The sequence below is a fragment of the Bos grunniens genome, chromosome 26 (genome assembly GCF_055505025.1).
Source record: "Bos grunniens cultivar Pamir isolate PY7600 chromosome 26, Bosgru_T2T1.0, whole genome shotgun sequence".
Classification (NCBI taxonomy): Eukaryota; Metazoa; Chordata; class Mammalia; order Artiodactyla; family Bovidae; genus Bos; species Bos grunniens.
Genome location: NC_141190.1, coordinates 1,014,662 through 1,086,750, shown reverse-complemented (window position 1 = coordinate 1,086,750; position 72,089 = coordinate 1,014,662). Strand labels below are relative to the sequence as shown.

At 39.2% G+C, this 72,089-nt stretch overlaps 1 protein-coding gene and 2 pseudogenes across 9 annotated transcripts in view; 2 read left to right on the top strand and 1 right to left on the bottom strand.

The window, feature by feature from the left end:
• Positions 1-6,353: 6,353 nt before the first annotated feature.
• LOC147343942 (aldo-keto reductase family 1 member B1 pseudogene) lies at positions 6,354-7,662 on the bottom strand (annotated as a pseudogene). Its single transcript, XR_015155409.1, has one exon. The product of XR_015155409.1 is annotated as an aldo-keto reductase family 1 member B1 pseudogene (transcript).
• Positions 7,663-19,079: 11,417 nt separating this feature from the next.
• UBE2D1 (ubiquitin conjugating enzyme E2 D1) lies at positions 19,080-55,588 on the top strand. 7 transcript variants are annotated; one of them, XM_086377879.1, is made up of 8 exons: positions 19,080-19,297; positions 25,199-25,385; positions 45,784-45,847; positions 45,941-45,972; positions 47,987-48,064; positions 49,474-49,579; positions 53,906-53,999; positions 54,718-55,588. In XM_086377879.1, exons 4-8 carry the CDS (start codon positions 45,964-45,966, stop codon positions 54,761-54,763), a joined length of 333 nt encoding a protein of 110 aa, XP_086234005.1. In that variant the 5' UTR covers positions 19,080-19,297; positions 25,199-25,385; positions 45,784-45,847; positions 45,941-45,963; the 3' UTR covers positions 54,764-55,588. The 7 variants fall into 7 exon arrangements, with proteins under 7 accessions (XP_086234005.1, XP_086234000.1, XP_086234001.1 ...); XM_086377874.1 differs by lacking the exon at positions 25,199-25,385; XM_086377875.1 differs by lacking the exon at positions 25,199-25,385 and having other exon boundaries at positions 54,348-55,588.
• A 15,425-nt stretch (positions 55,589-71,013) lies between these two features.
• LOC147343940 (T-cell receptor gamma chain C region DFL12 pseudogene) overlaps positions 71,014-72,089 on the top strand; it is a 4,209-nt pseudogene continuing 3,133 nt past the window's right edge. The window contains exon 1 of the transcript XR_015155408.1: positions 71,014-72,089. This exon is cut by the window's right edge and continues 3,133 nt beyond it. The product of XR_015155408.1 is annotated as a T-cell receptor gamma chain C region DFL12 pseudogene (transcript).

Below are 72,089 nucleotides of genomic sequence, written 5' to 3'. Positions count from 1 at the left end.
TGCCAAGCCCTATGGTAGAGACCAGGACATTCTGAACACCTGGTTTTTAAAGTGTCCTTTCATCTCCTGTGTCTGTTGGGAGTAGGAATACTGTCACTTCTCTTCTGTCTTCTCTTCTCTTTTTAAACAATATAAGGAATGGTTTCTTTTTTCCTAATTTATTTGACTACTTTCCTCTATAAAATATTTTCTCATTTCTAGGATAGGTGAATTTTGTAAAATGCATTTTGCCCAAAATAGACACTAGGAATACTCTTTAAGTGAATGGTGTGTGTTCCATCAGAGCCTGCTAAAATGGAGTTGTCTCTGTTTAAATCATTATAAAGGTAAAATAAAAGCAAAATTGACATCTCCCATTATTTCAATAGATTAAATGAAATATGCAAAGTCTTTCTCATCACCAGATGAATAAGTACATTTTCTTAGAAGAACTAATCAGGACTTAAAATTTAATATCTAATGGTATTTTTCCCAGATGATATAAGAGTGAAGGACTCCTGTACAATCAGGACCTGTTTTATATTGGACACTAGTTAACGCTTGGAGAAGGCAATGGCACCCCACTCCAGTACTCTTGCCTGGAAAATCCCATGGATGGAGGAATCTGGTGGGCTGCAGTCCATGGGGTCGCTAAGAGTCGGACACAACTGAGCGACTTCACTTTCACTTTTCACTTTCATGCATTGGAGAAGGAAATAGCAACCCACTCCAGTGTTCTTGCCTGGAGAATCCCATGGACAGGGGAGCCTGGTGAGCTGCCATCTATGGGGTCGCACAGAGTCGGACACGACTGAAGCGACTTAGCAGCAGCAGCAGCAGTTAATGCTACTTGGTGTTGCTAGGGAGAAGTGTTAGCTACTAGTGCTTCTGCTGCTCAACTGAATGCATAATATTTAGAGATGCCCATAGAAGAAGCAGCTTGACTACAGGGAAATTCCTAAAATTTACATCTTCCACCCTGGTTCAATAATTTTATGCCCATTTTACTTTAAGTGAAGCACAGAGAGGTTGAATAATTTGCCTCAGTTCATATGTGTTATGTGGATGGATCAGGATTCAAACCCAAATCTTTCTGTCTCCACAAACCCAATGGCACAGTTCCACTTTTCACTCACTCCTAGATAAAGATGAATGCTAAAGTTATTACATGCTGTATTTAAAGAAGAGAGAGGAGTTCCCCCAGATGGATAAGAATCTGCTTGCCAATGCAGAGGACACAAGTTTGATCCCTGGTCCAGAAAGAAAGACTCTACATACTGCTGAGCAACTAAACCAACGTGCTGCAACTACTGAAATCCATGCACCTAGAGCCTGTGCTCTGCAACAAGAGAAGCCACTGTATGAGAAGCTTGTGAACTACAGCAAAGAGTAGCCCCCACTCATCGCAACTAGAGAAAGCCCACACACAGTAACGAAGACCCAGTGTAACCAAATAAATAAACAGGAGAGAGAACACTCAGACTGACTGGCAGAAAAGTCAGCTTAGTTCATCTCTTTGAAAGAAAGAAAGAGTGAAGAAAGGAGATGCTTTAAAACAAAGGAAGATAATGAAGAAGAAACGGAACAGGAAGAGAAAATGCATCGAGGTATCACTTATCTATAGCAATACTGTCACGCAGCACATAACAGTATTATCAGAAATTTAGCAGCTTAAAACAACACACATTTATTATCTCACAGCTTTTGTGGGTCATGACTCCTTATTTCAGGGCCCCACGAGGCCAAGATCAAAGTGTTGGCCAGTCTTTCATTTCATCTCAGGGTCTGACTGGGCAAGGACCTGTTTTAAACTCAGGTGATTGTTAGCAGAGATCAGTTCTGTGTGGCCAGTTGTTTTGAGATCATCAGTTTCTTACTATCAGCAGATGCCATCTTCAGTTTTGGCTGGTTGCTGGCCAAAGGCCACCCTTAGTTCTTTACCATGTAAGCCTCCCCAACACAGCCTTTGTATCATCAATGCTATTGAGATGGGCATTATTCCTTGTATAGTAAAATTTCAGAAGTGACAGACTGTCACCTTTGCAATGTTCTGTTGGTTAGAAGGAAAATACAGGCCCCACCCACAATAAAATGGAAGGGATTACACAATTGCATCAATACCAGAAGGCAAGCATCAGTGCAGGCCATCTTTAAAGTCTGTCCACCACAAGGAGCAAGGAATTGCAGGTCTCCAAGCTCTAATTTGCCTTTCTATAACCCCAAAAGAAATCTCTGAAACCAACATCTCCTAAAATCACTTCCCCATTCCTTCACCTGCCAAATGAAACCTTCAAAACCTAGATCAAATATTTATTTAATGATGAAGTAAGTGTTTTTTCATGGTACCCCATCCATCTGTTCTATTATTCCCTCCTTTGTTGTTCCATAGTATTTTCTTCAAACCTCTAGTAGAAATAGCACTTAACAATTATTATTATCTGTTTATGGTCTTACATACTTCCAGATTCAAGGATATGAACCTGTTTTAGTCATTGAAATAATAACAGGATGTAAGCAAATGCCTGCTACATTATAGAGCAGCAATAGGTGTTCCCTGATAAATTGTCATATTAAATATCTCAATATAAATTATAAGTCCTACAGAAATTACATAGACAGTAAGTACTATAAGCATTCAAAGGAGAGATAAGTTAAATGTATTTCATGACTATAGATATTACAAGGTGAATAGTACAAGGAAATCAAGTTTAGACTTATTGTAAAGAGAAATGTTAATGATGAAACTATCCCCAGAGCTGTCTGTTCCCAAACTTACTAGAGTTTCTTGTCATTAGAGAGCACTGGTCTGGAAATTCCCATACTTGTTGAATGATGGGACCAAGTGACCCTTTAACATTCTTTCCAAACTTCCAGTCTATGACTTTATAAATTTACTGAACTTCTAGTTCCCACTAGCATCTTATCTGTATTTTCTTCTTGAGGTTGATATATGAGGGGATCTTTTCTGGAGGACTTGGTGAAGGAATTGGAAGTAGAAAGAGCTCAGAGTTTTTCAGCAAAGCAAATCCTGTCTGCATTCAGATAAATGATTGACCCTACATTACATATCCTGTCTGTCGCAGTGGGTAAGGAGTTCAGGGATAAGATCCCATTTACAAAGGAGGTAACCATCTGCCTGGTTTTACACCAACCATTTGGTACAGAGAAGGAAAGAGGCAAGAAGAGGAAGATGAAGCCACCAGATGCTTTGGCTTGTGTCTCACTGGAAGGAAAACAGTGGTTTTGAGTCTAGGTTGGTACTGAAGCAGCTTTAAACAGAAAAAAACTCAAGAGATAATGGAAGGAAAGAGATTATAATAAACCTATTTTCAACAAACCCTTTCCCCTTACCTTTTCCTATATAATCTCTTTCCTCTCTGCCTCTCAAAAGGCCCAATCCATCTTCACCACTGGTTCCCTTTCTAACGCTTCTCCCTCCTCTCCACTACCAAGCACCCAGACTTTTTCTTAGCTGAGCACCTTGATGGTATCCATTTTCTCAGTGTACTTACTCAAGCCTGACCTCTGTTGCCAGAGTTTCCTGCCTGTCTGAAGACTGGGACAGCCAAGCCCCCTACCTTGCCTGTCCTAGACTTCTCAAGGCTGTGAGAGGGGCCTTAGAAAAAAACATGAAAGGGCTCTTCTTTCAAGATTTCTCTGTACTTTACACCTGTGTGAAAGTGGGTGTTTTGGTGAAGGATTTTTTTTTCTTCTCTTAGTACTTACAATATGTTCCCATTTCTCCCCCTCAGTCTTTTTTTTTCTCTTTGCTCATTATTTTAAGTTATGCTTTGCATGTAGCACAGGCTCCAGAAATATGGACTGAAATGAATTGACTGCACTTTCATGGTAGGCTGCTTTAGTGGACCCAGAAGACAGTACAAACATTAATGGATCAATCTTTCTCACCCCCATCTCCACTCCCCTGCCCCGCCCCGCCACCTCCGCCCGCCCCGGCTGACTGTTCTTAGTTTCTGCAAGAGCTTTCCTCTAGATGTGGAGAGGGGGAGCTACTGTTTGTTTTGGTGCTCTGGCTTCTAACTATGGTGGCTTCTCTTGTTTCCCAATACAGGCTTTAGGGTGCGTGGACTTCAGTATTTGTGGCTCCCGTGCTCTAGAGTGCAGGCTCAACAGCTATGGCACACAGGTTTAGTTGCTCTGCGGCATGTGGAATGTACCTGAACCAGGGATCGAACCCATGTCTCCTGCATTGGCAGGTGGATTCTTCATCACTGAGCCACCAGGAAAGCCTGGATCAATCTTTTGTTTCTATAAGAAAATAATTTGGTTCTAGGTAAGTTAAAAACTATTAATGCCAACCTCTATGAAGGAAATTTTTTCACCATTTTTAAAAATAAAAAATTCAGGACTTCCCTGCTGTCCAGTGGTTAAGAATTCACCTTCCACTGCAGGAGACACAGGTTCAACCCCTGGTTGGGAAACTAAGATTCTACATGTCAAGGGGCCACTAAGCCCACGTGCCACAAGGCAAGATCCCATGTGCTGCAGCTAAGACTGGACATAGCCAAAAATAAATGAATAAATATTAAAGAAAATTAAGGCAGACCTTTATGTGCTGATACTAAATTTTTAAAAAGGTGCAAAAGAATATGCATGTGCTTTATCCATAGCTATCTTTTCTGTGAAAATGTATATTTTGTATGTGTATATTTATGCAGATTCCTCTTTCTTTTATAGTTCTGTATATAAATATTCCCTCCAGGCCCTGCTCCATCTTCTCCCCATGAAACCTTCTCAATTGCGAGAGCTCCTAGTGATGGTTCCTTTTTTTTTTTAATGGCTCCATTTTTTGACTCAGTAAAGTTGTTGGTCAGGCACTTGGCATGTACTATTTATATTATTTTATCTTTTTAGTCTTCAATTATGGGTTCTGATTCCCAGTTAGTCTGTAAACACCAACAACACAAGTCCTCTCATCCAAGTAGACCTGGATTCAAATCCACTGGTTAGAAAGCACGTTACTATGTAACCTTGTTTACTTTGCTGCTGCTGCTGCTGCTAAGTCACTTCAGTTGTGTCCGACTCTGTGCGACCCCATAGACGGCAGCCCACCAGGCTCCCCCGTCCCTGGGATTCTCCAGGCAAGAACATTGGAGTGGGTTGCCACTTCCTTCTCCAATGCATGAAAGTGAAAAGTGGAAGTGAAGTCGCTCAGTCGTGTCCTACCCTCAGCGACTCCATGGACTGCAGCCTTCCAGGCTCCTCCATCCATGGGATTTTCCAGGCAAGAGTACTGGAGTGGGGTGCCATTGCCTTCTCGGGTTTACTTTGCTAAACCTCTCTAAACCTCATCTGTAAATTGAAAACAGTAAGACCTACCCCACTGAGTTGGGATGATTGATTTAAGCACAGGAGAAACTGTCTTAGCATCTCACACATGTAAGTACCAGATGTCCTCTCAGGAAGTGATTAATGTTATCTCCCCACCACTCCCATCCCCCCCACCCAACCCCACAGGGCAGTGAAAATACAGAGTCCAAACCACTGGACTGCCAGGAATTTCCCAGCTTAGTTTATCTTTATTTATGATAACATAGGTTTGAAAAAAAAAAAAGAAACCAAATGTAAAAGTAATTTTCAAAGATGATCAATGTAGTGATCAAATAGCTTGCTTACCTGACAGAGCAGATTATTTTATTGTTGTTGCTTTTAAACACGTTCTATTCTACAAGAAAAAATTAGCTTCAGCAATATTGTGTTGTGTATGTGTGCTCAGTCCCTCAGTCATGTCAGACTCTTTGTGGCCCCATGGACAGTAACCTGCCAGGCTCCTCTGCCCATGAAATTTTTCAGGCAAGACTACTGAAGTGGGTTGCAATGTTCTATTCCAGGGGATCTTACCAACCCAGGGATCGAACCCGCCTGAGTTTCTTACATCTCCTGCTTTGGCAAGTGGATTCTTTACAACTAGTGTTACTCAGGAAACCCCAGTAAGATTGTAAAAGGGAATAAGTAATAATAGTGGCCAGAAAAGAAATAGAGATGGAGAAATTTTTGTTTTATTTAGCTTTATATATATAAAAGCATGCTGGTAAAAACTAACATTAAAATATTTCAGTAAAATAAAGGAAAAATAAGCATTGTTTTAAAATTACATTCATGTATTTCTTGAAAGAAAAGAAAAATATGTACATATTTGTCTGTGACGGAAATAATTAACATTACATTTTCAGTTTTGGGGGTGTTGACTTAGAGAAATTTGTCAGTGACTTCATCAAAGCAGACCTTATTCACATCTTCACATTCAATAGATTTGTCGATCTATCTTTAGAGAAAACAACATGTTTTTTTTTGTTTTTTTTTTTTAACTCATAAGAGCACTTTTTATTTGAGGCAAAGAAAAGCCTAGCTGAAAGGATTACAGTTCCAAGCAATCAAAACCCCACTGTTAGAGGCACTATTCTGATTTTGTGAATTCAATTTAGAAAAGAGTATTTGGGTTGCATGTTCCCCAGATCCCCAGACTAGAAGGGCAAAGGAAAACTGAAGAGACTTCTACTAATCTACTGATTCTGCTCTTTGGACCCGACACCAAGCTGGCCGAGCCCTCACGGGTTTGTCTAGAAGTCGCTGACCGACCACTGAGGGACACGGGCCAAATTACGCTACACACAAGAAAAGTGGGGTGGGAGACGGCAGGTCACCTGGGCAAGGGCAGGCACCCACAGCTTCAAAACGCCTTCAGAACTCCTCGTGAAAGGGGTAATCCCTGTGGGAGGCACAGCTCACCAAGGCACAGGCCCTCCAGTTCCTGTTGTAGCTGAGCAAGGTGTTCATATCCTCCTTGTCCAGTTCAAAGTCAAAGACCTGGAAGTTCTCAGCAATGCGTTCAGGCGTCACTGACTTGGGGATCACGATCAGGTTCCTCTGTATGGGGAATCGGATCAGCACCTGGGCTGTGGTTTTATAGTGCTTGTCTGCAATCACTTTGATCCTGGGGTCCTCCAGTATGGAAGGGTCCTCGGGCTTGGCCCAGGGCCTGTCGGGAGAGCCGAGGGGACTATAGGCAGTCACCACAATGCCTTTGGAGTTGCAGTACTGGATTAACTTCTGAGTGAGGTATGGGTGGCACTCGATCTGGTTAACCGCCGGCTTGTATTTTAAGCCAGGTTTGTTTAAGATCTTCTCCACTTGGAGATGGTTGAAGTTGGAGACTCCAATAGCTTTCACCAGCCCTTCATCCACCAGCTCTTCCATGGCCGTCCAGGTATCCACGAAATCTTTCTCACTGGGAATCACGTTGCCATCCTCATCCAATGGGAAGAAGTCTTTCCCAGGCTTGAAGCCCATGGGCCAGTGGATGAGGTAGAGGTCCAGGTAGTCCAGCTTCAGGTCGCTGAGCGTCTTCTGGCAGGCACCTTTCACCAGGTCCTTGTCGTGATACGTGCACCACAGCTTGCTGACGATGAAGAGGTTCTCACGCTTCACCACCTTCTCCTGCAGCTTTGCCTGGAGGGCCAAACCCACCTCGTTCTCGTTCTGGTACACGTGGGCACAGTCAATGTGACGGTACCCAAAGTCAATCGCCACCTTCACAGCCTCCGTCACTTTGCCTGGAGGGGACTTCCAGGTGCCCAGCCCCAAGATGGGCATCTTGGCGCCGGTGTAGAGCACGATGTAGTTGGCCATGACTGCTTGAGCTCTGCTGACCAGGATCAGAGAACCGTGTTCAGAGCAAACAACATGTTTTAATAATTTTAACTTGGACAAGTTTCTTTCACACAAAAAAACAGACATACAAAGAGTTAGGGAAAGGCTTAAACATAAGGATAAATTTGGCAGAGTTATAAAAATAGGATTTAACAAGAAATTCCAGAAATTGCAATATGCTTCATGTCTTTGTCTTCACAAATGATTGTAGAGGCTTTCAAATGTCCCCACAATCAAACATTTTCTATTAAAATGTTTTCTCTATCAGAGATTACTTTCTCGATAATTTAGGAAACACGTCCAACGTTTTATATCTCATAACAAAATCTGAAAAAAATGAATGAATAATAGTAAATATTGGCATTTATTTTTATTCATTGCTTTAAAATGGGTCTTCAGGGCTTGGGATTCAAACATTGACTTTTGATTTCTCTTAGCAATGTAAGACCAGAATCTTTCATTGTTCCTTTTGGCATTCTTTGAGCTTTTCTTCTTCTTCTTCTTCTTCTTAATGTAAATGTACCATTTCCTTACATTTGGTTGTTGTATAGCTTACTCCTCAATTTCTATTCATAGCTCTTCAGGGAGCAATTTCAAGGCGTGGTATTTCGTCAGATATTCAAGTCTGGCTCTCACTGTTTGCAAGTATTTTCATATCTGATTAACCTTATCTAAAATTTTCACACCAGAAAAAAGACAACAACAAAAAAAACTTACATCTATTGTTGCTTATTTTGAATCTGCAGTTAAAATGTTAAGAATATATAAATTACATGGGTTGGAGGCAAAAACTGCCCAGAGACCTAACAATTCTTGATTGTTATGAACTTATTTTCAAATGAATGGATGTAGCTAAATTCTACTGGGTCAGAAGTCAACAGTATATTTGGAATTCTCCAGATTAACCTCTATGTACTATGCACAGCTATTAAGGATTAGTAATAAAGATATGCTAATTTGAAGCTTACATATTTATTACTAAAACCCAACAGGTGATGAAAATGTTTCAAACTCAGACTGTGGTGATGGCTGAACAACTCTGTGAATATACTAAAAATTATTTAATTGTATAAACAGGTGAATTTTACAGTAGGTGGATTATATCACAGTAAAGACACTTTTAAAAACTCAAAAGGAGCTGCAGCAATAGTCTAGAATTTACATCAATGAGAGATTTTTGTGGGTAGGAGAATTTTATCACTGGCAGTTTTATATTATTCTTAAATTCTCTACAATGAGCCTCATATAGTCTGTACCCAGGGTGAACAGCTCACTTGGCATGCCACTGGGTCAGTTCATGTGTTCATAATTCTATGTAATGTAATTGTCATTAAATTTTACTCCTTTATACTCTAAACTCAGGGCAGCTGTATTATGGCTGCCCAAATGCTAAACCACACAGTAATCCAGGGGATTGTGGAATCTAGTATTAAATGACATTCAGGATGACTTTGCAGTTTCCCTGCCTCTGATAATGAATTTTCTGTCTTGTGGTTCTTGTGTCTCTCTCTCCCACACTCTCTCTCTTTCCCTCTCCTTTCCCCAGCATTCGGTGTTAGAAATATCTGAAAACTATTCCAAGAGGCTTAATGTTCTTAAACCTGTCAGTTTTCTGAGACATTTTAACACCAGCAGAATAAGGTGATTTTCTTTTTTAAGGTATGAAGGCTACAGTAGCTATGTAACTACAACACCTGCTGCTAAGTCGCCTCAGTCGTCTCCAACTCTGTGCGACCCCATAGATGGCAGCCCACCAGGCCCCCCTGTCCCTGGGATTCTCCAGGCAAGAACACTGGAGTAGGTTGCCATTTCCCTCTCCAATGCATGAAAGTGAAAAGTGAAAGTGAAGTCGCTCAGTTGTGTCTGACTCTTAGAGACCCCATGGACTGCAGCCTACCAGGCTCCTCCATCCATGGGATTTTCCAGGCAAGAGTACTGGAGTGGGTTGCCATTGCCTTCTCCGACTACAACACCTACATCCTCACTAATTCCACCTCCTTTTTCCTGCAAAGGCAAAAGAAACTTCAATCCAGATGCCAAACATTTATTTTATTTGGGGGTGGGTGGGATGTTAATGTTCAGAGGTGACTCAGTTTTTTCCCATCCCCTACTAGAGTGGTGGGCAGAGGAGATAAGAAATTAACCAAATAGCAGTCACTTACGTAAGTGCACCTTTATGGGATGTTTTTGTCAAAAGCCAGACATTTTCCCATTTCTATATGATTGCCATGTCCCTATGGTTTTTCAGTAGTCATGTATGGATGTGATAGTTGGACCATAAAGACAGCTGAGCACTGAAGAATTGATGCTTTTGAACTGTGGTATTGGAGAAGACTATTAAGAGTCCCTTGGACTGCAAGGAGATCCAACCAGTCGATCCTAAAGGAAATCAGTCCTGAATATTCATTGGAAGGATTGATGTTGAAGCTGAAACTCCAATACTTTGGCCACCTGAGGTGAAGAACTGACTCATTTGAAAAGACTCTGATGCTGGGAAAGATTGAAGGCAGGAGGAGAAGGGGACGACAGAGGATGGGATGGTTGAATGGCATCACCGACTCAATGGACATAAGTTTGAGTAAACTCTGGGAGATGGTGATGGACAGGGAGGCTTGGCGTGCTGCGGTACATGGGGTCACAAAGAGTCTGACACAACTGAGCGACTGAACTGAATTAAAATTATTAAAACAGCACAGTTGTCTCCTAGCAAACAGAGGGCCTCTGCCCAAAGTCTTGCACATTTTCTCCTGGACAAATATGTTTTCTCTTCACTGTTTGCTAGGCAGATGACTTCAAGTTTTACAAGGTAGACTGTTCCCTCATTTTCAGTCTCTTCTCATCTCTTGCATTTCCTGATCATCTAATGATAGAGCATGTCTCTTTTCTTTAGGACAGCAATGGATGGAGTTCTCTCACAAATAAAAGCCAGAGACAGTGTGCAAAAGGGATTGGCTCCAAGTTGAGTCACCCATCTGCTGTCTCTCTAATAGAAGGGTTGGCAGAAAGAATGCCACATCCCACACTGAGAGATCAACTGTTCTCAAGAGACGGGGGTTATTTGTTGAGAGAGCATATATTATACATTTAGAAAAAGTGTATTCTAGTGGGGTGGAAGGGACTAAAGTGCCATGGCTAACAACATGGAATATTTGCTCTGTTACTTACAGGTTATATGACCTCACAAAATAACTTTTTCTCTTTAAATCTTAGTTTCTATATATGTAAAAAGGGCCTAAAAGTTAAATTTGGACTTAATTTAAATGTGGACTTTTTTTGGATTTAAATATTTACAATTGGGATGTCGTTTAGGATTTCTGACAATCTATTTTACTTTATATTTTCTTTTCTTTTATTATTTTTTGTTCCCTATACCCTGGGAAACCACTATTCTACTTTCTCTATGAATTTAATACCTCATATAAGTGGAATCACATAGTATTTGTCTTCTAGTGACTGGCTTATTTCACTTAGCATAATGTCCTCAAGATTTATTCCTTCTCTTTTCAGGTTGAAGGCATGAATTTTTAAAGGCTAAGGAGCATTTATCATCCTGAGGGTTAAGCAAAGTCTCTTGTGCAGTCTTAAGTGCAAGGGAGGGAAGGGGAAAGAGAAGGAAAAGAGGAAGGAAGATAGTAGAAGGATATTCTGGAGGAGAGTTTCTGAAAAGGAGAAAGAAGTACAGGAAGGAATTAGGAATACACACTTTATCCCGTTTTGCCCAAGGTAAGCAAACTTCCCAAACTCCCCTGGGAAGTCAGAAGTAATCCCCTTTCTGCCTTTCAGAAGGCAGAAATATATATTTATATATAGAAAGGTCTTCCAGGCCAGACTGATTTTTGGAGTCCTTGCACTTTTAAATTGATTATGCAGTTGGGTTTGCATTTACTGCACATAATTAGATCCTGTTAGACTTTGCAGAAAAGCACATCCTGCCATGATTCAGGGCACCTGGAAATGAGTTTGTTTGTTAAAGGGCTATATCATGTAGACTTGTTTAACAACTATTTAAAATTTTGTTATTTATTCATTTAGTTAATTTTGGCTGTGCTGGGTCTTCATTGCCACGTGCCAGCTTTCTCTAGTTGTGGTGAGCGGGGGGAACTCTCCAGTTGCCGCACATGGGCTTCTCATTGCAGCGGCTTCTCTTGTTGCATAACTCCAGCAATGGGTGGAGTTCTCTCACAAATAAAAGTCTCGGGCTTTTTCTCCTGGACAAATATGTTTTCTCTTCACTGTTTGCCAAGCGGCTGACTTCTTTTTACTTTTAAGTTTTACAATAGTTGCAGCTCTAGGCACACGGGCTTCAATAGTTGCAGCCACCTGGACTCAGTAGTTGTGGCATGTGGGCTTGGTTGCCCCGGGGCATGTGAAATCTTCCTGGACCAGGGATCAAACTGGTGTCCCCTGCAATGGCAGATGGATTCTGAACCACTGGATCACCAGGGAAGTCCATTTTAAATAGTTTTTATAGCATTAACATGCTTAATATTGTTTAAACTGGGGAGAAAAGTTACTAACATCCCTTTCTCAGTAAATTGTCATTAATTGTCCTGGATTACTTGGAGAATTTACAGTGGAGCAGTCATATATTGCCTCTAAAGAATAATCTTTACCACTACATGGTAATATAAAGTGGAAAAGGAACTGTTGTAAAATAGAACGAAAATTCTCAGAGCAATGAAATGTAGGGGTGAAGATGAAAGGCTGCATCCATAATATTTATATCATAGCCTAATATAACAAGTTGTATCAAAGAATGAAAAAACTAAGTTAATGAAAATACTTGTGGAGAGGCAAGAGATGTCCTGGCATAGAGAGAGAATTGGTAAATGGAATTGCAATAAATAAGAGAGAGATCTGAGAAGGAAGAATTCTTCAAAAGAGTAGAGCACATCTAATCAGAATAAAATTCTCTGTACATATAGCTTTCCGTTCTAGGACTATCACTGCCTTAATCTGTTTTACATTAAAAATTTGAACTGAGTTAATTCATGACATTTTCTTACAGAGATTTTTTCCCCTCATTTTAGAGAAGAAAACATGAGGGGAGACTGCTGTATGGTCATTGTTACTTCTTTAAAAAAATTTACACAAATGAATTCATGTACTATTTATATAATTTATCAAAACACTTTTTTAATGAGGGCCACATCAGTGAGTCCCTAACCCATTTTTCAAGTACAAAGAAGCTAATCTTCTAACCAAGTCTAAAATAGAATCCAAACACAATAGCAGTTAACATTTTTCTGAAAAGTGCCATGATCCCCTCACTGTGATAAGCGCATCACAGGCATTACCTTGTTTTATTATATGAGGTGGTGCTATTAAACCCATGTTTATATGAGGAAACTTACCCACGTCCACTAAGATAGTTTAGAAAAACAAGAAAAACAAGTGCTCCAGTTCCTTTTGAGGTTGAGAGAAGCCAGGCCTAGAGCCTCATCTACCCATCTGCCCTCACCCCTGTTTTGTCCTGCCTTCCACAATCCTAGTCCTAGCGTCTGGGACTTCAGTGAAACACTGCTCTGCCTCAGAGAGAACAGTCTGGAGCCTGCTTGCTGGACACTGTGCTAAAGAATAAGGTGACTCAGCTGCTCTGTTTAAGAAGAGTTCTAGCTACCCAGATGTGCTTAACTTTATGTGTCCACTTGACTGAACTAATGGATGTCAAGGCAGCTGGGTGAATGTGAGACAGTGACCACTAGACTGAGTAAAGAAGAGCCACCCTCACATGTATACACTGTGTGTGTGTGTGTATGCTCACTCAGTCGTGTCTGACTCTTTACGACCCCATAGACTATAGCCCGCCAGGCTCCTCTGTCCATGGGATTTTCCAGACAGAATACTGGAGTGGGTTGCTATTTCTTTCTCTGGAGGATCTTCCTGACCCAGGGGATCAACCCATATCTCTTGCATCTCCTGCATTAGCAGGAAGGTTCTTTACCACTGCGCCACTTGGGAAGACCTGTATATATACACTACTATGTATAAAATAGATAACTAATGAGAACTGGGGCGGGGGGCTTCCCCGATAGCTCAGTTGGTAAAGAAGCCACCTGCAAAGCGGGAGATCATGGTTCGATTCCTGGGTCTGGAACATCCCCTGGAAAAAGGATAGGCTACCCACTCCAGTATTCTTGGGCTTCCCTTGTGGCTCAGCTGGTAAAGAATCCACAGGCAATGTGGGAGACCTGGGTTCAATCCCTGGGTTGGGAAGATCCCCTAGAGAAGGATACAGCTATCCACTCCAATATTCTGGCCTGGAGAATTCCATGGACTGTATAGTCCATGGGGTCACAAAGAGTCAATCAGACACAACTGAGCAAGTTCCACTTTCACTTTTCACTTAATGAGAACTGATTGTATAGACAGAGAACTCTACCCAGTGCTCTGTGGTGACCTAAGTGGAAAGCAAATCCAAAAAAGAGGGGATATATGTATATGTAAAGCTGATTCATTTTGCTGTACAGAAGAAACTAACACAGCATTATAAAGCAATTATAATCCAATAAAATAAAAATATAGAAGATCCACCCTCACCAATGTGGGCAGGTGTCATCTAATCCTTTGAGGGCCGAATAGATCAAAAAGGCTGAGAAAGGGCAAATTCTCTCTCTCTCTTCTTGAATTCAGACATCCATTTTCTCCTGCCTTTGGACATAGGAGGACACAAGAGTCCCTGATGTGGGACCTTTAGACTCCAGAGTTTACACCAACACCCCTCTCTTTTCTTCCTCTGTCTCAGGCCTTTGGCCTAAGTTTGAAAATTATATTATAGGTTTCTTTGATTTTTAGACTTTCAGGCTTGGACACCACTGGATTTCCTGGTTCTGTAACTTGCAGACAGCATATCATGGCATTTCTCAGCCCCCATAATCATGTAAGACAATCCCCATGAAAAATCTCCTCTTACCTATCAATGTACCATACACCTTATTGGTTCTGTTTCTCCTGAGAGTCCTGCCTAATACACAGGGCTGATTAAAACTTTATTAAAATAGATTATGACTGGAACCACAGAACACTTTCCTTTTCAGACCTCATCAAACAGAAAACAAAAAATAAACATTCTTGTGCTTGCTGTTCATCATTCAGTTGGTTTTAATTAACTATTTAAAAAATATGTTAAAAAATGGACAAAAACAGTTTTGAAGGACAAAAGGCCCTAGAAGGGTACACGTAACAGAAAATACCCGTAAAGGAAATACCTTCCTGTCACTCCTGAAAAGTTTATAGTTGATTCCACAACTTTTGAGGCTGTCTGCACCGTGCCCTTCTTAATCCATGGTTCTGGCCTAGTTTCAAGCAGACGCTCAGTCAACACTGGGTCCTGACCCTATGGAAATTTACTTGCGCACAGGGAAGTTCGTGCTTCAAGCCCAAGCCCCAACTGCGGAATGGTCCCCTTGAATCTTCTGGCCTTTAGCTAGAGAGAGTTAGTGAGGGAGGGTGTAAGGATAGAATCTGTGAGCCAACAAGCCAGACAGATATTATGGAAATACTTTTGAAGGTATTCAAGAAAGAATGCTTGAATTATATGTGTGCCAAACACCTGTTCTGAGCCATCCCAACTCTCCTGAGTTTCGGCTCCTGATGATTCTGGTTTTCAGTTATGGGACAATAGACTCACAAGGGAAAAAGGCCCTGCTGTGTCTGAAGACCATACCATGGGTCGACTGTCCTAGGACAAATGAGAGATCTCATCAGCCCAAAAGAGCACACAGAGGTCAAAAGAAAGGGGAGCACTCGAGTGGGGAGGTCTTTCACAAAGGCTTTTATTTATTCAATTATTTTTGGCTGCACTGGATCTTCATTGCTGCATGGGCTTTTCTCTGCAGAGAGCTGAGGCTACTCTTCATTGCAGTGCTTCAGCTTCTCATCCTGGTGGCTTCTCCTGTTGCAGAGCACAGGCTCTAGGTGCTCCAGATTCAGTAGTTGTGGTGCGTGGGCTCAGTAGTTTTGGTGTACAGGCTTCATTGCTCCACAGCATGTGGGATCTTCCCACACCAGGGACTGAACCCATGTCCCCTGCATTGGCAGATGGATTCTTAACCATTAGTCCGCCAGAAAAGCCCTGCAAAGACTTTTGACAGCACAGCCACAAAGAGGCACAAAGAAGAAACCAAAGAGAGCTCTTATATTTGCAAAGACGAATGTGTTTTCATGGAGAACAGGTGGAAGAGAAGCAAAATTGGCAATCAGTGACTGTTCCCAGAAGTACCTAGGAAACAAGTAACTTCTGTTCCAAAGAGGCAGAGCTGGTGGTGATATTCCTAGCACGGCAGTCACTCCGCTTGCCTAACTTATTCATGGTTAAGTTCAGGAACTATTGACTCTGGACTCCTGACACATGCCCTGTTTCATCACGCCACACTCATCAGGAGTGCCTGAATCTTTTCATCAAACCCTTCCTTTTCACTCTACTCTGAAAATTTCTGGTTAGAACAATGTGTTAGTTTCTCTAGGGTCTTCATTAAACTGCCCAGATTGTTGCTTTGATCCTATCAAAGAGTCAGCACTCTCCTCTTGGTCTCAAGAAGCTCTTCATTCATCTCTTTTACTCAATGAGCAAACCTCTCCAGAGACTTCTCCAAATGGTTTAATTCCTTATTTCAGTTTCTTCCCCAGGATCATGCTTTTTCCTGATAAACAGCATCTGGCAACCATTCCATATTCCAAGTGCTAAGAATGACTGTTTCATATCCTGAAATATGAGTTTCTGAAAGTAAGCACAATCCCTCTCATAAAGTCTGTATCATTTGAGTTGGGTCATGAAGGATGTGTTTGTCAGGTGCATGGTGGGAGGTCATTCTATGCAAAGAGAATACATTGTGCATAGACACAGGACCATGTGTGAGCTAAAAGATGAAAAGGAGGCATCTAGGGACAAATCGGGATGGGTATTTTTCAGTACACTGAGGCATTGAACTTCCAATAGAAATTTTTAAGCGGTGGAGTGATATGAATAGTATGTCTTTTAGTAGTATGTATGGTAACCTGGGGAGAAGGCAATGGCACCCCACTCCAGTACTCTTGCCTGGAAAATCCCATGGATTGAGGAGCCTGGTGGGCTGCAGTCCATGGGGTCGCTAAGAGTCGGACACGACTGAGCAGCTTCACTTTCACTTTTCACTGTCATGCACTGGAGAAGGAAATGGCAACCCACTCCAGTGTTCTTTCCTGGAGAATCCCAGGGACGGGGGAGCCTGTTGGTCTGCCGTCTATGGGGTCGCACAGAGTCGGACACAACTGAAGTGACTTAGCAGCAGCAGCATGGTAACCTGGAAACCAACTCTTTGGAAAAGACCCTGATGCTGGGAAAGAGTGAAGGCAAAAGGTTAAGGGGGCAGCAGAGGATGAGATGGTTAGATAGCATCACCGACTCAATGGTAATGAATTTGAGCAAATTCTGGGAGACAGTGAAGGACAGGGAAGTTTGGCATGCTGAAGTTCATGGGGTTGCAATGGGTCAGACATGACTTAGCAACTGAACACACATACACACACACACAATAGCCTTGAAAAGGGAGAAATTAATGCCAATGTCTTAGACTCTCAGTGTCTTTTGAATGAAACTGCCCTGATTGTCATCTCTGACTGTGTGTTTTTATCTATAAAGTGGTGATAGACTGACTTATCAGGACTGTCCATTTAACAACACTGGAGGGTTTTTTCCTGGGCTTTCTGGTAATGAGCACTTAATTGGAATTAGTGCTTCCCGTAGTGCGAGTGGCTGGGGATGGCCTCACTTGCTGCATTATATCCAGATTCTATCAGCTTGAGAATGTAACTCTCCAACGCAGCTGGTGCCCAAACCCAGACTGTTTCTCCCCTATTTACAAGGACATTCTCACACTTGCCCTATGAAAAGGAAGAGCAATGTTTTGTAGGGTCCCACTTTCAGGAGCCCAAAGATGGTGCATCAAGCTAGCCCCAGTACAGCTCTCTGCAGGATCATATGACCTTGCTGGCGTGTTTCAGAAACCTGTTTGCCCCAAAGTACTTTAAATTTCCCACAGCTGATTGGACCATGGTTGGCAAACTAATCCAAGAGTGGTCAATCTATACTTTGCTCATTAGCTGAAAATGTATAGCCTGAAGTAAAAAGATGAATTGTGTCAATGGGATTCTTCCCTTTAGGGAGATAAATAGGGAGTACCAAAAGGCTTGGCCATTTAGCAGCAGAAACAGTTGCTTGAAGAGTGTCAGAAAGTGGAGTAAGGGTGGTGGGAGCTCATACCCTGTACAAGAGAAGTTAAGGGGGAGCTGGAAAAAGGAGGGTGGGCCAGCATGCAGAGAGAACCAAGATCTCAGGAAAAGAAAAATAAGAGAGTAGTCAGACTCCAGACTGGTTTTAGTTTTTATGTTTATTTTGGATGTAGGGGGTGGTGAGAAGGGAGAATGAAAGGCTTCTAAATTAAGTTTCAGATTCTATTAATATTTCTATCATTCTTTCACTATCTTATTTCCCTGAACATTTTCTTTTAAGTTACCTGAGTGGATTTTTGTTCCTTGCTCTTTGTAAGCATTTAGAATGGTACGGTGGCTATTGTTTAGGTTTTCCTGGAAAGCTTTCTTCCAACCCTCGCCTTGTAACACATTCTGATTCCTGGCCACAGGGAATAAATGTGGACATGTCCAGGAGGTTTTTGGACATGAAATGCTGAAACTGGGGTAAGAGTTTGGCTGGAAAGAGAGATCTTAAAATCATTATCATATACATAAAAACAAGGAAATAATTTTTATAGAGCACTTTCAACATATTAGGTAGTGTGTTTAGCACATTATATTAATATCAGTTAATTCTTACAATAATATATGGAGATTATTTTTTCTTTGGACTCGCAGAAACTGAGGCTTAAAGAATTTAAGTGCTACAAGGTCACACAGTGGATAGGGATCAGAGCTTGGATTCTATCCCAGGAGAGGGGTCAGTCCACAAAGCCCATGCTTCTCCAGCTATGCTAGGTGGCCTTCCAGTTCACGGGAGGATACAAGGTCTATCGTCTAGGAAGATATTAATGGCGAGAGGTCTGAGATTGGAACTCCAGGGCACTCTAACTCTTGAGAAGAGGATTTGGTAACAGAAAAGGGGAAGATGAAAAAAAAAAAAAATTACAAGATGAGCTAGCTGTAGCACACATTAGAATCCGGTACATGTTTTTCGAGCTAATTTGTTATTCTCATTTTACAGATTGGGAACTCCAGTTTCAGTTACTTGATCAAAATCCATCTGCAGAGACTAACCCAGACCTGGCACCTCTGAGCCCAGACAGTGGGTGAAGGTCTCCGACCTGGGCAGTGGCCGAGTAGGATGCAGGAACTACATTTCCCAGTATGCTCGGCGGGAGGGGGCGGGGCCGGGCGGCCGCAGGTTCCTTCCCAGAAGCAAAAGCGGAAACAAAAGAGTCTCGCCGGCGTCCCCGCCCGAACACTCGCACACTAGTGCTCGGGCGCACTCGGAGCAGGCGCCCGCGCCCAGAGCTAGCTAGACAGCAGCGAACCGGGGACCCATCCGGCTGAGCCAGCCGAGCAGCCGGCGATCCGAGCCCGCACTACCCCACGCCCCCGAGCCCTGCAGCCGTGCCCCGCCGGCCGGTGTCCCCGCTGCCCTCCCTGACCGATGGCGCTGAAGCGGATTCAGAAAGTGAGTGCCGGGGCCGGGCCTGGGGCAGCGGGGCGGGCTTCGGCTCGCTGCCCACGCTGACCCCAGTGGTGGTCCCAAGAGACGCGCTGGGAGGGAGCGTGCAGGGAGGATGGGCTAGGGCGGGGACCAGGGGCCAGAGATGCCGGCGGGGCCAGCGGGCACCCGACAGGTGAGGTGGGAGCAGCGACAGGTCCCGGGTGCTGGAGGTGCTTGGAGGCAGGGGGCCCGATGTGCGCTCATGCCGAAGCTGCGCCCGGGGATCCCTGTCAAGAGAGCCTTTTCTGTCTCCAGACCTTCCCAGAATATGTGCCGCTCGGCTACTGTTGGATTTTGCCTCACACCCGGCTAGCTTTGGCCCTTGTCATGCTGCTTTCTTCATGCTGTTTCTGAAGCCTGTCCTCTTTTATGATCTTGCCTTCCCGTGCTCCCGGGAGGGCATGGAAGGTGTGGTGGGCCTGCAACCTTTCTCTGCGGAGCTGTTGGGTTTGTTCTTTCTCTCCTCTGCGGTTGGCTCTTGCTCAGATGCCCGAATGGGCTGGGAAAGACCATTTGGGGCCGAGAAACCAGGAGAAGCCTCCTGCCCTTTCTATTTTGGTGCCTCTGCTGCTGCCACTTGAGGTCACATAGCTGTAGTGAAAACATAGTTGCTGATACACAACAAGATGACCTCCTGGCTGTGATTCATGGTGAGTCAAGCCAAGCAAGTTTTTTTTTTTTCCTCGCCATGATAAACTTATATGTAAAGTTTGAGACACAACAGAAACTGTCACAAATTTAATAGTTACATGCTTTGACACATGGGTATAGAATGAGGAAGAAATGTGTGTATACATTAAACAAATATGTGTCCGTCCCAACTCAGTGTAAAGAATTGTTTTCTCTTAAATGTTTTTTGCTACCGTCTCTAATGTGAACATGTTACAGACCTGAGGTTGGGGCGTTTTCTTTCTGTTCACTTTGTTTCTTGTTGGGTTATTTGGTCTGTTCATTTTCACAAGTTTTAGGCTTTACTGTTATGGTTCACGTGGAGAACACTGAGAATTTGTTTTTTTTTAATGGGAAGTGCGTTCAGCAAGTTGAGCCAGCAATGGACAGCATATTTTGTAAAGGATTTCAGAAGAAATACTACCAAAAAATTTTTTTATCAACTTTTTCAGGCACGAATCAATAGGGCAGTGATAGGCAAGTATACATTGTATTCTCAGTCACCATTGATGTCATCTTCTGGTACAGAGGACAGCAACTTTCTGACCCAGCCAATTTGGTGGTGGTGAAGGGGAGGGGTCAAATGATAGATCTGAGAAATCTGTTATTTTTTGTGCCTGTTAAGGTTACTCTCACTGTAAAGCACATAGCTAAAATCAGCATGTATTGATTAATATGTTTTCTGATTTGAAGATAATGCAGTTACACACTTTTTTTCATATACATGATTCTAATTTTGAAACCCCACTCAGCATCTTTGCCATGCCTTGTGTACTTTTAAATGATGATGTAATGTTGGCTCACATTTGAGGTAAACACACATTTTCCAAGCAAGTCTTAAAATTCCATTTCCTTCTTCCATAGTTGTGAGAGTTTTTTGCAAGACTGCATGTACAGTAGCTTCAAATAGTGTAAAATTTGTCGACAGTAAGTGGACATTCAAAGAAAATGGACACTGTTAAGTGTCCTGGGCAGTTTATCAATCTCCTTGCTGAGCCAATGTATTTGGCTTATAAAAATATGGCACATACCCAAATTATATTTTTAGTCACTATTATTATTAGTTTATAACAGAGTTGTCTGGTTAAAAAAAACAAAACGGGGATGACATAGCATCCCATTTCTCTGTGTGTCAATCTTTGGCTTCCCTTCTCTGTTACCAAAAAAAAGTGACTTGTACAGATCTCTTTCCCATTAATCACTTGTTCAGACCACTCTCAACTTTAGGAAGTATTTTGTTTGATTCTCCACATTTTCTCTTTCTTTACTACCTTCTTGATGAGAAGTGAATTCCAGGGGAGGTGTGCTGTTTGCCATATAAACAGTTAAGTTACAGAGCCCTCTTTGATATCATCAATATATAAATTCTTTTTGAATCTTCCGTGCTTCAACAAAAGAATCCATGTTATTAACTTTTGGCCTTTCTTTTAAAATGTATTAAAGTAACACTGTCAGGTAAGGTCATTGGGTTGCAATTTTCCTGGGCCTACAGTGGCAGGCTTTGGAACTGTGCAGAACCTTAAAGAACTTTCAGGAGTGAAAGGCAGGGGAACAGCTTCTAGGGTAGTACATCAGAATCAACCATGGGACATTTCAGACCATCCCCACTGTTGTAGTCCATAAGGTTGCAAAGAGTTGGACACGACTGAGCCACTGAACTGAATGAACCACTGCTGTAAATGGAGAGATGCTGGTGAGTCCCTCAGATGGGCTGCCGTGGAAAAAAGGTCGTGAACCACTGACTGACATTCTAGTGTACTCACTGTTGTTCAGAGAAGGAGCTTGAGGTCTGGAGTGGAGTGCTTTGTCCAAGTTAATCTCTTAAGAAGTGATTTGGCGTGTTTTAAAAAGGTCATGACTTCACGGTTTTTCACTTCATAGGAAAAGATGAAAGATGGTTGAATTAAATGTATTTGTATGAATATACAAAGCATGTGGATATGAGTGCTTAAAATATATTTCTATGCTAAGAGTATGCTAAGTAATTTAATACTCTAATTTAGACATCCAGTGCCAGTTTTGCATTTCAGCTCATAAATTCACACACTCTTTCCCTATTTTTAGATACAGTGGAAGATGTTGTCACAGTCACTTAAATCACCAAAGGGAAAAAATTCGAAGAAAGTCTGAGGAAGGATACCCTCAAACATGTCTGAAAAAGGAGTATAGTTTTTCAGGTGGACATTTATTATTTTCCGGAATTAATTCTGAAGTGTTTCTTCTTCTTTATTCTTTTCTTTTTTTTTTTGAAGTTTTTCTTCTATCAGTGGGGCTTCCCTGGAGGCCCAGATGGTAAAGCATCTGCTTGCTAAAGCGTCTGCTTGCAATGCGAGAGACCAGAGTTCGATCCCTGGATTGGGAAGATCCCCTGGAGAAGGAAATGGCCACCCACTCCAGTACTCTTGCCTGGAAAATCCCATGGACAGAGGAGCCTGGCAGGCTACATTCCATGGGGTCGCAAAGAGTTGGACACTCTCTCTCTCTTCTATCAATACCAACTTTTGTAAACATATTTTGGAAATCATTTTTTAAATTGCAAATATCATAGTCCTAAATGTCTTGAAAACCAGAAAAAAAAAGGAAATTCTAACACAGTTATCATCTTAGTATTTTCCTTCTAGATTTGAGTTTTGCTTTGCAAATATAGCAACACAGATGACTGTTCCTCATTGTATATATACTTATGTCAACAAAATGGAATATTTATATTTTTAATTTAATTTCAGTTTAAATTAAAATGTATATATATAATATAGATTAAAATACAACTTTATAAGTGTTTTGAGCTGTTGAATTTTTTGATTTGTACAATTTCAGATTACACTGATTTTTGTCAGTCTAGAAAACCTTCTGATACTTCAAAATTGCAACAACAACAACAAGCCCCAACAACAACAAAACCCCAGCCTTTTGTGGATGAAACATCAAATGGGAGAAGAAGCTATGGTTTCTATTCCTGGCTCTGTGACTTACTAGCTTGTTTCCCTATCCATACAGTTATGCTGCTGATAAGTAAAATTGGCATGTATGACATATAATGGTTACTGTCTGCTAAACGCTGGATTAAGTACTTGACATATATTAGTTGATTTAATCATTAGTGGACCCACGAGGTAGAAATGATTATTATCCCCATTTTACAGATGATGAAACTAAGGCACAAAGATGTTGAGTAATGTACTCAGAATCACATTCTGTAATTGTAAGTGGCAGCGCTAGGAGTCCAAACCAGACAGTTGGCTCCAGAATCCATGCTCTTAACTATTTCGGTGTATCCAGATGGACTCACATCTTCTATCTGTTGTACTTAAATTGAAGGACATAGAGTCAAATGAATTTATGGACATGTTTTGCAAACTGAAACATTCTATACAAATGTAAAGTGGTGTTATAATTAATACCTTGGAATATTTAATCATCTTCATAGATACATCACTCAGTGTGTTGACTGTGCATTGTAAATTTCAGCTTTAAAGTGATGTGCACTAGATCAGTTAACATGGTAAAAGAATAATATAACTTTGTTTATCTTTGTTCCATAACTTAAAATTTTTTCCCCTGTGAAAGAATTTAGGAAAAAATGGTTGTAATTCATAAATGTTCTGTCAAAAGAAAATTTCATTGTGAAGTTTTTTTTGAGAAAATGTTTTATGAATTAATCTAGCTGTTAGTTCCTATAATGGCTTTGAAAAGTAGTCAACAGTTCAGATATGTTAGAAAGATTTTCAGATTATAAGATTAAGACTCCAGGTTTCTTCCATTAAAAAGGATATGACTTAAAAAGTTTTAAAAAGAAGGAACACAGTATTTGTGCTTCTTGGTAGATAAATGGTTTGCCTTGAGATGAAAGGAAGAAAATATGCTTTTTCTAAAAAGACACTGTATGAATTTTTCTGCCTTTAAATCTTTGTAATTAAGTTCAGTCTTTCTTTTGCCTCCAGGATCATGTATTTTTTCTTCCTTTATCACAACAAAGGTGTAAAAAGATTAGATAACCTATCCTACTTTAAAAGTTCTGAGGTTCCTTCTCCGTGGAAATAAATAGCATAGATCTAAATATGGCAGTTTATGCCTATTTTAGGAAGCCAGGCACATACAAAAACTAAACCTAGCAGGATGTGGGATTGCCTCCAGCAAAGCAAAGTAGCATCCTTATTCATTTTATTTCCCCGAAATACATGTAGAAAACATATTTAATGAACACCACTAATCAGAATGATCAGTTAGTAATACTTTCCATCAAACTGAGCTAATGGTTGTCTATAATGAATTGGCTCCCCCTTCCCCTTTTTGAACACTGGATAAATTGAGAGTATGTTTAATTAAAAGTAAGTATTTAAATACTTATCCTGTCTCCTCTTAACCCTGTATGCTGGCTTAAAAAATACTGGAATAGGGCTTCCCTGGTGGCCCAGTGATTAAGAATCTGTCTTGCAGTACAAGGGACATGGGTTCAATCCCTAGTCCAGGAAGATCCCACATGCCTTGGAGCAACTAAGTCCATTTGCCACAACTACTGATGCCCATGCACCTAGAGCCAGTGCCTGCAACGGAAGAAACCACCATGATGAGAAGCCCATGCACCACAATGAAGAGTAGCCCCTACTCACTGCCACCAGAGAAAGCCCACTCACAGCAACAAAGACGCACCACAGCCAAAATAAATCTTAAAAAACACAAAAAAACTAGAATATTTAATATAATCCAGATTTGCAGGTTTGGGTATTGGAGGGAGCCTCAGGGCACCTCAGAATAATTGAAGGCAAGACAGTTTCTATTTTTGTTGGTCTAGATGGCCTCTGAGAAGCTGAGGGTTTTCCCCCCCAAATTTTACTTGGTTCTGGGCAGAATCTGAAGGTTCAGTTACTTACATTAGACAGTAGTAATAGATAGGCTCTTATGTTCCAGGAGCTGTCCTCAGTATGGGGAGGAAACCACCATGACACACTTTATCTACCACTGTGGGTCGAATCACCACCATGCTCTGCAGCTTCCTGTCTTGCCTTTTCCTGGATGTTGTCCCCACTCTTCTCTATTCATATTATCCTGTTTGCGTGGCTCTTCTCCTTCACTGACAGCTTATTAGATTCCTACTCTCTTTTCAGATTTAGGAAAGCCTTTCTATCTGGGGTGAGGTGGGGGTTGATTCCTTCACCTTTATTAGCAGTAAAATTAACCCAACGGTTTTCCCTCCAGGTTGCCACCCTCATTTTGTGAGCAGTTTGGATTGCTCTAGGGCATCACCGACTCAATGGACATGAGTTTGAGTAAGCTCCGGGAGCTGGTGATGGACAGGGAAGCCTGGAGTGCTGCAGTCCATGGGGTCACAAAGAGTCGGACACGACTGAGCGACTGAACTGAACTGAGAGGGAACCCAGCTGAGGTGGTGACCTGGGCCTGTTGTTCTTCTCTAAACCCGTAAAACTCTTGAGGGTGTTTTTTTGCTTCCCCCAAGTTTTAATGTGTTATATTTTCATTTAGTTAAAAATACTTTATAATTTACCTTTTGATTTCCTTTTTGGTCCTTGAGTTATTTAAAAAACATGATTTATTTTCCAAATAATTGGGATGTTACAGAGCTTTCTGTTACTTACTTCTAACTTAATTCCATTGTGATCATAATATATGTTATTTGATGCCTTTAAAATTTTTGACCTGTTTTATGGTCTTTATTTTTTACTTACACAATAATAACATCCTTCTGGCATTCAACATAGATTTTGGAATGAATAGTGTTTAGTGATTTCTAGTCTTAATTTTGCCCATCTCTGGTTGGCATCTTTTGTTTAATTGCTCAGTTGTGTCTGACTCTGTGACCCTATGGACTGTGGCCCACTAGGCTCCTCTGTCCATGGGATTCTCCAGGCAAGAATACTGGAGTGGGGTGTTGCTATTTCCTTCCAGGAAACCTTCCTGATGACCCAGGGATTGAACCCCAGTCTCCTGCATTGCAGACGGGCTCTTTACCGTCTGAGCTACCAGGGATTTCTAGTCTTCATTTTGCCAGTGTCTGGTTGGCTTCTAGGCTATGGTCTAAGGAATGAATGCACCTTGCTGATATTTTAATGTTTTCTTGCACTTTTATGAGCTTTCAGAACAGGGGTGACAAAATCAGTTTAGTGGATCACAAACAGCAGCTTTAAAAATAGAATAGAAAATATTAGTGCTTTGGATATAGTAATGGTGTTTCTTGAGACCTTAGTTTTAGTTATGTATGTGTGTTCCTGTGCATGTGTGTTATATGTACTAGGTTGTGGTGTATAATCCTTTTTTTTTATTAGTAATTGCTGTAATTAAAGTTTCAAAATCACTGTCCCATAGCATAAGATCTTTAGGTAAGATCACTATTGTCGGAAATACATGCCATATATTTATGCATCCATGCATGGTCAGTCGCTCAGTCTTTGTGACCCCATGGACTTTAGCCCACCAGGCTCCTCTGTCCATGGCATTACCCAGGTGAGAATAATGGCATAGATTGCTATTATTCCCTTCTCCAGGGGATCTTCTTGACCCAGGGATCGAACCTGGATCTCCTGTCTCCTGCATTGGCAGGCTGATTCTTTACCACTGAGCCACCTGGGAAGCCTACCATATATTCATACATATACCTATATGTGTACATATATATAGAGAGAAAGCCAATGAACCCATATACATACATACAAGCACACATACAGACATACACGTACACAACACGTAAAATGTTCTAGTCTTGGAACATTTCTGTTTGATACAAACTGTCAGTGCTCATTATTTTCTACTACAAGTAGCAGCATTTTATAGTCACTGAGGTACAGCTGCAGTATTCAAGAATAGTACTGGGTGATACTAAGAGAGATTTCTTATCTTATTATGAAAATGCTTATTAAGTGCCTACTATGTGCCAGTTATTAGGGATGAAACTGTAAAAATGTAAATATTGGTAGATAGGTTTATGTTTTAAGTAGGCTTTGAGAAATAGGCTGCTGCCTTTTTTTCTTTTTCCCTGAAGCATATCTTTCTTGGTTACTATGAAATAAATGATAACTTTTGATAATGTAGCATTTAAAATGCTCTGTGTTGCATGTTCCATCATGTGTCAAAATTCTATTATGTATGTAATTTCCTATCATGTTTTTCTTGCTTTTCAGAGTGTCTGAACACAGACGCTCTCAAAGCTTGTAAAGTAATGTTCATTTCTATCTGTTTATAAGGGAGAAGCCTCCTGGGAAAAGATAATAAGAATTCCTTTTCATTCCTTCATTCGTCACACTTTGGTTTCTCTTGAGCATGACTGAAATGTGCAAATGGCCTTAATTCAGTACTGGAGCATTGTTGGCTTTAGTGTCAATTGAAAATAATGTGCTCTAGTTATTACAGCCTTGAGATGAGTATTGTTTTGCAGTAGGAAGAGTGCTTAAAGTGGAAGTCAGATGGTCTGAGCCTTTGTCCTGGCTTTCGCTTTGTGACCTTGGCCAAGAAACTCATAGTCCTTATTTTCTTTATCTAGAAATTTAGTGGGTTGAACTAGGTAACTACAGTGGCCTTTTCTGACTTGTAATTTTCATCACATTTAACTAATGTTATGTGCTGTTTTCCTTTTGTCCTGCAAACAGCAAAAATGGTCATAAAAATAAATACAGAGCAGTGGTACTGTTTTGCTGCTACATGAAACTTGAATTAAAATTGTATTTTAAATTGTCAGAATTGAAATAAATGTGGGGATCTTCAGTTCAGTTCAGTTCAGTCTCTCAGTCGTGTCCAACTCTTTGCAACCCCATGAATCACAGCACGCCAGGCCTCCGTGTCCATCACCAACTCCTGGAGTTCATTCAAACTTATGTCTATCAAGTTGGTGATACCTTCCAGCCATCTCATCCTCTGTCTTCCCCTTCTCCTCCTGCCCTCAATCCCTCCCAGCTTCAGGGTCTTTTCCAGTGAGTCAACTCTTCACATGAGGTGGCCAAAGTATTGGAGTTTCAGCTTCAGCATCAGTCCCTCCAATGAACACTGAGGACTCATCTCCTTTAGGATGGACTGGCTGGATCTCCTTGCAGTCCAAGGGACTCTCAAGAGTTTTCTTCAACACCACAGTTCAAAAGCATCAATTCTTCATCACTCAGCTTTCTTCACAGTCCAACTCTCACATCCGTACATGACCACTGGAAAAACCATAGCCTTGACTAGACGGACCTTTGTTGGCAAAGTAATGTCTCTGCTTTTTAATATCCTGTCTAGGTTGGTCATAACTTTCCTTCCAAGGAGTAAGCGTCTTTTAATTTCATGGCTGCAGTCACCATCTGCCATGATTTTGGAGCCCCAGAAAATAAAGTCTGACACTGTTTCCACTGTTTCCCCATCTATTTCCCATGAAATGATGGGACCAGATGTCATGATCGTAGTTTTCTGAATGTTTAGCTTTGTGTATAATACAAAATTAATGAGTCTCTAAATATATATTACCTTTTGATTAAAGAGCATTTATTTGAGATGCAAATAAGATTTACTTCTCTTTTTATACTTGTAACATAATGTGATTTTCTCATTCCATTTAGCACCCATCTGTTTCACAGGTATCTTTTGTACTTTAAAGATAATTTTAGGACTTCCCTGGTGGTACAGTGGATAAGAATCCTACCAATGCAGGGGACATGGATTCAATCCCTGGTCTGGAAAGATTTCACATGCCACAGAGCAGCTAAGCCTGTGTGCCACAACTACTGAGCCCACAAGCTGCAACCACTGAAGCCCCTGTACCTAGAGCCTGTGCTCCACAGCAAGAGAAGCCACTGCAATGAGAAACCCAGCATGCACTGCAAGTAGAGAATGGTCCTTGCTCACTGCAACTGGAGAAAGCCTGTGAACAGCAACAAAGACCCAGTACAACCAAAAAAAAAAAAAAGATTATCCATACATTTAGACAACTGCCTTACACAACTGCTTTACATATAGTAGATATTTTAGATTCAAATTAATGCATTTATGGAGCACCTTATGTATATAAGGCATATGCAAAATATGATAAGAAGATGTATGGGAAAGCAAGGTATGAGCAGTATTATCTAAAAACTTTTAAACTAATAAAGATATGAGATGTATCACAACAACTCGGATACTAAGGAAAATACACCATACTTGAGCATAAAGGGAGTCAAAAGTGGGAGAGGCCAAATTTATTTGGGGGAAATCAGGAAAAAGTCTATGGAGAGGATAGAATTAGATATAGGTTTGGAAGATTGGGTAGCATTTTTTTTCCTATTATAAAAGAAATCCATGTTTATTGTAGAAAATTCAAACTGCAGACTAAAAAAGAGTAGAATGGGATTTCCCTGGCGGTCCACTGGCTAAGAATCCATGTTCCCCATACACGGGGCCCAGGTTCATTCCCTGGTCAGGGAACTAGATCCCACATGCCACAACTAAGACTGAGAAGAGCCAGATAAATAAGTAAATATTAAAAAAAAGTGAAATGATGGTGTTGGTTAACAAAGACATGGAAACCAGGTTCATAGAGGAAGCTACAGAAATGCAAGCACTAGAAAGTACATGACTTATTTGGAAAGGAATAGATAATCCTGTTTTGGGGGGTCAGAAAATAGTACGACCTTAACACTGTGGAGGGCCTTGAATACCTGTACTGACAAGTGTTAGCCTCTCAATTGTGTCTGATTCTGCAACCCCATGGGCTGTAGCCCTCTAGGCTTCTCTGCCCATGGGATTCTCCAGGCAAGAATACTGGAATGGATGCCATTCCCTTCTCCAAGGGATCTTCCCAACCCAGGGATCGAACCCAGGTCTCCTGCATTGCAGGTGGATTCTTTACTGTCTGAGCCACCATGCTGACAAATGTGTTCTTAATGCAGAAGTTGGTGGATACCATTGAAGGTTTTTAAGTAAGAAAGTAACATTCTTAATCCTATTGCTAGATATACATTCTTGCCCTCATAGAACACAGATTCTTTACCGTTTATAGATTTGTCACAAAAAGGGATGTATAGAGTGCCATGTGAATATAGCAGGGACCCTTTGGAGGGTTCAGGGAAAGCCCCCTTAAGGAAATGATATTTAGGATGTGACAAAGTGATTGTGTGTGGGGGGGGAAGGGGGGTGGGTCGTGATTAAGAGTCTTCTGTCTAAAAAGAAGTCATGTTTGAAACTAGAGACAAGACAGCATGTTGGGGAAGTGAAAGTCATTATGACTGATACAGAGAATGATTGGGGGAAAGTGGTTGCACATGTGGGGCTAGAGAGGGGACAGATCCTCAAAGTCATTTTAAGGATTTATAAATCTTCTATTAAGGCTAATGAAAAACATTGAAAAGGTTTGACAGGGTACTTTAAGATACTTTGACCACAGAGTGTTGGTAGAGAAATAGGTTAGTTAAGACTTTATTGCACTGGTTCAAGTGAGGTCCAGGAGGGTCTGAGCTAGCCTGATGGCAGAGGACATTTGGAAAGAGGGATATATGAGAAGAGTTGTAGGATGATTGTACCACCCGGCCTTTTTGAGTTGGTCTGACCCACCACACCTCCCTGTGCTTGGCCCTTCTAGTCACATCTCAGGCTCTGGGCCTTAGAGTCTCTACAGACTCTTTGGTCTACTGCCCAGTCTGATCCCAGATTCTTTAATAGTGTCTCCCTGGTTCAGATCTTTGGCTTGTTATTCTGAAATGTCTCTCTGACTTTTCTCAGAGTCTTCTGCCCTTTGGACCTCAGTTTTTCTACATGATGGGCCTCCTCCTGGGACATTTCATTGGGAGGATTTGGACTAAAGGGGAATCTGAACAACCTGGTACTGGTTAGTGTAGAGGGGGATGGGGTGTGCAGGAAGGAAGGAATCATGGTGATCCCAAGGTTTAGAGTTCAAGTTACTGGAATAAGTGCATTTTTACCATAATCTTCATAAGGTGGACTCAAACACAGTTTTTACTGGGATACCTTGAATTTGTCAAGATATATTTTTATTTATGTAAGTCCTATGGTGGAAATATTATGTATGGTGGTGGTTTAGTCACTAAATTGTGTCCAATTCTTGGGACCCCATGGACTGTAGCCTGCCAGGTTCCTTTGTCCATGGGATTTCCCAGTTGAGAATGCTGGAGTGGGTTGCCATTCCCTTCTCCAGGAGATCTTCCTGAGAAAATATTATGTATGAAGTGAAAGTCGCTCAGTCGTGTCCCACTTTTGCGACCCTGTGGACTGGAGCCTGCAAGGCTCCGCTGTCTGTGGAATTCTTCAGACTAGAATACTGGAGTGGGTAGCCGTTCCCTTCTTCAGGGGATCAGGGATCTAATCCAGGTCTCCCACATTGCAGGCGGATTCTTTACCAGCTGAGCCACCAGGGAAGCCCAAGAATACTGGAGTGGGTAGCCTATCCCTACTCCAGTGGATCTTCCTGACCCAGGAATTGAACTGAGGTGTTCTCATTGCAGGCAGATTCTTTACCAGCTGAGCTACCAGGGAAATATGTATAAAGGAAGATTATTGAGTCTTTTCTTTAAAAGGAAGTCATGTTTTAAACTAGAGGCAAAATAACATTTTGGGAAATTGAAAGTCATCATATTGTGGTACTGTAGAGAGCACTGGGGGAAAGTGGTTACAGATCTGACTGAGACACTGGCTAGATAATGTTCCTAAATGACCTCCAACATTTATTCTAAATTGTGCTCTTTATAGTTCAGACTCAATAAATAATACTTTGATGCAGCAAAGTCAATAGTGTCATTTCTTTCTTCATCATCTTTTTGTGTGGGATTTGGCTGTGATATCATCATTTTTAATAGACAGTCTTTGCCAGAGATACCTGATCCAAAGAGACAGTGAAGCAGCCAGGACCTTTTTATTGAAATTAATTTGGTTCCTCTAACTTAATTAATTGGATGTCGTCAGCATTTTGAAGTCTTCCAGAAGGAATCTTCATGGTCTAAAATACTTTTTTTTCTTTTCTTTTAAATTCAAGGGCTTGGAGAGGTTCTGTATTCAGAGACATTTCTGAGAATTGTTTGACATCTCCTTATTGAAATAGCTCTAGTCAACTGGATAAGGAGATCAGAGTCTGAACTGAAAGCCCATGAATTGTTTATTTACAGACAAACCAAATATAGCTCATATATCCCTTTAGAGACAACATCAAAAATGCAATCCAGTAAGAATTGCTGTCTTGTTTTAGGAGTTTTGAGATAAAGATGGTTGTGTCACATTAATTAATTGCCTGTTGAGCCAGGATTTTTAAAATAACACTTTCATATGCTTTGGGTTCAGTAATTTAGATTTTGGACTGTTAATCAGTTCCTGTGCATGGGCTGCTAATGTCTTTTACGCATACCCATTGGGGTATATATTTTATCTATTATGGAGATTGAGACCTTCTGAATGTTGAGACTAGAGAACAACAAAGCATTTTCAGTATGGTCAGCACAATTTGTTGGAGAATATTTACTGCATCCTGTCATATTAAGGATGATGGTAAATAAGGAAACTCTGACTTGTCAGCTTTCCTTCTCCACTGTTCAGATTGGGCTCTTACCCTTCTGAGAGCTGAGAGATTAATGAGGCTTCTCTTCTCTTACATTCCCTTCTTTGTTTCCTTTTGTTTGTTTACTCTCTTTGAATTAGGCTGCTTCATCTACTTTTAGATTTTAAGTCCCTTCGAGGCAGGGACTGTGTCTAGGTTGGTTTTATGGAGAACACTCAGCATATTGTAGGGATATTATAAACATGCCATCTGTGCCAATTTAAAATTCAGTTTCAGGCCTCTCAGTACTTTTCTTTGTGTCTGGTTGGATGTACAAATCTAAACTAAAGTAGAGGTGCTTAGCCGTGTAAGGCTGTATAAATTCATTAAGTACATGTTTTTGTGGACTCATAGTGCTTTTATAGTGCTAGTCATAATTCAGGAACAGTATCTTGTAATCTGCCTTTCATTGCTGTATCTTGTATTTTTTTTCGAAATTTGAATACCCTAATTAATTTTTTTTTTAATTTGAGTGTCAGATTGGAATAGAAAACTGCTTCATTGACTTGGACTATTTTGGGGTATACATTCACCACTTTGATATTTATTGCATAGTCTCTGTTTAATTATAACATTAGTTTGTTTTAGGAGAAGGCAATGGCACCCCACTCCAGTACTCTTGCCTGGAAAATCCCATGGACGGAGGAGCCTGGTGGGCTGCAGTCCATGGGGTCGCTAAGAGTCGGACACGACTGAGCGACTTCCCTTTCACTTTTCACTTTCATGCATTGGAGAAGGAAATGGCAACCCACTCCAGTGTTCTTGCCTGGAGAATCCCAGGGACAGGGGAGCCTGGTGGGCTTCCGTCTATGGGGTCGCACAGAGTCAGACACGACTGAAGCAACTTAGCAGTAGCAGCAGCAGTTTGTTTTAAGCTTACTTTGTCTCAAAGAAGACAAAAGATGAAACTATGTATTTCAGTTTTCAATTTAAAAAGCCACCAGAAATGAAATGAAAGATACACACACAAAACATATGTATACACAGTGTGTTAACTATAACGAGTTCTTTTCATATATAGACTTACAGCTATATATATAGTCTCATTATTTAGTGACCATCTTTTACATTATGTGATTTCTCTCTGTGTAACTAGCAGTAGAATTCTGGATCATGGTATATTCCTGTGTTCACCTTTAATGGTCACTGTCAAACTTTTTTACTAGCGGCATGTGAGAGTTCCAGTTGCTTCACATCTTTGCTATCATTTGTACTTTTCTTATAGTTTCACCATCCTTTGAGGGTTATAGTGACATAATATTTTGGTTTTAATTTGCATTTCCTCGATGACAAATGAAGCTGGTGCATGTCGGCCAGTTGGATACTCTCTTTTGTAACGTGCTTATTTGTCTGTCTTTGAAAAATTGATCTGTAGGAATATATTTTTTTAAACATATTCTGGATTCAAGCCTTTTGTCAGATATATGTATTACAAGTATCTTTTATTTCATGGTTTACCTTTTCACACTTTTAATGTGTCTTTTCTGTGAACAAATAGATGTTTATTTTAATCAAGTTCATGTTTTTCTCTTTTTTCCTTATAGTTAATGCTCTGTGTGTCTTATTTAAGAAATCTCTGTCTCCCCCAAGGCCATGAATACATTCTATGTTTTCTTTTTAAAGTACTACTACTTTACCTTCCATATTTAAATCTATGACCTATTTAGAATTGGTTGGCTTTTTTTGGTAAGTTTGAAATGGAGGAGATCAAGTCTTTTTTTTTTCCCCTACATTTTTTCCTCAAGTTGACCTGGCAGCGTTTATCAGAAAAAAAACTTTCCTTTTCCCTCCACTAAAATGTCACTGTCTTCAGTGACATTCTTTTAATTTTTGAATTCCAAGCTTGCTATTTTCTTTCCATTTTCAGTACATTGTTGAAGTAAAGTAAATGCTAGTAGTACCACTCAGATGTCAAACACTATCCCTTTTGCTTCTACATCAAAAGTGTTATTTGTTTATTCAAAATAGATCATATCCTAAGTTGGGTTTAAAAGATATGCTTTCCATTTTTTAAACATGCAGCTTTCTGTAGTGAAGTTTTGTAGAGCCCCGGGGAACACCAATCACATTGAAATCTATGTGAATGGTGCCACTTAGAGTTGGTGCACATGGCCTATGGGACAAAATGCAGCAGCCCTGAGTGCTGTGTTTAGTAACTGGCAAATTAAAAAAGAAAAACTATTACCTTTTTCTGTGCGCCAGCAATCCACATTTTTAACAAATAAGCATTATTTGTGTTCAAGTATTGTGATGTGCCACAATTTTAAAGAAGTGGAATGAAAAAAGAAAACAAAACTCTGAGGTGATTCGTGTGGCTGTTCAGAATTTACTAGCTCTTATAACTTTTTTAATGTTTCACATTTGAGTTTATTTTTTATCTAGAAAATAGTTTGTGTCAGACAAGATATTTTATACCAGTTCCTTTCTAGATCACACTTTGTGTCCTAGGAGAAACTTTCCAGGACTCCCTTGAGTGATCTAAACTTTAATGGACACATTCCGGAGGTGACCCTTGAGGCCTGTAGCTACTTTTATATATATTTTCCTGGAGACATGTAAGGTTCCAGAGGACCTCTTTTATATATCTTTTAAGCTATATCTAATGAAGTTACTTTTCTCCACAAATAAGTTCTCCTCAAATTTCATGCCCCGGTTTTAATCATCAGCAAATGTGCCTGACCAGTGACTTGTGAGGATTTTTTTTATTAACATCATAATCTTATACCATTAAAAGAAATCTTGAAAACATTGGGAGTGGAGTTGGGATGAGAATGTAAAATCAAAATCATGACCCCTATTAGGAAGGATATGGAAGTGCTTCATTCCTGCTAGGCTCAGAACTTCATTCCTTGGTACAAGTAAGAAAAAAAACCTCTGTTGGTGCCACAGACTGTAGCTCTGCTGTGGGTATCTCTGCCACCAAGGATCGCTGGTGACTGGCAGACAGCTTAACTTTGAGACTAGATCAGCTCAGCACAAAACCCTAACTCATCTTGGAAAGGCAGCCCAAAGCTATGTTCTCAAAGTAGGTCAGCAGCATCTTAAATAAATAATAAGGATGGAATATTTAAACTTTTGAGGTCTTCCAAATCAGAAGAACCACAACAAAAAATGTCTAACAAAAATTTTGTGTGGCTTTAGACATTTCACTAGGATATGATATATTCTGTAAATTGAAAATAGTTGTCATGGCAGCATATGTTTTTGATACCTTAATGATGAATATTCTTTAGAGATGCATTTCTAGATGTTGTTATATGTTATTTAAAAGGCTGCCCCTGCCTTTTTAAGTGACCTGCACTGTTCTCTAACACCTGTTTTTAAGATTTTTTTTTTTTTATTATAGGCAATCTACATAAGGGAGCATTGATTCTGATTCTGTTGTCAAATCTAGTTAGTTGCATTTTGGAAAAAATAGAAATTTGAGAGATTTATGCTCTTCTGATCACACTGTTTCTTCAACTGTATTAACTCAAACAATATCAAGCACATTATGTGAAAGGCATTGTGCTAAGTATAGTGGAGGAGATCATGAATAAATGCAAAAAAATTTCTAGTTTTAAAATAATATTCTGGTAGAAGAGGAGAGGAAAGGAGAAAATTAGTATTTCTTGAGGTTCTATTATACATGCTAGGCATTAAACTACTTCAGTTACATGTTTTCATTTAATTCTCAATGTGGCAACCCACTCCAGTGTTCTTGCCTGGAGAATCCCAGGGACGGGGAGCCTGGTGGGCTGCCGTCTATGGAGTCGCACAGAGTCGGACACGACTGAAGCGACTTAGCAGCAGCAGCAGCATAGTACTTCCAGTGATGTCCTCATATGAGGCCTTTGAGCAAGGGGTTAAGGGAGTTGCCCAAGGTCACATAGCTAGTAAGGGTCAGTAGTAAGGCCAGATCTGTCTCCAAACCTCTTGTTTTTAAAGTGCCCATTGAGAAGACAGCACTGTTACTGTTAAGAAGAAGGGGTAAAATTTGGGCATAGGGAGATAGACGGAAGGTTGTTTTAGGGGAGGGAAAATTTTGAAGGCCAGAAAACTTAGCCATGTTCAGCGAACATTCAGGTACTCAGGCCAGACCTGACTACATGGTTCTCAAATTTTTGGTCTCAGGAGCCCCTTATATTAAAAGCATTGAGTGCCTCAATGAGCTTTTGTTTGTATAGGCTGTATCTATTAGTATTTACCACATGAGAAATTAAAACAGAAATATAAAAATATTTAGCAATTTAAAAATATCAATAAACTCATACAGTTAGAACTGGACATGGAACAACAGACTGGTTCCTAATAGGAAAAGGAGTACGCCAAGACTGTACACTGTCACCCTGCTTATTTAACTTATATGCAGGGTACATCATGAGAAACGCTGGGCTGGAGGAAGCACAAGCTGGAATCAAGATTGCCAGGGGAAATATCAATAACCTCAGATATACAGATGACATCACCCTTATGGCAGAAAGTGAAGAAGAACTAAAGAGCCTCTTGATGAAAGTGAAAGAGGAGAGTGAAAAAGTTGGCTTAAAGCTCAACATTCAGAAAACTAAGATCATGGCATCCGATCCCATCACTTCATGGCAAATAGATGGGGAAACAGTGGCTGACTTTATTTTTGGGGGCTCCAAAATCACGGCAGATGGTGATTGCAGCCATGAAATTAAAAGATGCTTACTCCTTGGAAGGAAAGTTATGACCAACCTAGACAGCATATTAAAAAGCAGAGACATTACTTTGCCAACAAAGGTCCATCTAGTCAAGGCTATGCTTTTTCCAGTGGTCATGTATGGATGTGAGAATTGGACCATAAAGAAAGCTGAGCGCCGAAGAATTGATGCTTTTGAACTGTGGTGTTGGAGAAGACTCTTGAGAGTCCCTTGGATGGCAAGGAGATCCAACCAGTCCATCCTAAGGAAATCAGTCCTGGGTGTCCACTGGAAGGACTGATGTTGAAGTTGAAACTCCAATACTTTGGCCACCTGATGTGAAGAGCTGACTCAATTGAAAAGACCCTGATGCTGGGAAAGATTGAAGGCAGGAGGAGAAGGGGACAACAGAAGATGAGATGGTCAGATGGCATCACCAACTCAATGAACATGAGTTTGGGTAAACTCCGGGAGTTGGTGATGGACAGGGAGGCCTGGTGTGCTACAGGTCATGGGGTCACGAAGAGTCAGACATGACTGAGTGACTGAACTGAACTGAACAATATGTATTAACATAAATAACATTTTTATTAAAAACAACTATATATTCCAAAACAGCAACAACAAAAATAAAGTGCCACTGTTTTATACATGTTCAGACCTCATTGTAGTCAGGCTTATAAATGATAGTTGAATTCTCACATCTCATGCGTTCAGTCTGTCACAGTATTACTTATCTTTAATCTGGAAAATTCTACTGTATACCCATGAGATAATTGAGAGTGAAAAATACAAATATTTTAGTCTTATTATGAAATTACTTTTGACTTCACAGATCTCCCCAACGTGTTTTAGAAAGCCCAAGGGCATTCTTTGGAGAATTATTGGACATGTTTGTGAATGGGAGCCCTATTGAAAGAGTAGGGTTAGGACTAGAAAATGAAAAGACCTTCATTGGTTGAATTTGGTTTTTAATAAGTAATAGGGAGCCACTGACATTTTCTAAACAGAAAAATGAAATAAATCAAACTGTGCTTTTAGAAGATTGTTATGCAAGTAATTGGTAGAGTATTGGGAAGCAATTATAGTTGAATTGTAATAGGTTTTTGAGGTAATAGTTTACTGGGGACTTCCTAGGTGGCTCAGTGGTAAAGAATCTGTCTGGCAAGCAGGGTTCAATCCTTGGGTCAGAAAGATCCCCTGGAGAAGGAAATGGCAACCTACTTCAGTATTCTTGCCTGGGAAATCCCACAGACAGAGAAGGCTGGCAGGCTATAGTCCATAGGGTCACAAAAGAGTCAGCCACAACTTAGTGATTACACAACAACAACAAATAGGTATTGGGGTAGAATATATTATTTTGTTTGTCTGACGAGGTGAACAAGAAAAAGGGGAGTCAAAATGAGCCTGGTGACTAGGAGACTAATAATTCCATTAATAAATAAAGGGAACACATAAAAAGAAGGAAGCTTGGGAAGGAAAATTGTGAATTAAATTTTAGAATATGTAAAAAATATTTTTCATTATTTTTTATTCTGAAATAATTTAATCATATAGAAAATTTGCCAAATTAGTACAGAAAGTTCTCATAAATCCTTCACTTAATTTCCCCTATTACTTACAATTTATATAACCATAGATATAGCTCATTTGGTAAAGAATCTGCCTGCAATGCAGGAGGCCCCAGTTTGATCCCTGGGTTGGGAAGATCCCCTGGAGAAGGGAAAGGCTACCCACTCGAGTATTCTGGCTTGGAGAATTCCATGGACAGTATAGTTCATGGGGTCGCAAAGAGTTGGACACGACTGAGCGATTTTCACTTCAATTATAGTACAGTTATCAAAATAAGGAAAGGAACATTGATACAATATTGTAAACTAAGCCACTGACCTAATTCAGAGTTTACCATTCAGTTTTTCACTATTGTTTTCCTGTCCAAGGATCCAGTCTGGGATCCTTTCCTGTCCAAGGATCCAATCTGGGATCCCAGATTTAGTGGTTGTATCCCCTTTGTGTGTGTGTGTTTGTGTGTGTGCGCGCGCGCTTCAATCTGTGACAGTTCCTCAGCCTTTCCTTGTCTTGTAAAAATTTTTAATTAAAAATAAATGACAGAAGGACTTCCCTTGTGGCACAGTGAATAAGAATCATGCAGGGGACACAGGTTTGGTCCCTGATCCAGGAAGAGGGCATCTAAACCCATGCACCACAACTACTGAGCCCGCATGTTGCAACTACTGAATGCTGTGCGCCTAGAGCCTGTGCTCCATGACAAGAAAAACCAGTGCAGTGAGAAGCCCACGCATCTCAACAGAGTAGCCCTGCCTCACCACAATTAGAGAAAGCTGGTGCACAGCACCGAAGACCCAGGGCAACCAAAAATAAATAAGTTAAAGTGATCTTAAAAAGAAGATGCTTATATGTAGTGGGGGAGAAAAGTGTCATTTAATCTCTCTTAAAATGCACAAGAAGCTGAGAAAAACAGCATTTTTTTCCTCTAAAAAGTTGAAAAATTAGGGAGGGTGGGAGGGGAGGCTCAAGAGGGAGGGGATGTATATGTAAAATTTTATATATATATATAAAATTATGACTGATTCATGTTGTATGGCAGAAACCAACACAACATTGTAAAGCAGTTGTCTTTAAAATTAAAAAAAAAATTGAAAAATTATTGTGAAAATTTAGAACAATGTAAAAAGAATAAAAGGTGACAACCCACCCCTAGAGATAACTACTATTAAGAGCTTGGTGTGTATTTTTCTAGTTTATTTTCTATGCATGTATAGTATTATGGGATCTTTTGGGCATACTTCTGCCACATATATTTTTCACTCAAAAACTGTTTTATTTTCACACAACATTGTTTGATGTCAACATACATCATACATATCTCATTCTTTTTTTCTTGGCTCTGTAGTATGTGGGATCTTAGTTCCCTGGCCAGGATTTGAACCTATACCCTTTTCAGTGAAAGCACAGAGCCTTAACCACTGGACCACCAGGGAAGTCCTCTCATTCTTTTTTTTTTTTTTAAACATTTATTTATTTGGCTGCATCAGGTCTTAGTTGCGGTGCTCAAGTCATTTGGGATCTTTCCTTGAGGCATGTGGGCTTAGTTGCTCCACACATGGGATCTCAGTTCCCCAACGAGGGATTGAACTCATGTTCCCTGCATGGCAAGGCGTATTCTTCACCACTGGACCCCCAGGGAAATAAATCTCAACTTCTACTCCCTCCAACAGCAAGTGACATGCTTTCCTGCCAAAGTCATAATGGAGGTATTCTAATAGGGTGATAGTGGTTTGATTTGGGTAATAACCTTATGGGTGTCTCACAGTTTATACATTGCTTTATCTTATTTTTCCCTACAAAGCATTATTTTGCTTTGTTTTGCTTTTGTATACACACACACACAATAATTAAAATGAATGATTCTGAATGCTTTGTCTTTGAGATCTTTTGCTTTTGATCAGCATGGAATACATTGGGTCTTATGGGGATCTTATGGACTTGAGCAGCTTGTGTAATTCACAAGACGGTAGCTCAGTATTAATTCTTAAAGAGTGGAGAGAAGAGCAAAGGAAGAGATTACTGACCCTGGCATTGCTTTTTAAAATAAGAATCATTAAATTATTTTTAATACTCCATATGTGGCTGTGATGCTTGAAGTAGATACATAAGAATTCCAGTTATGGTAGAGAAAGCATAAATCAGGTAACAGGGCAGTTTCTGGAAAACTTTGAGTAAATTAAATCAAAAGGGAGAAGTATAAGTAGTCTTTGATTTTTTGTGTTTAAAAGTACACTGGCTTCTGAACAGACTTAGAGCAAAAAGGTACAGTTTTGATATGTCAAGTTATAGTATTTTGTTTTATATTTTTACCTCCCTAGGATATCTCAGAATTTTTCCTTTTCCAAATATGAGGTCTGTCTTTTTGCAGGCAGGGGAGGGTATATATTGTGTTTTTTGTGGGTCACTCTGTCTGTGCATATATACCATAGATTCAGTCACTTATTTCCAAACAGTGTAACAGGACATATTTCCAGATACATATTTTTTTAATATAAATTTATTTCAATTGGAGGTTAATTACAATATTGTATTGGCTTTGCCATATATCAGCATGAATCTGCCATGGGTGTACGTGTTCCCCATCCTGAACCCCCTTCCCACCTCTCTCCCTGTACCATCCCTCTGGGTCATCCCAGTGCACCAGCCCCAAGCATCCTATATCCTGCATCAAACCTGGACTGGTGATTTGTTTCATATATGGTATTATACATGTTTCAATGCCATTCTCCCAAATCATCCCACCCTCTCCCTCTCCCACAGAGTCCAACAGACTGTTCTATACATCTGTATCTCTTTTGCTGTTTCGCATACAGGGTTATCGTTACCATCTTTCTAAATTCCATATATATGCATTAGTATACTGTATTGGTGTTTTTCTTTCTGGCTTACTTCACTCTGTATAATAGGCTCCAGTTTCATCCACCTCATTAGAACTGATTCAAATGTATTCTTTTAAATGGCTGAGTAATACTCCATTGTGTATATGTACCACAGCTTTCTTATCCATTCATCTGCTGATGGACATCTAGGTTGCTTCCATGTCCTGGCTATTATAAACAGTACTGCGATGAACACTGGGGTACACGTGTCTCTTTCAATTCTGGTTTCCTCAGTGTGTATGCCCAGTAGTGGGATTGCTGGGTCATAAGGCAGTTCTATTTTCAGTGTTCTAAGCAATCTCCACACTGTTCTCCATAGTGGCTGTACTAGTTTGCATTTCCACCAACAGTATGAGGGTTCCTTTTCTCCACACCCTCTCCAGCATTTATTGCTTATAGACTTTTGGATAGCAGCCATTCTGACTGGCATGAAATGGTACCTCATTGTGGTTTTGATTTGCATTTCTCTGATAATGAGTGATGTTGAACATCTTTTCATGTGTTTGTTAGCTACCAGATACATATTTTGATAAAGGGATAGAACATTAGAAATTTCAGTTCAGTTCAGTTCAGTCGCTCAGTCATGTCCGACTCTTTGCAACCCCATGAATTGTAGCATGCCAGGCCTCCCTGTCCATCACCAACTCCCGGAGCCTACCCAAACTTATGTCCGTTGAGTCAGTGATGCCATCCAACCATCTCATACTCTGTCATCCCCTTCTCCTCCTCCTGTCCTCAATCTTTCCCAGCATCAGGGTCTTTTCAAATGAGTCACGTCTTCGCATCAGGTGGCCAAAGTATTGGAGTTTCAGCTTCAATATCAGTCCTTCCAATGAACACCCAGGACTGATCTCCTTTAGGATGGACTGGTTGGATCTCCTTGAAGTCTAAGGGACTCTCAAGACCCTCCTAAAAATTCTAGAATGTGTAAATCTCACCAAAGCACTTGTGTCATTTTTAGTAGTAACTAATGATTGATGTGACTATTAAGAATGTTTGATGTACCATCAGCTGCCTCTTTTCTATAATAAGTGAGCTTTCCTATAATGTCAGCTTTAAATAGACAACTTAAGAACCTGGCTTTTGCAGGAGTTCTCTTATTAGATTTTATCTTTCTCATCCTTAGCTCTAACTTCCAGCAGGAGGTAGAATCAGGGCACAAAAATTTAAGAACGTGATAACGAGTATTTTTCTATACTATTTTGAAGGGATTTGAAAGAACAGTCTGACATTTGAAATTTGAATGCTATTCAAGGCTATTCCAAGTAAAATATGGTTTGGGTTTTTTTGTTAGTAAAGTTAATTTTGTATGATTTACTCACATATGCATTACTCTGTAAAATATATACATGCAAATCATTAACAGTTTTTTAAATCTCAATTAGAGACTTTTTTCCTTTTTAAAATTATTTTTAAATTAAAGTATAGTTGATTTACAATGTTAATTACTGCTATGCAGCAAAGTGTTTCAGTTATACATGTATATATACATGTACACTCACACACATTCTTATGTATATTTTCTTTTCCATTATGGTTTATCATAGGAATATTGAATATAGTTCTCTGTGGTATATAGTAGGGCCTTGTTGTTTATCCATTCTATATTTAAAAGCTTACATCTGCTAACCCCAGCCTCCCATTCCACCCCTCCTCCAGCTATGTGTGTGATTCTGTTTCAGTTTCATAAGACACTGTCGTTTTTCACTTAATTAGTTTTCTAGTTAAAATAAGGGCCAAGAAGTTCCATTTATTCATTTACACTAATGTTTAGAAAACACAACGTGATGAATCTTTTTAAAAGCAATCTCCTGTAAGTCCAAGTTAGAAAATCGTTAAATAAAGCGGTCATTCTAACATGAGGCTGTGGGGAATTCCCTGGCGGTCCAGTGGTAAGGACTCTGTGCTTCCGCTTTTGGGGCCCCAAGTTGGATCCCTGGTTGGGGAACTGATTCCTCAAGCCACTTGGAGAGGGAAAAAGAGATTTTGCCCAAGATCATGTGGCAAATAAGTGATGGTACTTGGACTTAAACTTCAAAGCCTTGCTTTTTTAACACTATCACTGACATCTTGCACTTTATCGTTGAACTATACTGGGACCAAAGAAGTTGCTAACTCTGTTAGTTAATTCTTGTTAGGAAGAGAAGCACAGCACAAGCTGTGGGGAAGAAACAACAGAAACAAAAAGGAAAGTACCGAGTTACACTGGAAGGGACTAGAAAACTTGGAAGGAGACCTGAGTTTGCACTTGGCTTGGTTACTTAGCTCATGTATCAGATTCTTAGGAAAGAAAGAAATTCTTAGGAAATCTAATCATGTATTAGATTCTTTTCCCTACCACATCCTCTTTCTTGTTTGTCTCTGTTAGAGCACTAAACTCATTGCAATGATGCTAAGATGCCCATCTTTTTCATTTTAACATTTCTAAAATCTGGATGTGCCTTGTAATTGATGTGTCTTAAAATTAATCAGCAACATTTCTGCTTAATTATTGGTACATAAGGATGTGATTTACCATTGACAGCATCTTAGATTTGATGAATGCAATATTTGTTTACGTGTGTTCCCATGAAATTGTTCACATCATCCCCACAGTTTTCAAATACAGAGTATATACAATGATTTTCTAATTTCTAGTATCATCCTCTTTTAAGCTCTAGCCTTGTATGTTGAATAAATTTTTCTTTGATATCACTGGGATCACAGATTTGGTATATCTACTTTCCAGATCAACATCATCTAGTATATTCCCACATCTCAGTAACTGGTATCTACACCTGTAGAAGGCCTACTGCCAGGGTCTGAATCCCAGTTCCACACTATACTAGTTCTGTGAGCACGTAGTGAACCATGTCACTTTTATTCTTTGTTTGTAAAATGGGAAGCATAATAACACCTACCTGACAGGATTATTAAGATGATAAAACATTGAGTAAATATTAGCTGCTGCTTGTTTTCATCATGTATATTTGTGACTTTTCTCCTTCCTCTATACACGTAATTCATCATCAATCCTTTCATAAGTAGTGTTTTCACAATATCCCAAATTCATCCTCTTTTATCTCCCTCTTCTCTAGTCCAAGCCCCTATTATTGCCTGTAGCAATTAATTTTGTAGCTTCCCCTTTTTCCCGTCTCTGATCCATTCAGTACATAGTCAGAGCCATCTTTTAAATCAGATTATGCCACTTCTTAAAACCCCTCCCAACGCAGTTGGTATAAAGCCCCCAATCCTTAATATGATGTATATTGTTCTCAGTTTTCTGCCTGGCCTCTGCCCGCTCTTTCAACCTCATCTTATGCTGCTGTGCCTGACAGTATCAGTTCTCCCAAAACTAACTTCTACTCATCCCTTTAGATTCAAGCTGAAATGTCACTTTCTCAAAGACATTCCCTAACTGATTGCCTAACTAAATTAGGTTCTTCAGTCCTAATTTACAGTCTTTTATATTGAATTTATGCCTTTCAAAGTTGGTGGTGGTCATTTCCTTCCCAACTGAAGGTAAATTACTTCCCCACAGTCATAGCGTTAGTTATGGTAGGACTGGAATGCCAGCCTAGGACTGACCAACTACAACTGTGCCATTTCCATGATCTTTTGCTTCCTTGAAAGCAGAAAAGAGCATATGAATCAATGTGCTAGGCTTTAAGATATGGCCCAGCTGCTCTCCTTTCTTTCCATTTAACCTTCATGTTGTTCCTTAAATATCCATCTGTCCGTGAGCCTTCACTCCCCCAAATTAGATTATAAACTGGTTGAAGTAGGATCTGTGTGTTTTTTTTTTTAAATCTATATTATACACCTAGTACCTATATAAGTATTTATACTTATATAGGTATATACTTATATAGTACCTATATAAGTACTAGGTGTATAATATTGATTTGAGGGAAAAAAAAATTCTAAGTTACACTGCATATAATAGATACTCAAAAATATTTTGTATTAGGGATGCTAAAGAAAAACAGTATTTTAATTCATTTAATTTTTTAAAATTTGGAGCTGTCTCATGAAGGAATTTAATATCTTATTCCATATTCTTCTATCCATCAGTGACGTAGTACATTTTATGTGTCCATATTTTGAATAGAACTGCCTAAAATGATATTTAAATGAATTGTTTGTGTCTTCATGGATTATTGCACTTGTTTCACTGGAAAAGAATTAATCTGAACTATTTTTGCTTTGCTTCAGGAGTTAAGTGATCTACAACGTGACCCACCTGCTCACTGTTCGGCTGGACCTGTGGGAGATGACTGTAAGCTTTACTCTCTTGCTAGGATTTTGGTACCATTAGTAGTACAGGTTTGAACTCTTATTAATGACTCCAAAACTCCTTTGTTTGTTTCAGTGTTCCACTGGCAAGCAACTATTATGGGGCCTGTAAGTATGATTCATATATGTGAAATTAATCCCTTCAACCATCCTTCATTCTTACCATTTCATCTTTGATCAGATGTTTGTGGCTAGGGTTGAATTTTCTTGTACTCTGAGTCACTCAGAAAGCAAAATATGAGTAAAGGATTTATGATGATTTTCTAGTGCTCTGGTGGCAAATACTTGCTTGGAACACATTTACAGTGCTTTACCAAATCCCTGATCATTATGCATAGTTTGCAACCAGGCTTTGTGTTTGCTTTATCTTTCTTTAAATACAGAAAGTTGTTTGGAACTAAGTGTAGTTACTCTCAACGTTTTAGTAGGTTAGATATAAGTCTAATTAACCCAATAATGGAATTCCTACAAGTAACAAGCAGTAAGTTTCACTGCAGTGTTTCATCACTGTGTGAGAGATCAGATACAATTTTGCAGTGGCTCTGTTGGCATCTCATGAGCTTGCCTCTTGTTGTCCTGAATTCAAAATCACCTGCTGTTCTGTAACTGGCTTCTCATTATACTCATTGCCTTTGTTAAGCTTATTTCTTTCTACACCTGAGAAGCAGTTGTGACTTTTCTTTTTGTGGGCAAAAATCTGATTGTATGAGAATGGGCACTGACACCTCAGGTCTGCTTCTAGACAAGAGTATGTTAGTAACATGTTTCCATGAGCATCATTCTGTCCTCCCTCCTTTGAAAGAGCTTTATCCAGGAAGCCATAGAGTTTTTAATCATAATTGCCTTATGCTAAGCTTTTAAAACATACACCAGTTACTGAATTTTCAGAGCAAGGGTCCTGGGCCAAATGTTTAAAATCACTAAATTGTTACATTAAGTTCTTTTTTTAAAGGGTGAAGTGCATCATATTTATTTAACTACTTTGATAGGAATCTTTTTGCATTGCTTACCAAGAACTTTCAAAACATCACCTCTCACCCTTACGAATTATAGCCCTCCACAAATATTTCGCAGGTGAATCATATGTAGCAATTTATGTTACTCATACCCCCCCTTTATTTTAGTAATGTAAATATGCCACTGTATAGTATAATTGAGTAAGAAGATCATATCTGTTGATTGTAATTAACTTATATTTTCTACATTCCTTATAATTTTTGCTAAACTAGAATTAAACAATGTATATAGTAAGAATAATTATACAGTATGGTCCTCTAATATCTATGTAGAAACTTAAGTAGAAAGTAATGATAGCCTTCTGTTCTTACAACATGTTGACAGAGTATAACATGATACATTTAATTAAAATAAATGAATTAAAATAGAATTTAAAGGTATTTTTGCTACTTTTTTCCCCTTTCCTCCTTTTTTAAATCATCCTTTTTTTTTTTCTTGCTTGTAACATAAGTATTTCCTAATTGCTATAAAGGCATATGGTGAAATTTAAATTCCTCTTATAAAATTGATTCCTAATTTGATAATTCTATGAAACTGAATTTCTCTAGTTTCATTAGTGGCTTTTTCGCATTTTCCACATTATTTTGTAAACTGTTACTAAGTGAAGATTTGAGGTTTAAATTATGTAATAGTGTCACTTAGCCTTTTCTTTTCATAAATCGTTCATTTCAATTTATCTCTATTCTTGCCCCTTTAAGGGAAGGAGCATGAAAACCTAGGTTTTATAATTAAGAAGAAATATACTAGCCTCAACCCTTTTCTTTGATATTGATTACTGCTGCGAATCATCATTCTTTTCTCACAAAGTCTTGTGTGTATACTTATCTTTAACAACCGGTACTCACAAACAGGTTTATTTGGTCAAGTCATACCACTCTACTGTGTGTGTCCTATTTTTGTTTTGTTTTAAACTATGATTTTGGCATGATTGCTGGAAAATCCTCCTTCATGCCTACAAAGAGAAACCTGTTTTCAAGGTAAATGATTTGAACTTAAGACAAAAGAATGGCATTTTTTTTTCAAACCATTATATTTGGAGGGAATCATCTTGGATTACTAATAAATACAGCAGTCAGACACTGATGTAATTATTTTGTAATTTCAGCCTGATAGCGCATATCAAGGTGGAGTCTTCTTTCTCACTGTACATTTTCCGACAGACTATCCTTTTAAACCACCAAAGGTATTTTTATTTTTATCATTGATGTCACCCCTATGTCAGGGAATTTACTTTCTATCCAGAGATATTTTCATGATGTCAAAAGACTGTGGGTGGGTTGGCGTGTCCAAACTTTTACATAAAGCCACTGAATCTAAAATATGTTTCCTCATCAAATATTTTACTATGTCTGTAAACAAAAAGCAGTATCTATTAGGTTAGAAATTAGCTTCCCTAACCTATCTTACCTTCCTCATTACATATGTGTAGTTTGGAAGTGTTTATGGTCAAGAATTAGATTTTTCCATTCCGGGGATTTTCTTTCCAAGGCTGATCCTTCTTTCTCAATTTTTAAGTATTCAACCAACATTTATTGAGCACCTACCATATTCTGTTGCACCGGGGAATACAAAATATAATAAATAAGATACAGTCCTTTTATTATATTTAGTATAGGAAAGATTAAGGGCTTTGGTAGCTAGCTAAGCTGGTAAAGAATCTGCCTGCAATACAAGAGACCCCGGTTTGCTTCCTGGGCTGGGAAGTTCCCCTGGAGAATGGATAGGCTACCCACTCCAGTATTCTTGGGCTTCCCTGGTGGCTCTGTGGTAAAGAATCCACCTGCAATGTAGGAGACCTGGGTTTGATCCCTGGGTTGGGAAGATCCCCTAGAGGAGGGCATGGGAACCCACTCAAGTATTTTTGCCTAGAGAATCCCCAGAGACAAAGAAGCCTGAAGAGCTGCAGTTCATAGGGTCACAAAGAATTGGACACAACTGAGCAACTAAGCACAAAAATAGGAAAGGTTAAAACACATTATTATTAAATTTAGCTTAGCTCTAAAAAGGAAACCAACAAATGATGGGGTGTCAGTGAGGGAGCGAATCATTAACAAATTCTATCACTCATGAGATAATTACCTTAGATTTTTAAAAACATCTGATTATATATGAAATGATACAACAATTCTTGTGAAAGATTGGAATTCTTGGTAGCTTTCTTAGCACAGGTAATAAGCTGGGACCCCTTAACTTTCCTCCAGAATAGGGTCAGCATTCTATTTCTAGACTCAGGTGTCAATTGATCATTAAATTAAGGAAAGGGTCGCTTTGAGGGGTGATGAAAGCCATGGTTAATTATCTCAGGTGCTACTCAACTAGTCATACCAGCTATTACAGACTTATTTATTACAATTTCTAAAATACTTCTCAATTGCTTGGTGTTAGGAAGAACAGGAAACTGAATTTATTTGCTTTCATATTATCAGTAGCTAAAGCTACATTCGGATAAAGTAGATGCTCATCTAGTTTGTGTTGAATACATTTCTCCTCTAAGGTCATATGAAATTGAGGACATTTTACCTTAGAGCAAATTGGTTCTGTTTGCTTTCATAGTTCATGGATTATCAACAATTTTTTTTGTTTTATGTTTAGATTGCTTTCACAACAAAAATTTACCATCCAAACATAAACAGTAATGGAAGTATTTGTCTTGATATCCTGAGGTCACAATGGTCACCAGCTCTGACTGTGTCAAAAGGTAATTTCATTTATCAGATTTAAAACAGTTAATAACAGTGAGACAGAAAAAATACAGCAAAAAGGTCTTAGGGACCAAAGTTTGAAACAAAAAACCAATCGACTGTTTTCTTCTGCTTTGCTTTTGCTTTCCTTTCATAGCTTTTGTATTACTTATGCTTAGGGGTGTTGATGGGCTGATCTAAATGATGAAATGAGAGAAATTTAAAACGGTAGAACTAGAAATTTGGGGATAAGCCTGTTGACATTTCATTCCTTTAGTTTGGGCTTTATCTTTAAAAACAGACAGGAACACAGAAAGAGATGCACACACAGAAGTAAAAATAAGATTTTAGGACCAGTTGTCCTGTTCACTAAATGGAATTATTTATTGACATAATAAAGCTTTACCTCTCTTTTACTTCATCTAAGAAGTAATGGCAAACTAGGCAGATAAAATAAATGATTTAAAAAGACAGGAATTTGCTTGCAGTCCAATGGGTAGGACTCTAGACTTTCACTGCCAAGGGCCCCAGGTTCAATCTCTGATCTGGGAACAAGTCTCATGGTATGGCCAAAACAAAAAAAAAAAGAAAGACATATTTACACTTTAGAATAATGCAGTACGTAGAGCATGTTAGTCTAAACTTTAGGCAATAAATAGCATCATTGTAAGGACTGATAAATACTCCATACAGATTCTCAACTTTCACAGTTATATAGCATTATTCTTTGAGATGTGTATATAGGGCATCTGAAGCTGTTTGTTTCATTCACTAATGCTGTTTGCTTTGCCACCCTCTTGTCTTGTCTCTAACAGAAGAGAGCCTGAGTTACTATTTTGATATAGAAACATCTGCCCCTCAAAGTAACTTGGTAGTTTTCCCTTTTTATAAAATTTAAGGAAACTATTTCTCTTGAAGAATTTAGAGGAAGAATTGATGATCATTAAAAAAAATTTAAATAAATGCTACCTGATTACATAACTTGTGTAAAAATTGATAAGCTGTATAGGAAGCAGTGTCTACAGCCATGATTATTTCAAGTATTAGACAAGTAACAGCCCTTCAGATGAGTTAGTTATTTGTGAATGGCATTTTTTCTGACCTAAAATGTCCCTATAAAATGTTTGTGTAGATGCTAGTGTTTTTAAAAAAATCTTTCACATAACTGTTACATACTAGATATAGGAAAGATAACTGTCATAAAGTTATTCAGATTAATAAACTTTCCTGGAATAGTATCACAAAATGAAATTCAGTTAGCTTATGCAGGAGGAGAAGGGGATGACAGAGGATCAGATGGTTGGATGGCATCACCGACTCAATGGACGTGAGTTTGAGCAAGCTCCAGGAGTTGGTAAAGGACAGAGAAGCCTGGTGTGCTGCAGTCCATGGAGTGGCAAAGGGTTGGACACAACTGTGCGACTGAACTGACTGAACTATGCAGCTAAATAATTACAAGAGAAAGTGCAGACTGTCAGGTGTTAAATACTTGCCTTCTGATATTGGTAGCTTTTTATAAAAAACAATTCATTTTGTCGACTTCTAGAAACTTAAAAAAAAATTGTTGGAGTATATTTGCTTTACAATATTGTGTTAGTTTCTGCTGTACAGCAAAGTGAATCAACTTTACATATATATGTATCCCCTATTTTTTGGATTGCCTTCTCATTTAGGTCACCGTAGAGCATTGAGTAGAATTCCCTGTGCTGTACAGTCGATTCTCATTAGTTAGCTTAGGAGCTGTCCTTTAAGAACAGTTTCACGTAACCTTAGTTTCCTCATATGTCAAATAAGAAATTATAATAGTATTACTACATATGGTCACTATGCAACTAGCACATAGTAAAGCACTCAGTTCAGTTCAGTCGCTCAGTCATGTCTGACTCTTTGCGACCCCATGGACTGCAGCATGCCAGGCCTCCCTGTCCATCACCAACTCCCGGAGTTTACCCAAACTCATGTCCATTGAGTTGGTGATGCCGTCCAACCCTCTCATCCTCTGTCGTCCCCTTCTCCTCCTGCCTTCAGTCTTTCCCAGCATTAGTGTCTTTTCCAGTGAGTCAGCTCTTTGCATCAGGTGGCCAAAGTATTGGAGTTTCAGCTTCAACATCAGTCCTTCCAGTGAACACTCAGGACTGATCTCCTTTAGGATGGACTGGTTGGATCTCCCTGCAGTCCAAGGGACTCTCAAGAGTCTTCTCCAACACCACAATTCAAAAGCATCAATTCTGCGCTCAGCTTTCTTTATAGTCCAACTGCCATAGATGACTACTGGAAAAACCATAACCTTGACTAGACGGACCTTTGTTGACAAAATAATGTCTCTGCTTTTTAACATGCTGTCTAGGTTGGTCATAACTTTTCTTCCAAGGAGTAAGCGTCTTTTAATTTCATAGCTGCAGTGACCAACTGCAGTGATTTTGGAGCCCCCCAAAATAGTCAGCCACTGTTTCCCATCTGTTTGCCATGAAGTGATGGGACCAGATGCCATGATCTTCGTTTTCTGAATGTTGAGCTTTAAGCCAAGTTTTTCATTCTCCTCTTTCACTTGCATCAAGAGGCTTTTTAGTTCCTCTTCACTTTCTGCCATATGGGTGGTGTCATCTGCATATCTGAGGTTATTGATATTTCTCCCATAATCTTGATTCCAGCTTGTGTTTCATCCAGCCCAGCGTTTCTCATGATGTTCTCTGCATATAAGTTAAATAAGCAGGGTGACAATATACAGCCTTGATGTACTCCTTTTCCTATTTGGAACCAGTCTGTTGTTCCATGTCCAATTCTAACTGTTGCTTCCTGCCCTGCATATAGATTTCTCAAGAGGCAGGTCAAGTGGTCTGGTATTCCCATCTCTTTCAGAATTTTCCAGTTTATTGTGATCCACACAATCAAAAGCTTTGGCATAGTCCATAAAGAGAAATAGATGTTTTTCTGGAACTCTCTTGCTTTTTTGATGATCCAGTGGATGTTGGCAATTTATCTGTGGTTCTTCTGCCTTTTCAAAATCCAGCTTGAACATCTGGAATTCACGGTTCACATATTACTGAAGCCCGGCTTGGAGAATTTTGAGCATTACTTTACTAGCGTGTGAGATGAGTGCAATTGTGTGGTAGTTTAAGCATTCTTTGGCATTGCCTTTCTTTGGGATTGGAATGAAAACTTACCTTTTCCAATCCTGTGGCCTCAAATGAACGTTAACTATATTTACCTTTTCCCTTAAAACATTTGTTTTGTATGCATAATAGTGAAATCAGGGTACAGGGCTCTTGGTAGCAGGAGGGAGGAGATGAGGAACCTCCTTCTTGCTTAGTTTATAAAGTAGCATGTATTTTCTTTATATGTGTTCATTTTTCACTTTTTAATATTTTAAATGTTTTATTTCACTTTTTATCATGAGTTAAGTTTGGAAACTTTCTGGAGACATGAGCCCAGATAATTTACCCTGTTTGTTTAATATACAGACTTAAATTTTCTTTGGGTAGACGGAAGATAAAAGAGGAATGAAATGTTAGTTTTTCTTAGCCCTTATCGCCCCCTTTCCAGGTCATTTAAGGATCACCTCTGCCTTATAAATTCACCTTTGGATGTGTAACAGTAGAAAAAGATAAATGAACATAGTAGAGGAAGGTGAAGATGGAAGATTGTTCCAAAGACTCCATGTATCCCCTTGGAAGTGGTGGCATGGAAGCAGACAATGAGGAACCAGAGTCCTTGATCCCTTCTTTTTCAGATACTTAGTTTTTTTGTTGGTTTGTTTTTGCTTTTTAAAATATAGCTATTTGCATTAGTATTTGGATTCAACATGGCAAGAAACAACTACTATATTTTTTCAATTTTAATTTACATTGTAAAATATACAAGTTATGTAATGATAGCTGTGCATATTATTTTTAAATGCATTTGATACAAATACTGTACATGTAATAAAAAATTTCATTGAAAATAATTTACAAATCTTCCCTCTTTAGCTCTAAGCTCAAATAAAAAGTGCATGAGCTCAGTCTCCCAAAATAGTTTGAACTATTAACTATAATTTGATTGTTTTACCTTGAATTGATTAGAACACAGATTTTTTGCATTAAAATAGAATAAAAAGTGGACAGTTTTCTTGTTAAAGTAAAAAAGTATCTCTAAGAAACATCTGAGGTTAGGATGCTATACTAATATTTTCCAACTGTGTATTTGGAGTCTGTATGTTTTAATCTCAAATGTAATTTAATGTGTTCATTTTGCTTTTTTTCTTTGTAAGTTTATTGTGTATTCATTAAAATTATTTTTACATATGTACTTTTGTATAAAGTAGAAAACTCATTACCTAATATGGTGTTCTCTTTTAAATCTAGTTTTATTGTCCATATGTTCTCTGCTTTGTGACCCTAATCCAGATGATCCCTTAGTACCAGATATTGCTCAAATCTATAAATCAGACAAAGAAAAGTAAGTGTTTGCTTACATTGGTTTCTATGCATTTCTATGTAGTCTGCCAAAACATAAGTATTATCAGTGTATTTAAGTACATTTAGTTACGCTTAGTATTTTTGTTGTTTATCTTTCCAAAGGAGTAAATCTTTCTTTTTAAACTGTTACTCTTTTTACAAAAAATCTCACCCCTTCCCACTTATTGTTTCATCCTTTACTGTTTAATAGTACTTATTTTGCCTTTGCATAATATGCATGTTTTTTGATAGTAACTGTCAAGCTATATATAATTCTAAGTAGTAAATCTAAAACTTAAGAAGTTGGTAATTGGAAACTACTGAATATCATATTCCTTACTTTCTCCAGGAAGAGAAGTTATCCCTAACTACCCCTAAACTGACCTACATCTTGCTGGTACCATTGATTCATACGCATTTTACAGATAATGGCCATTCAGGGTTGGCTTTTATGGATTTGTATTAGAAATTGACTTCTTTATTTTGTTATTTATAACTTAGGTACATTTTCATATAGGTTGTAAAGAGATCTATTAGTTTAAGAAATCCCTTATGTTTTCTGTTTTATTTATGTATGAACCAAAGTCACATTGACCCAATAATTGGTATATGTATGATTATTGTGATTAAATGTAAAAAGTTAGACAGTTTTACATAGACAGATCTTCTAAAACATTTAATTTGTATGTTTTTACTGTATCCCTTTTGTATATCTACAGATACAACAGACACGCAAGAGAATGGACTCAGAAATATGCAATGTAAAATCAAAAAAAATTTCATATATACCAGAGTACTGTAAAATCTAGGTTTTTTTCAACATTAGCAGTAAATTGAGCACTGTTTACTGTTTCATTGTACCATGAAATCCTGATTTTTACCCATTTTAAATGTATTTCTGAAGCAAGACAAAACAAACTTCCAAAAATATTCTTGAGACTGTGATGAGAGCATTTATCATTTTGTATGCATTGAGAAAGACATTTATTATGGTTTTTAAGATACGTGGACATCTGCGTTTTCAGCTTACAAGATCTACAATGCATCTGAAAAGCAACCAAATTATTTTTTGCTGAAACTAGATGTTTTTACATGAAAAATACTGTATGTGTTATCTAAGATGTTGTCAGTTTTATAAATCTGTATTCAGATTTCATTCTTTGTTAGCTCACTTTATAATTTGTATTTTTTTACTGTATAGACTAAATATATTCTATTTACATGTATGTCAACTTGTTACTTTTTTCCTGTGAACAGTATTGAAAAAACCCAACATCTGATAATGAAATGAATTAACTGTCTCCCTTGTCTTGGGGTATTCTGTAGATTGATTGCAGATTTCTTAAACCTGAAATGATCTTTACACTGTAATTCTCAGTATACTGATTATGGTAAAACGTTTTGATTTTGTTATACTTGACTTAACTTTATTACAATGTGAATTAATTGCACTGCTAAGTAGAAAGCTGTATAACTTTTATTTGTTGCTATTCACATCTGAATTTTTTTCTGTATAGGCAATATTATATTGACACCTTTTACAGATCTTAATGTAGCTTTTTCCATTTAAATAAAATGCTTTTTCTACTATTTGTCTTGATTACTTTGAAAGATAAAAATTTGCCTTATCTACAAGTAAGGATCAATACTCTATATAAAATTTTGCATGAAAATTAATTCCAAATTGTAAGGATGAAGTCTGTTGTACTTGGTATTGAGTGCGTGCTTAGTCTCTCAGTTGTGTCCAACTTAAGCACCATTAATTATATAAATTTTGCTTTAGATTTGTATCTGTCTACTAAATTGTCAATCTAAAGGATGATATACATTAGTTCTTTATTATAGAATAGAATTTAGAATATGTCGGAGTTTGTCTTGGATCACATATAAAATGAATTATTTTCTAGAGTACTGAGATGAATATAAGGCAGTGTCACCCACATTGAAGAAAAAGTCTTTATAGACTTAAAGAGTAATTAGGTTAATTCATTAAAATACCCCTCTAGATGTAACTAGCATTGTATTTCTTAACATTTTAAAATCTAGAATTTCAAAAACAGAATTTTAGTGCTATCACAGTTTGAAAGAGGACATCCATGTTTTAACCATAGAAATTATAAAGAAAATTCTAAAATGACACCTTTCCTCTGTTTTATACTTTGTCAGTTTAAAGTGACTTAAATGAGCAGATTATCTTTGCAGATTAAAAAAAAACAAACAAACTAGAAAATCCTGATGATCTAACTTAGAAAAAAGATACATCTCTAATTATTAGCATGTTTACCAAACTTGAGTGTCATTTTTAAGAAGAATTGTAGGTCTTCTGATTATTGCAGTAGCTGTATAAGTATCCAAAAAATCTGTAATGGGTATAGTCATTGGCAAAGATTTTAAATCACTGAAGTATTTTGCCATGGTTCATTATTATTAAGCACAAAATAACCCAGTGTTAGAAAATGTGTTTTACAAATGAATGTAAAATAAATAAATGAATTGTGAAATGGATGTTTAAGAAAATATACGTTTAAAAAGTAACTATATTAAGTGATGTCTTAAAACAGCCTTATCATGAAAAACACTACTTTACTATGTTATTATAAGCTACACTGGCCCAGAATTTGAACCCTCAACATCATTAGATTTAAGTATTTAGTATATTTTGATAATAAAGGGTTTTGTTCCATGAATATCTTTCACTTTTTAAAAACCTTTTATTTGTGTGACATTTATTTTTGGAAGTGTCTTTTTTTCTGTATTAAAGTTTTGAAGCTTGCCTAACTCTTGTTTGCCTTTGCTTACATATGAAATGTACAGCCACTCTCTTGAGTGAGCACAGATTCTCATCATTAATTAAAAGTCAGAAGCAGCATAATGATCAGTCAGATCACTATTTTGGGTTTATTGATGTGTTTAATTCTAAAAAAGAGTACATTAGTACCTAACTAAATCTGAAGACAAGGACCTTCTTCCATAGATTAGCCATTAATTTAAGGACCTCTTGGGAATGAGGAAAATGGGTAGTCTTTTGAATCCCACCTTTTAAGGTCCTCAGTGCTTTGAGACAGTTAGAAACCGTATTGAAATTGGATTCTGGACACTGACAACTGCCATATACAATAAATCCATGATTTATTTATCAGGCTATGCAGGATAACCTAACGCTTATCCCCCGACTATCTCAAAAGCATATGATTCCTGAACAAGCTTTACACATGCCTGTGTGAACCATATATGATTATTCATTTTTGCTACCCCTCCATGAATTCTGTTAGGGGAATTTTTAAAGTTACTTAGTCAATTTCAAAAGAATCAAAATGGGTTAGGTGAGAAACAAACTGCACAAGCGTAACTTGTGCTGAGTTAGTATTCAAAAGAGTAACTTTTTAAAAAATGATAAAAACATGACCATATGTAGTTTTTCATTTCCTTTATTGTTTTATCACAATGACCTGCTTTGTACATGATTCAGTCATTGATGTTTTACAGAATCCTGCTCTGTCACAGTTGTGTATTTTTAATGTGGGAAGATTAGGGAAATTTATTTTCTCCTTGGATTAAGAGAGATTCTTGGTGAAGCTATTGAAGTGACTATTAATATAATAAAATAATGACAAATCCAGATTTTAAAAGTTTATTTCCATCACTCTATCAACTGTTAACTATGACTTCCAAAATTTTTCTTAAAGCAGAAGTTTAATTGCAGTTTAATGGCCCTAAAATGTGATGCCGATTATTTGTGACAGTTCTCATTTTTTTATAGTACTTCTCTGACTGCTCTGACAGTTGTGTTGTACAGACAAGATAGCAGGTAGAGATTCATTTGATTTCACTAATAGAAATTCCTATGTGTAGATTGCTGCTGCTGCTGCTTAGTCTCTCAGTCATGTGTGACTCTGCGACCTTATGGACTGTAGCCCATGAGGCTCCTCTGTCCATGGGTTCTCTAGGTAAGAATACTGGAGTGCATTGCTGTTCCCTTCTCTAGGGGATCTTCCTGACCCAGGGATAGAACACAGCTCTCCTGCATTGCAGGCAGATTCCTTACCATCTGAGCCACTAAGGAAGCCCATAACTAGTCATTTCTAAAAATTTTTTTTTGTACTGAGATCTGCAAACTCCTAAACTTCATATTGATACACTTTGACCAGGAATTTTTTCATTAATAGTAATAATTTTGTAGTAGTAATAATTTTGTAGTAGAAATTAGTAGAAAATTTGTGGACAGCTGACATTTTTGGTTCTAGAAATAATTTGTGATGCAATAGTGTCTGGGTGATAACCTAAAACAGTGTTCTATCACTTATTTGTATCATGTTACATTTAAATTTCTGCTCTCATTATCTAAGAATGTGGTTTTATATTAATAGGAAGAGGGAATATTCACCTAAAAGTTCTAGCAGTTGAAGGCATTTTCATATAATAGGATATTTATTTAAAAACTTACTTTCAGCACTCTCTTAGGTTCTGTGGTTGCAGAGGGAGGGGCATGCCTTTCTCCCCCCGGGAGGAAGTTGTTTTTATTATGCTGTCATGTGTCCAAGTTCTGAGCTATGCTTTCCTCATATCTTTTGCTTGCTTTTGTTGAAATCTTTTTAGTGCAAAATAACACTATGAGTAGTGTGTACAGTATTTTATTGTAAACTCTTAATATACATTTTGGGGAACAGTTGTGATGCTATTTGTGTAAGCACTTCCAATACACTCGTCTTGGTCCCATGACCATCCACACATTCAATGTGCCAATAGAAGAATTCACAAGATGAAGCATATGCTCATACTCACAGCTAAGATTTGTTGATTTGTTTCAGCAACACAGAAGAGGTATGCAGCTGCATCTGTAAGGAGAAAAGACAGATCAGAGTCTAGAGGAAACCGTGAAGCTCCCTCTGAAGGGGCCACACAGAGTGGAGTCTTCCTCCAGCATGAATGCAGGAACATGGGCACAGTGTTCAGGGGCTCTACTGGGGGCTAAACCATGTAGGCATACGTGGCCCACCAAAATTCTAGGCTCCCAGAAGGTAAGCAGGTGTTCACTGAAATGATGCCAGCACAGCAGATACAACCTCACAGTGCATAGGAAGAGTTTCAAAAGCTAGATGCCAGCTGAGGGCCAACCTGGTGCACCATTTGTTGACAAGACTGTTCTTTCTTCTTGAAAGGTCAAGTTTGTTAATTGTGCTGATGATATTTGTTCTCACAGCCATTATGGGTGATGTGTGCAAATTTACCCCCTCTTTTAAAAAATATTTATTTGACTGCATCACATTTTGGTTTCTTCTCTCTAGTTGTGGAGTGAAGGCTTAGTTGTCCCATGCAAGGTGGAATCTTAGTTCATCTACCAGGGACCAGGGATTGAACCCATGTCCCCTGAGTTAGAAGGCAGATTCTTAGCCAGGGAAGTCCCAAGTTTCCCCTTTGATTGTGAAATTGTCTATTTTTTAGTTTATATTTGCTGTAAAGATTTTGAAGTCATATTGTTGGAAACACACACACACACTACACTCATAGGTGAAGTCATGATATTTTACTGGCAGAATGATCCCTTTCTCATTAAGAAATGTCTTTATCTCTAATAATGCTTTTAGCTTAAAGTCTACTTTAATATTAATACAGCTTTCTTTTTGGTTAGTATTGTAGTGTATCTCTATGTTATTTAATTTTGGGCCTTTCTGTGTCTTTTTAAAAAAACGTGTGTCTCCTGTACTAATTATAGTTTTGTTTTCTCTGATTTGGTTTTTAATCCAACATGACAATTTTATTTATTTATTTATTTTATTTATTCATGCATGTGGGATCTAGTTCCCTGACCAGGGATCGAACCTGGGTCCCCTGCATTGGGAGCTGAGAGTCTTAACCACTGGACCAGCAGGGAAGTCCCCAACATGACAATTTTAGTATTTTAATTGAAATATTTAGTCCTTTGCATTTGATATAGTTTGGTTTCTACCTACTATGTTACTGATTTTTTAAAATAAATTAATATTTTGGCCGTGCTGTTCAGTTTGTGGGATCTTAGCTTCCCCACCAGGGATTGAACCCAGGCCACATCAGTGAAAGCACCCAGCCACTGGATGGCCAGGGAATTCCCATGTTCCTGATATATTTAAAATCATGTTTTATTTTTTCCTCCTTTCTTGTCCTCTTTTGTTTCAGTTTTTATAATACTCCCATTTTCCCCTCTAATAACTTATTAGACATCGTTTTATTTTTTTGTAATTACCATGAATTAAAAGATCCATCTTTGTCTTATCTCAGTTTAATGTAAATTATTACTTATACAATTTTCCCATAATGTAAGAGCTATTTGGGCCCTGTTAACTCCTTTCCCACATTTTGCATTATCATTATGAAGTTTGATTCTACGTATATGTTAAATTCCACAAGACAGTCTTCTTGTGTGTGTTATTGCCAGTATACTGATCTCCATATATACTTTTCCAGTGGTCCTCATTGCTTCTTGAATTTTCATGTTTCTATCTGAGATCATTTGCCTTCTGACTAAAGAACTTCATTTAGTATTGCTTTTAGTGCAAGTCTTCTGGTGACAAATACTCTTTTTCTTTCTTTTTTTTGTTTTGCTATAATTTATATAGGATATTTTCTTTGGAAGCAGGATTTAGCTTGCTATTTTCTTTCAGCACTTTAAAGATATCATTCCATTGTCTTCGGATCCCACAAGTCTGTTGAGAAATCTGCTATTAGGTTTATTGTTGCTGCTTTAAAAAGTATCTAATTTCTCTGACTGCTTTTAAGATTATATATATATATATTTTTTACTTAAGAGGTTTATTGTGATGTTACAACATATAATTTTCTTTGTCTTATTCTGCTTGAGGTTCATAGAGCTTCTTGATCTATAGGTTGATACATTTTCATGAGTTTTGCAAAATCTTGGCCTTTATTTCATCAAATATTGCCTCTGTCCCATTCTATTTTTCCCCTTTAGGACTCCAGTATAAAATGTACTAGATCTGTTTCCTAACCTTTTCCCTATATTTTCTCTTTTTTTCCTTTGAGTTTCTGTTTCAAAATTTTGTATTCATCTTTTCTTTTCCAGTTCACTAATCCTGTCTCCTGCATATCAATCTGCTCTTAAAACTATCTCCTCAATTTCAGATATTGTAGTTAACTGCAGATTGTCTTTCTCAGTTCTAGAACTATCATTTGATTTTTTAACATATTTCAGTTTTCTATTTTGTTCCAAAATTGTTTATTTTGTCCATGTTTCTGTTTTTGAAGTCCTTAATTACCATTATTTTAAGTCTTTGTTAACTTCAAGGAAATGAATCACCTGTGTGAATGTGCTTTCATGCTTTTATTGAAACCATATACTGTGTATAGAAACTGTAGAGTCTAGACACTGTTCTCTTCAACAAGAGATGGCTCACCCTCTCCTCTGCCAGACAAATAGTATGCAAAGATGATCACTGTAAGGCAATCAGGGTCTGTGCTTAGTTGAAGCTGGTTGCAGTTTTATGAGATTCAGTCTATGTCTAGTTTACCCTTGTGCATAGTGCACAACCCTCTAGGATTCTCTTGCTTTCCTTAGACCAGAGAAATTACAAGAAATTTCATTCTGCTTTTCAATGGTATTTTTGATTCAAAGGTTTAGCCTCTTGCTTCTAAGATTTACAGAATATGGCAAATATCTTGATGGAGGACTAACCATATGTTTGAAGTCTTTCAAATCTACCATTTTGTCACTTCTGCTCAGTACAGTCATCAAAAGTACTACTAGCTTTTCTGTTATGAACAGCCACTCTCAGAGATCAAGCCTGAATTCTCAGCCTTATACCACATCCAGATTAAGTGCCCCAGGTTAAAAGGGAGGCTGTAGATCATTAGTGTTAGATCTCCACATTAGTCTTTTAACTCCTAGTACATTCTTTGGGGACTGGAATGCAAAAGTAGGAAGTCAAGAAACACCTGGGGTAACAGGCAAATTTGGCCTTGGAATACAGAATGAAACAGGGCAAAGGCTAATAGAGTTTTGCCAAGAGAACACACTGGTCATAGCAAACACCCTCTTCCAACAACACAAGAGAAGACTCTACATGGACATCACCAGATGGTCAACACTGAAATCAGACTGATTATATTCTTGCAGCCAAAGATGGAGAAGCTCTATACAGTCAGTAAAAACAAGACCGGAAGCTGACTGTGGCTCAGATCATGAACTCCTTATTGCCAAATTCAGACTTAAATTGAAGAAAGTAGGGACCACCACTAGGCCATTCAGGTATGACCTAAATCATATCCCTTATTATTATACAGTGGAAGTGAGAAATAGATTTAAGGAACTAGATCTGATAGAGTACCTGATGAACTATGGACGGAGGTTCGTGACATTGTACAGGAGACAAGAGATCAAGACCAGCCTCATGGGAAAGAAATGCAAAAAAGCAAAATGGCTGTCTCGGGAGGCCTTAAATATCTGTGAAAAGAAGAGAGGCAAAAGGCAAAGGAGAAAAGGAAAGACATAAGCATGCAGAATTCCAAAGAATAGCAAGAAGAGATAAGAAAGCCTTCCTCAGTGATCAATTCAAAGAAATAGAGAAAAACAACAGAATGGGAAATACTAGAGATCTCTTCAAGAAAATTAGAGATATCAAGGGAATATTTCATGCAAAGATGGGCTCGATAAAGGACAGAAATGGTATGGACCTAACAGAAGCAGAAGATATTAAGAAGAGATGGTAAGAATACACAGAAGAACTGTACAAAATGATCTTCATGACCAAGATAATCATGATGGTGTGATCACTCACCTAGAGCCAGACATCCTGGAATGTGAAGTCAAGTGGGCCTTAGAAAGCATCACTACGAACAAAGCTAGTGGAGGTGATGGAATTCCAGTGGAGCTATTTCAAATCCTGAAAGATGATGCTGTGAAAGTGCTGCATTCAATATGCCAGCACATTTGGAAAACTCAGCAGTGGCCACAGGACTGAAAAAGGTCAGTTTTCATTTCAATCCCAAAGAAAGGCAATGCCAAAGAATGCTCAAACTACCGCACAATTGCACTCATCTCACATGCTAGTAAAGTAATGCTCAAAATTCTCCAAGCCAGGCTTCAGCAATATCTGAACCGTGAACTTCCAGATGTTCAAGCTGATTTTAGAAAAGGCAGAGGAACCAGAGATCAAATTGCCAACTTCTGCTGGATCACTGAAAAAGCAAGAGGGTTCCAGGAAAACATATATTTCTGCTTTATTGACTATGCCAAAGCCTTTCACTGTGTGGATCACAATAAACTGTGGAAAATTCTGAAAGAGATGGGAATACCAGAGCACCTGACCTGCCTCTTGAGAAATTTGTATGCAGATCAGGAAGCAACAGTTAGAACTGGACATGGAACAACAGACTGGTTCCAAATAGGAAAAGGAGTACGTCAAGGCTGTATATTGTCACCCTGCTTATTTAACTTCTATGCAGAGTACATCATGAGAAACACTGGGCTGGAAGAAGCACAAGCTGGAATGAAGATTGCTGGGAGAAATATCAGTAACCTCAGATATGCAGATGACACCACCCTTATGGCAGAAAGTGAAGAGGAACTAAAAAGCCTCTTGATGAAAGTGAAAGTGGAGAATGAAAAAGTTGGCTAAAGCTCAACATTCAGAAAACGAAGATCATGGCATCTGGTCCCATCATTTCATGGGAAATATATGGGGAAACAGCGGAAACAGTGTCAGACTTTATTTTTTTTGGGCTCCAAAATCACTGTAGATGGTGATTGCAGCCATGATATTAAAAGACGTTTATTTTTTGGAAGGAAAGTTATGACCAACCTAGATAGAATATTCAAAAGAAGAGAGGTTACTTGGCCAACAAAGGTCCATCTAGTCAAGGCTATGGTTTTTCCAGTGGCCATGTATGGATGTGAGAGTTGGACTGTGAAGAAAGCTGAGTGATGAAGAATTGATGCTTTTGAACTGTGGTGTTGGAGAAGACTCTTGAGAGTCCCTTGGACTGCAAGGAGATCCAACCAGTCCATTCTGAAGGAGATCAGTCCTGGGTGTTCTTTGGAAGGACTGATGCTAAAGCTGAAACTCCAATACTTTGGCCACCTCATGTGAAGAGTTGACTCATTGGAAAAGACTCTGATGCTGGGAGGGATTGGGGGCAGAAGGAGAAGGGGATGACAGAGGATGAGATGGCTGGATGGCATCACCGACTCGATGGACATGAGTTTGAGTGAACTCCGAGAGTTGATGATGGTCAGGGAGGCTTGGCGTGATGCAATTCATGGGGTCGCAGAGAGTTGGACACGACTGAGCGACTGAACTGAACATTCATTGAGGCCCCTGTCCTCTGGCAAGTGTTTGTCTTCTCAATGCTATGAAACTGCAAAAATTTATTCTTTGTTTTCAAAAGTTTATTTCTTTAGCCTCTCGACCAACATAGCTCAAGATTCTGAGAAAACAAGTTGCCTGTTGAGGTCCTTTAATTTTCTAGCTTTGTCACTCTAGCACTGTGCAACCACAGAAAGCTCTGTTAGCTTCTCTTCCCCAGCAGCGGCCTGCTGCCTGTGCTAAGGCCAAACTCTCAGCTGTAGCCTGTACTCCAGGAGAAGAATGACCACCCAAATTCAGAGATTACTTTTGATATATTTCATCTCATTCAGGTTTTCAGTAAGACCACCTATCTGGAGACCACTACCCTATTTCTGCACTCTTTAAATGCACTACTGGCACAACCTCCTATCTTTCCCCCATCCTCAGATTAACCATCCTGAGAAAATCAAAACTATTCCATCTACTAATAACTGGAATTTAATCTTGTGGGTTATCATTTTGAAAAATATTGAGAGACTTCCCTGGCAGTTCAATGGTAAGACTCTGTGCTTTCACTGTGGGTTGAGTGGAGAAGCTAAGATCCTGCATGCTGCATAGTGCAGCCAAAAAAAAAAAAAAATAAGTTTATTAATAGTTCTCCACAGCCTCAGAGGTTTTGGAGAGGAGTCTGGGAAAGAGAGAATGGAGATTCTAATGGGTTAGCCTGTGAATCCTACACTTCTGCTTTGAAGCTCATTTTTATCAGATTTATATGTGTCCTATGGCTCACACATTCATTTCCAATTTCAACCAGCAGAATTAAATTTCTGAGCCCTTAAACCTGGACTGTCATGATCTGATGTGGCTTGCATCTCCAGACTCATTTTCCACTCCCTGCCTCCCACCAAACTTCCTGCATTTCCCATTGGCCACCAACCTCTTCTACTTCCAGTAGAGTGGTGCTTCTCAGTCTCACACTTTGGTCAATCTGTTCATGGTGCCTAAAATGCCATCTTCAATCCTTTAACTACCTCACCAAGTGCTGATAGCTTCCCTTTTGTTTTCCCAAAGGTGGTGCTAAAGCTATGGTTTTCTTTCTGGCTTGCAGATTCTGGCTGGCTTTCTGTGTGTGCTCAGTCGTGTCTGACTCTTTGTGACCCCACACCTTGTAACCCACTATGCTCCCCTGTGTATGGAATTTTCCAGGCAAGAATCCTGGAGTGGGTTATTATTTCTTTACTCCAGGGGGTCTTCCTGACCCAGGGATCGAAACTGTGTCTCCTGCATCACCTGCATTGGCGGGAGGATTCTTTACTGCTATGCAACCATTAAGTAGAATGAGGGATATCTACATGCACTAACATGGGTGTGTTTGAATCTGCCCTTCGGAATTCAGGGAAGGTCATGAAGGCTGGACTCTTGCCTAAAGAAATAGAAATCAAAATGATGCCTCTGTGCCTGGGGGCCCCGTTCAATTTCATCACTACTGTTGTCAGAAATGCACACAGGGAGCTGGACACAGGGTGGGAGCATGTGTGTATATTAGCTTGTGCCAAGAACTGGGGGAGCTTGTGGACCAGTTATGGGGATCATGAGTGATGCATCCCCAGCAGCTTATAGTTTCTTGATGGAGTCCACAGCACAGTATGAACTGTGTTCTTTCAACCTTCTCCAAGAATTCTATCTGGTGTCCTCCCAGACTCTTCCCACTCCCCAGTCCTGAAGTTTGTCATTAAGTTCATGGATGGGCTGAAAAGGAAATGAGCTCCTTTCTGTGTTCCACACAGCTGGGGAGGCCAGGTGGTCACTCACACACTCTCACTTTCCCTTGTTGGAGATATCACAGGCTCAGAAGATAGCTCCTGGCCCTAAGCTGTGCTGTGTTGGGGGAGGGTTGATGTGGTAAAATCATGTTTGTTTGTTTGTTTTTAACCCCTTCTGATATGTCCAAACTTGTAATTCTTTTGCTTCAATATTGTCCTGGAAGTTCTCTGCTAGAAACCTTGAGTTCCACAATGGATCTTTCATCCATATGTGATTGACTAAGACAGTGTTTTGCAGGAGTTTCTGAGCTGAGGACATGAAGGGCTGGAGCCAGTTCATGGGCCACTGCAGGGTCCAACGCCAGGACGAAGATCATGGTTTGTATGTCTATTACCCAGTGCACATTTGGCAAGATTCCTCCCAGATCCCTCATCATAGACCCTTATAGTTCCCACAAAGGCACTTTTGTCTGTGGAGAGATGCCAATTTTTTCTTAGGAGTAGGGCACAAGCAAGGGTCAACTTACACAACTATAGTCCTGACATCACTCTATCCCCAGTGTGTATCTTTATCAGTACCCTCACTATGCTGTATTATCAGTGTCATTAACCATGAGATCTTTAATGTTTCTCATTTTTGATTCCTTGGGACCTACCACAGTATCTGGCACACAAGAGCTCAAACATTTATTGAGTAAACAAATGAGTGAACTGGGTCTCAGAAGATACTTATGATTTTAAGTGGCATATTTTAGTGGGCTGGAAGAAGCACAAGCTGGAATCAAGATTGCTGGGAGAAATATCAATAACCTCAGATATGCAGATGACACCACCCTTAGGGCTTCCCAGGTGGCTCAGATGGTAAAGTGTCTGCCTGCAATGCGGGAGACCTGGGTTCGATCCCTGGGTCGGGAAGATTCCCTGGAGAAGGAAATGACAATCCACTCCAGTACTCTTGCCTGGAAAATTCCATGGACGGAGGAGCCTGGTAGGCTACAGTCTATAGGACTGCAAAGAGTTGGACACAACTGAGCAACTTCACTTTCACTTTATGGCAGAGTGAAGAGCAGCTAAAAAGCCTCTTAATGAAAGTGAAAGAGGAGAGTGAAAAAGTTGGCTAAAGCTCAACATTCAGAAAATGAAGATCATGGCATCTGGTCCCATCACTTCATGGGAAATAGATGGGGAAACAGTGGAAATAGTGTCAGACTTTATTTTGGGGGGCTCAAAAATCACCACAGATGGTGACTGCAGCCATGAAATTAAAAAACACTTACTCCTTGGAAGGAAAATTATCACCAAGCTAGATAGCATATTGAAAAGCACAGATATTACTTGGCCAACAAAGGTCCATCTAGTCAAGGCTATGGTTTTTCCAGTGGTCATGTATGGATGTGAGAGTTGGACTGTGAAGAAAGCTGAGTGATGAAGAACTCATGCTTTTGAACTGCGGTGTTGGAGAAGACTCTTGAGAGTCCCTTGGACTGCAAGGAGATCCAACCAGTCCATCCTAAAGGAGATCGGTCCTGGGTGTTCATTGGAAGGACTGATGCTAAAGCTGAAACTCCAATACTTTGGCCACCTCATGCAAAGAGTTGACTCATTGGAAAAGACTCTGATGCTGGGAGGGATTGGGGGCAAGAGGAGAAGGGGATGACAGAGGATGAGATGGCTGGATGGCATCACCGACTCGATGGACATGAGTTTGAGTGAACTCCGGGAGTTGGTGATGGACAGGGAGGCCTGGTGTGCTGTGATTCATGGGGTTGCAAAGAGTCAGACACGACTGAGTGACTGAACTGACTTTAGTGGGGAAGACATTCATTCAAATAAGAGAAACCAAACAGAGATAAAACAGTAAAAACAAGTAAAAATGGGCTTGGTAAATCTGTGTGCAATTAATGAGAGAAAAGCTTAGGTGGAGAAGGCAGATTACCTCGATGTGAAACCTTGATTTGATGGCCTGTAAGAGATCAGTGGGGCTTCCCCCATAAAGAACCCACCTGTCAATGCAGGAGATGGACACAGGAGACCTGGGTTCGATCCCTGGGTTGGGAAGATCCCCTGGAGGGGAAGGTATGGCAACCCACTCCAGTATTCTTGCCTGGAAAATCCCATGGACAATGAAATCTGGTGGGGTAGAGTCTGTGGGGTCACAAAGAGTCAGACATGCCTGACGTACTTAGCACACATGCACAAGAAATCAGTGTAAGTTTTTAATCAGCAAAATGATGTAATAAAAGTGTTTGTTTAGGGCTACTTACTTAGCAGAGTACAGAACTGGAATTAGATCAGTTTGTCATACTAGAATCCTCAGAATCATTCTTGGCTTCCACCTATTAATGAAAGCCTGCTGATTGTACTTAGAAATGCCTTTGGAGTGTGAGCCATGGCAGAATCTTGGCTCAGGATCTTAACCTCTTTCCTAGGTTATGGCAATAGCCTCCTAATTCATCCCCTTTTTTACAGTCTCATTTTCATCACTTTCCATATGCCTGCTACTGCTACTGCTGCTAAGTCACTTCAGTCGTGTCCAACTCTGTGTGACCCCATAGATGGCAGCCCATGAGGCTCCCTTGTCCCTGGGATTCTCCAGGCAAGAACACTGGAGTGGGTTGCCATTTCCTTCTCCAATGCATGAAAGTGAAAAGTGAATGTGAAGGCACTCAGTTGTATCCGACTCTTAGCTACCCCATGGACTGCAGCCTACCAGGCTCCTCCGTCCATGGGATTTTCCAGGCAAAGTACTGGTGTGGGTTGCCATTGGAAGAGATATTTCTAAAAATGAGTTTAAGCTGCCTAAAAAGCTATTTGTCCATCTTTTACTAACAAATTCCTTAGCGTATCACACATAGCCTTTCACAAACTAATGCCGCCCAATCTCTTAGGTTGTCTCAGACCACTCCTTTTCACATATATTTTATCTTTCTGAGGACACCATATCGTTGTGCATCTGTGACTTGCACATACTGTTTCCCTTTTCTGGAAAGCACTTCTACCCTTCCTTGCTTGAAAAAAATAGTTCAAATGTCACCTACTCTATGAAGCCATTCCCTACTCTCCCAGGAGATTTAAACAGATAGATCATGCTTTAATCACCTTTGTATTTTTAGAACTCACTGCAATATTTAGCATAGCAGTGGCTTCTACTAGAAACAGAGTTTTAAAAATGTTTAATGATAAATATTATTGTTGTATTCTGGAAAAAATGCAAAACAATACAGGTGTATAAGGTAAAAAGTGAGTAAAATAAAAACCATCAACTCACACCTGCAATACTGAGGTATCAATTCAGTTCAGTTCAGTCGCTCAGTTGTGTCCAACTCTTTGCGACCCCATGAATCACAGCACATCAGGCCTCCTTGTCTATCACCAACTCCTGGAGTTCACTCAAACTCATGTCCATCGAGTTGGTGATGCCATCCAGCCATCTCACCTTCTGTCGTTCCCTTCTCCTGCCCCCAATCCTTCCAAGCATCAGGGTCTTTTCCAATGAGTCAACTCTTTGCATGAGGTGGCCAAAGTATTGGAGTTTCAGCTTTAGCATCAGTCCTTCCAATGAACACCCAGGACCGATCTCCTTTAGGATGGACTGGTTGGATCTCCTTGCAGTCCAAGGGACTCTCAAGAGTTTTCTCCAACACCGCAGTTCAAAAGTATGAGTTCTTCATCACTCAGCTTTCTTCACAGTCCAACTCTCACATCCATACATGACCACTGGAAAAACCATAGCCTTGACTAGATGGGCCTTTGTTGGCCAAGTAATATCTGTGCTTTTCAATATGCTATCTAGCTTGGTGATAATTTTCCTTCCAAGGAGTAAGTGTTTTTTAATTTCATGGCTGCAGTCACCATCTGTGGTGATTTTTGAGCCCCCCAAAATAAAGTCTGACACTGTTTCCACTGTTTCCCCATCTATTTCCCATGAAGTGATGGGACCAGATGCCATGATCTTCATTTTCTGAATGTTGAGCTTTAAGCCAACTTTTTCACTCTCCTCTTTCACTTTCATCAAGAGGCTTTTTAGTTCCTCTTCACTTTCTGCCATAAGGGTGGTGTCATCTGCATATCTGAGGTTATTGATATTTCTCCCGGCAATCTTCATTCCAGCTTGTGCTTCTTCCAGCCCAGCGTTTCTCATGATATACTCTGCATAGAAGTTAAATAAGCAGGGTGACAATATACAGCCTTGACGTACTCCTTTTCCTATTTGGAACCAGTCTGTTGTTCCATGTCCTGTTCTAACTGTTGCTTCCTGCATATAGGTTTCTCAAGAGGCAGGTCAGGTGGTCTGGTATTCCCATTTCTTTCAGAATTTTCCACGGTTTATTGTGATCCATTCAGTCAAAGACTTTGGCACATAATCACCATTAAATCAGATCTTGTGTGTAATATTTTACACACTTGTGTGTGTATAGTTTTTAAAAATTCAAGCCTGTTTTTGAATGAATGAATGAGTGAGTAAAGGAACTTCAGATGTTATTTATAACAATCCACTAATTCGTTGAAGTCAAGAAAGAATTTTTAAGAGGTTAGAAAAGAAACAATAGACTGTGCAGGAGTACTGAAAGAAACAAAAACCAAAAAACAGGGAATTCCCTGGTGGTCCAGTGGTTAGACTCCACACTTCCACTGCAGGGGACATGGGTTCCATCCCCTGTCTAGCCAAAAAACCAAAAACAAAATAATAAAAAACTACTGCAACTTCATGACTGAGTTGCCTGTGTTACGCTTAACATAGAATCAAATATAATTTCAAAGCTGCAAATTGTGGATACATAGGTGGAAAGTTTTAACAAGATGCAACAAGGAAGATAATCCTTCTTATATATCTCTCTGAACTCCAGTTTTCATACTTGTACAACACAAGTAATCCCAAATTGTAGGGTTTATGAAAGGATTAGGGATAAAATATATTAACATGTTTGCCATGCAGTCGAGCAATAAATTAGAATTATTATCATTTGTATTGATAGAGTGTTTTACAATAATGTGAGGGCAGACAATGTAGGTTATCTTGTTTACTAACAACATTATTCCCTCAAAATAATCATGCTGAATTTCTTCTACTCTTTAAGTCGGCTTTTAGCAATATCCAACGATATGAATTTTGGTTCAAAATTGGGAAAAGAGTATGTCAAAGATGTATAATTGTCACCCTTCTTATTTAACTTATATGCAGAATGCATCATGTGAAATACTAGGCTGGTTGAAGCACAAGCTGGAATCAAGATTGCTGGCAGTAATGCTAATAGCCTTAGATATGGAGATGATACCACCCTCATGGCAGAAAGTGAAGAGAAACTAAAGAGCCTCTTGATGAAGGTGAGAGAGAAGAGTGAAAAAGCTGGCTTAAAACTCAACACTCAGAAAAATAAGATCATGGCATCCCATACCATCACTTCCTGGCAAATAAATGGGGAAACAGTGGAAACAGTGAGAGATTTTATTTTCTTCGACTCCAAAATCACTGCAGATGGTAACTGCAACCATGAAATTAGAAGACACTTACTTCTTGGAAAAAAAGCTATGACAAACCTAGACAGCATATTAAAAAGCAGAGACATTACTGACAAAGGTCCATCTAGTCAAAGCTATGGTTTTTCCAGGGGTCATGTATGGATGTGAGAGTTGAACCATAAAGAAGCCTCAACACCAAATAATTGATGCTTTTGAACTATGGTGTTGGAGAAGACTCTCGAGAGTCCCTTGGATTGTTAGGAGATCCAACCAATCCATCCTAAATATTCATTGGAAGGACTGATGCTGAAGCTGAAGTTCCAATACTTTGGCCACCTGATACAAAGAGCTGGATCATTAGAAAAGACTTTGATGCTGAAAAAGATTGAAGGCAGGAGGAGAAGGGGACAACATAGAATGAGATGGTTGGATGACATCTCCAGCTCAATGGACATGAGTTTGAGCTAGGTCCAGGAGATGATGAAGGATGGGGAAACCTGGCATACTGTATTCTATGAGGTCGAAAAGAGTCGAACATGACTGAGTGACTGAACAGCAGCAACATTCACAAATTAACCTCAACAATATTAT

Excerpts from the sequence above, each read along its gene's own strand:
- UBE2D1 (XM_086377874.1), top strand. The coding sequence starts at position 19,274 with ATGGCGCTGAAGCGGATTCAGAAA. Across the intron at positions 48,065-49,473 it reads ATCCTTTTAAACCACCAAAG|ATTGCTTTCACAACAAAAAT; the intron begins GTATTTTTATTT and ends TTTTATGTTTAG. Across the intron at positions 54,000-54,717 it reads TATAAATCAGACAAAGAAAA|ATACAACAGACACGCAAGAG; the intron begins GTAAGTGTTTGC and ends GTATATCTACAG.